Raw genomic sequence first — 72,089 nt, 5'->3', positions numbered from 1 at the left:
CTAAGTCACTTTAGTCATTTCTGACTCTGTGCTACCCCCATGGACTCTAGCTCTCCAAACTCCTCTGTCCATGGGATTCTCCAGGCAAGAATACTGGAGTTGCCATTTCCTTTTCTAGATACCACTTATATGTGGCATCTAAAAAATAAAACATACTAATAAAACTAAAAAGAAGCAGGCTCATAGATATAGAGAACAAACTAGTGGTTACCAGTGGGAAGAGGAAAAAGTGTAGAGTCAATAGTTCCATTCCGTTCTGTCGCTCAGTCGTGTCCGACTCTTTGCAACCCCGTGGACTATAGCCTACCAAGCTTCTCCGTCCATGGGATTCTCCAGGCAAGAATACTGGAGTGGGTTACCGTTTCCTTCTCCAGGGGATCTTCCCGACCCAGGGATCGAACCCGGGTCTCCCGCATTGGAGGCAGACGCTTTAACCTCTGAGCCACCAGGGAAGCCCAATAGTAGGACAATGAATAAAAAAGAAGTTATTATGGGATTATGTGAAATTATGTGGGTGAAACTTTTGAAAATGTTAACCCACTCCAGTATTCTTGCCTGGAGAATCCCATGGACGGAGAAGCCTGGTAGGCTACAGTCCATGGGGTCGTAAAGAGTCGGACATGACTGAGCGACGGAACGGACAGAATTTTTAAATTTGCCTGAAATTCAGGACAGGCAAGTTTGATCCCTGGGTCAGGAACATCCCCTGGCAAAGGAAATGGCAACCCACTCCAGGGTTCTTGCCTGGGAAATCCCATGGACAGTGGAACGTGATGGGCTATAGAACATGGGATCGTAAGAGTTGGACATCACTTAGCTACTAAACCAGCACCACCATAGAATTTAAAGAATTGATCATTCAATAAAAAGTAAATTGAATTTTTAAAAATAAAAAGCAAATGACAATAAAAATCAAACTTTTCAAAAGTAAGACATTGATACTACCTTGAACATGTACAGACAGACCCATGGTTGACTCAGAAATGAGCAATGAGCCAAAGGGAAAAGGTGGGATAGAGTGTAGGGATTATCCAATACAGTGGAAAAGAACAGAAGCCTTGGGAGTATGGAACTGAATCCCTGTTACCTCCTTTTTAAAGGGAAACGGTGATAGTGGCAACTTCACACAACTGTTCTGAGTCATTGAGAGCATGCATTTAACAGTACTTTGTAAACAGAAATATGTTATATTATTCTCACAAACTGGCTCTTGACCTTGAAATACTGATAAAATTTTCCAAAAGATTAACTTCTCATTTATGTGTAATTCCTTACAAATAAGTTCTGCAAATGTCTCTTTATCACTTAACAGCTTTGTAAACTTCATATCAAATTTTTTAGATAGTAGAAGAAAAATCAGTAATGACAAAGCTAATATATCTTTGCCTATAGTAAAGCCTTCATAAATATTCAGATTAGATACACAGACCCTCAAGTATATTCCAAGTGAGTTCTTTATACTTTTCAGAGAAGCTGTAATAACTTCAAAGCAGTAAGGGTAGGTAACAAAATATGCAAAACCCTGCTATATAGACAGTTACAAAATACATACTTAGGAAAAGATCATCTCTCTCACTAAGGCACATGTACCCTATTTTTAAAAAGTCCTTTATAAGCAGTTTCTTTAAATCTCATTTTTATAAAGAAAAGGAGACTGTCACCCTAACCATCAAAAAACAGGATGCTTCTTGTTTTATAGAGCATGCCAATTTTGTGTGATTCTATTCTTCTGTTCAGTGTGAGAAATTCTCCAATAGGCAAAGTCTATCAGAAACAGTAACAAGTTTAGGTCATTTCCCCTTTCTCTAACTTTAGCAGCAAAAATAAAACTTAAAGGAAATATTTTAAAATGCTCATGTTTTAATAAAAGTTAACTCATGCTGTTCACACACAATTTCAAATTGGGACTAATTTTTCTCATCCCTATGGAAATTTAGGTTACATTTGCCTGAGCTCTCTTCTAAAATAAACTTTGGCTTTAACTCTTCTTAAAAAAACTGCCAAACAAGACAAGTTCTAATGTCTACCAGGGTCAGGTCAAAACCCAATGAGTTATTGCCATGTGCCATTTTATAGCTTCAAACAAGGGCAAGTGGGTGCTTTTTTAAAAAGATTTTCATGCTTAGTCTTTATGTTTTGATGAAATCAATACTGTTCTGCTCTGTAAATTTTTTAAAAACTTATCACTGGCAAGTACATGTTTCATCCCCTCTCCTCTAAAATAGTCTCAAAATAAGGAAACAATAACTAAAGAAGAAATAAAACAAAAGAACAAATTGTTCTAAAGAAAGCTAGGTGGCAATAAAAGTTGCATATATCACAGTACTATGATTATGTTGAGAGGCATAATGTTTATGAACAAGAAACATATTTTTCAAATTCAAATCAAATTCAAATATTCTAGAGACTTGGAATTACAAACATTTGCTTCTCTGCCTGCCAGGGGGCAAATACAGGCAACAGCTAGAGAATAATTAGTAGAAATATGACACCAGGGAGTACCATCAAATATTATTAGTTAAAATGACAGAAATGCAAAATATGAAAACTCCATATACGGTCAGCAATGCATAAATGGAAAAGATTTTGAAGTAGGTTAGATTGTGATTCAAGGAATTTTCTTCTGGAAAGAGTAACTCTTAAAAAATTATTCCAACATATATCATCCACTGCCTCTTCGCAGATCAGAATAAATTTTTCTTTTTCCTGTGATGGTGAACCATGATAGTTTTACAACATGGTTTAAAAATTCACTCAGGTATTGAATGATTTGAAACGATGGATTCTAGATTTCAGCCTTTTGCTATCAGTCACCTTGAAGTGAAAATATTGGTAGTTTTATATTATCTCTCAATATCCCACACAATGGGTGCTGAGGAAAGCAAACTGTCATCCTCTTCCCATGCGTTCTAGCACTACTGAATTTTGAACTACATAATTAAGAGAGTGAATCATTAAAACAATGACAGTGATCATTCATTTACATGATACTGTTACAGAAAGGAGGTGTGAAATTCCTACCTAATTTAGAATGCCCTTCCTTCTTAACATAAACTGTCATGGGTATGAATACTCTGGTTCAAACCTAATTGTCTGAAAGGCTATGAAGATATTCCTTATTACCTGGAAGGCAATAAAATTCTTGGAAGTCTCCTCTAACTTTATTCCATTAGCTTAAAAGATGTAGACAAATGTAGTATATTAACTAATTTTTACTTTAGTTTGATGAAGTTGTGTCTGACTCTTGGTGACCCCATTTACTGTAGCCTGCCAGGCTCCTCTGTCCATGGGCTTTCCCAGGCAAGAATACTGGAATGGATTGCCATTTCCTACACCAAGGGATCTTCCCAATGCAAGGATCGAAACCATGTCTCCATTGAGCCACCTGGGAAGCCTGGATATTAACCCTAAAAGTGAAGATTACAAAGTAACGTTGAGTGGAGACGAGAGTGATGAAGATCCACACAGACAGCAACGATTAGCCTGGCAGAATAAGAGACAAATTGAGACTGTCAAATGTAGGTGGGAAGAGCTGTGAATGGAACAGAGTGTAGGTGCCAGCAAGAGAGAGGAAACATCCTTTAACCATTGAACAGTGTTTTATGGAATAGTGCCATAATATCATGCCATCCCCAAATAGTTTATAAGTCTTTTTGAAGTACCTCTCTGTAATGAGAAAATTGCTAGTTTGTCTTTCCATTAACAGGACCACAATTTTATGGGGAATAAAAAAAGATATATGGTAGACTATTGCCATTTCTGATAAACACATTTTGAAACATCCATGATTTTCATAAATACTACTTTTCTCCCTAATCTCCTCATAAGATGCAATCAAGTTCAACTGAAAAATTTACGCTAGCCCTTCAAACTCTAAAAGTATTTAAAAGTAATAAAATGCATAGTCTTTTCCTAAATAAAAATGATCACAAAGATTTTTTTTTCACTTTCTCTTTTCATAAATAATGCTTCTGTAGCATTATTTTGCTATCCTGACTCCTTTGCCCGATCTGAGTCAACTTAACAAAGAACTTTAGTGTCTAACACTTCAGGCCAGTTATGGCAGTATTTGAACCATCAAGAGGGAAAGAGGTTGCCTGGTAAGAACTAAGACTGTTTGGTCAGAGAAGCTGTATGGAGCCCACTTATGCCTCAGCAAAATGCAAATCGTCACAAGTAATGTCTAACATGGACATCTTGTTGCGCGTGAAAAACGAAATGCATGTTGAATCTGTAAATGCCAGCCAACACTCTACTTTACACAGATTATGAAACACTTTATGTAAACTTTGTTATTCTCACTTCCTATCTCTCTCCTCACTGGGGAATTGGAGAAATTGGCAGCTGATGAAGGTGTCTTTTTTGGATCTTCCTTTTTCACGGATGTCCCATGCAATCTTCACTCATCAGTTTCCCATGAAATAAATATTGCTTTTGCCATACTGTCACATCTTCCCTGGGGATAATTTTCAGTTCCTCATTCTTTCAGTCTCTAATTGATCAAGCTGGTACTTCAAATAGAGAGTCATCCCCTTTTACATTTCTAAGCCAGTTTTCTTTCACCATAAATGGCAGCTGCCAAATCTTCCTTCGTATGACATTCTATTTGCAAGGCGCTTCAGGTTCCTCATAAGATAATGATTTCTCATCAGCATTTCCTTCATCTCTCCTCGGTACCACCGTCTCTCAAATATACTCTAAACTATAAGAGGTTTTTATAGAAGCCCTGGCCACAGGGGAAAAGAGAACAAGTTCAGTTCAAACTGGAGAAAGACCACCCTCAGTGAGCCCAAATTACTTCTTCTCTGATTGTTACCATCTGATACTTGAAAACCCTGACTCTGGTTGCAGTTGCCCAGTGTTTACTCTTTAATTATGTTATGCTTATTATCATGTAGTCTAGAATAGCACTAATGAGACCAGAAAATACAAACGAATTTACAAGTAATGTCTACATTTTAGTCTAATTAATGACTAATTTCCTACATCTAAAGGTGAAAGTAAGAGCAGAGTCTTCTCCTCTACCCTAGTGGGTCCTCACTTAGGAAATGCACACTAATGAGAAAGCCAGGATTGACACTTCCTGCTGCTCATAGTCTGAGAGACGAGATCAGAGAGAGTCAGCATTGCAGGTCCATGACTCCAGGCCAGCTACAGTCATGCTGAAGCTAGCTGGGTGGCCTGGGGTCCCATAGAGGGAAAACTTTCCCAATTTAATTTGCTATAAAAAACAAAGAGGATTCCAAAATGTCTATAAGGCAAACTGCTTTTATGTTGAAACTTCTCTCAAAGGCTTCCTAGAGCTTTAAATTTTTATTTAAATCTCTTCTAGCAGCTTTATCATCTATTGTATCACTGCAAATTTGTTTTGTTGGTAAGGAGTCCTGGATCAGAAATGGGTGCATGGAGGAATAGCCAAGAAATATCAAACAATTGATGTCTTAATGCCGTACATGCTACTTATTGATTTTAATTTACCTTCAAGCAAAAATCTATAGGCCATGCATCCTTATGATGAGGAAGAACAACTGCTATCTATATTCTATCAGTAAGGAATTTATTAGATTGTTCCTGAAGTTTACAATTTCAACTTAAGTCATCCATGAGCATTGAGTAGCATTATGGGATTAGCCTAAAAAGCCAGTAGACTTTTTGACTATTCAAAGCAGCTTTTCTGGTTTTGGAGTCCAAATAACGATTTTGGCCTCAAAGCATCCTGATTTAACAACCGAGTTAAGCTGTCCAGATCTCTATGTTCTGTTGTCTCAATCTCTAAATGTATAAATATTTACATTATAGTAAGTTTAGGGTCCACATTAAAATTGGGTTTACATGAGTTTCTAATTCAAGTAGAAATACGGAACCTTACGTATACTCTATTATTTTACTTACTACCTTTCTCTGCATGTCAGTCACCTACATCTGGACTTTTGACTTCACTGAGGACAAGAATAGCACTTACTCATTTCTCTCTCTGTGCCTTGGTGTGACCCAATAATGCTTGTTAAGTGAATTATTGTTGTTAATAAATATTTGATGAAGAAATGAGAATGAATGAACAGCCAAGGAAGAGACATCAAAGGTATATCTTCCCCATAGAATCCTCTAGTGAACAGAGTACACAATTGCAAAACCAAATTAGTAGCTAAACAGCTTGAACTACGTAAAACCAAGGAGTCTCTTTGAATAGAACAGCTTTTTATTTGGAACAGCAGCATAATCCATTTTATCATAAGCATTTAATTATCTATTACTATTTACTCTTTTAGGGAGGTGCTAATCTTGCTGATTGTTTTCCAATTAGAAGAGTTCAGGCTTATGGAGGATAAAGGAGAGAAATTTGGTCTTTTAAAAAGTAACTAACATTTTGTGCAACCACACAAACCTCTGAGCCCTATTAAAATCACTGATAAGCAATCTTGGAAAAACATTCTCCAGTAATGGCTAGCTGGGCTCTTGCAGCAAAGCAAATTGTTTTTTCTTGGCAAACTTCCCACAAGCAATAGGCAGCAAGAAATTGTTTGTTCTACACATACAAGTTCTCATGTGTATCTGCAATTCTAATGCCAAATTTGGTTCTATCTCAAAAGCCACTTTAACTGCAAAGAAAATTGCCAGAGACTTTAACCAGGATAACTAGTTGACCCTTAGCAGAGGCTCCAAAGCCAACAGAATAAATTCCCGTGTGTTATTGTGGTCAGTATGGAAAATCACTCTCTCCATTTGGCTAAAGATTTCTATACAGTTTCTTCCCTTTCCTCCTGGCAAGAATCTGTGTTTAGTCAGGGACATCAGGATAGCATGCAGACCACAGAAAACATACGTCTCACCATTCAGAAATTTCAAAAACTATTAGATAAAAGAAAAAAAGAAGAAATGTGCCTTGGTGCATTTTGGCTGATCATTGGAGGGCTTGCAGTGGCCACATCAGCTAGGCTAAGCTAGTGAAGATCAGCGAAGATCAAGAATTTGAAACTACATTTTGAATAAGAGAAATCAAAATGAGCCACTGGATTTTAAGTAAACATTTCACAGGAAAACATGTTTTATACAATAACTTGGCAGAAAAGACAAGTATGAACACATATAAGAAAGGTTCTTAAATATTCTTAAATAACTGTGTTACACACACACACACACACACACACACACACACACTAGATTTGGTAAGAAATGGCCTTAAGTTCTTTTGATTCACATAGATAAGTTCTAGATTCTTGAACAAACAACTCTGCATTTTTGAAGTTAAGCAAAACATGAATAACAATTTTCAGGATGTGTTACCTTTCTAAATAATGCCCATATCTTCAAACTGATTCCTTTGTCTACTTTGCATAGCAAAGAATAAGGCAACAGGGAGAGAATAAAGGCTGGAGAAGGGATTATAAAACAAGGGAGAACTGCCATCAGGAATGGTATACTTGTTCAATTATGCGTTTTCTGGGAGATCACCCAGACGTGAAGTGTGTGCAGAATTTGACAGTTTGTGTCAAGCTGCCATTTTCCTCTGACATCCATCAAACTATACTATTCCACTTATATATACCTCTGCTTCTTCTGCGTCAGAAATCATACTCAAGAAAGAGCTTTGTTATATTTATTTATTTATGTAGTCTATTAAATAGAGGTTTATGTGGTGATAAGGCAAGAAAAATGAGAACCAGATTGTCACCCTGTTTTCAATAATTCCTGCCAAGAAAAGGAGCAAATGAAGGAAGAGTTCCCTTAGATTTAAAAAAAAAAAAAAAAAGTGTAAAGTTTCTTTTTTATGAGTCTCCACATTATTTTAATTATTTTGTGACATTTCCTTTGAGCATTTTTAGCTATAGGGTGTGTAAATGAAAAAACAAAGAAAGATAGAAAACAGAAACATATTTAAATGGAAAAAGTGAGAATATCATTACTTTGAGGTTAATGAGTCTATGTAACAATGAATTGTCTACGTGGCATATTTTGCCATTTCCAGTTGTCTGAGAGTTGGTAAATTCTATGAATATTCAGCGTCTTGGAGATACAATTTTTTCTCTGTGAAAGGAAATACTCAGAAAATTATAGTAACTTGGGTTTGATGTTGAGACTCAAATTCTGGGTTTCTACTTATTCCTGAATTAATTTTATTATGAATTTATGCGATTCTTATGTTATAAACTTGTGATAGGAATTGCCCATATTTAATGTCCCTAATGTAGAGAATTTCCAAGTGTTCAGTGCTATACAAAGCAGTAGCTAGTGGAGCAGGTCAGCGTTTTACCCCAGCTATATTAACAGTTTGTAAATGTTATAGAATCAAACTTGCTATTGGAAGAAACTGCAATTCTTTAGAATATGTCAGTACTTAAGGGAGTGGAAGAAAAAAGAATTCCATGAGCTGTATGCAGCAATAAGGAATGCTAAAATATGGAACAATTCCAAGGAATGAAATCAGAAATGAGAGGAAGAAAGAAAAATAGTGTTATTTTCAAAAGAAAATTAAAGTTCTAATGACTAGGATCCATAGTTTGCAACAATCAATGTCCTTCATAGGCAAGTGACCCTCACAGATGTAGCTCTTTCCCCCAAAAGCATAGCTGATTGCTAAATTTATTACACTTTCTCTCCATGTAAATACTGGTCCATTTTACAATGGAATAAATATAAAAATTGGTCCTTGGATATTTGCTTTGTAGTAACTGATCATCAAAAAAGCAAGAGAGTTCCAGAAAAACATCTATTTCTGCTTCATTGACTATGCCAAAGTCTTTGATTGTGTGGATCACACTAAACTGTGGAAAATTCTGAAAGAGATGGGAATACCAGACCACTTGACCTGCCTCCTGAGAAACCTATATGCAGGTCAGAAAGCAGCACTTAGAACTTGACATGGAACAACAGACTGGCTCCAAATAGGAAAAGGAGTACACCAAGGCTGTATATTGTCACCCTGCTTATTTAACTTATATGCAGAGTACATCATGAGGAACGCTGGGCTGGAAGAAACACAAGCTGGAATCAAGATTGCCAGGAGAAATATCAATAACCTCAGATATGCAGATGACACCACCCTTATGGCAGAAAGTGAAGAGGAACTAAAAAGCCTCTTGATGAAAGTGAAAGAGGAGAGTAAAAATGTTGGCTTAAAGCTCAACCATTCAGGAAACTAAGATCATGACATCTGGTCCCATCACTTCAGGGGAAATAGGTGGGCAAACAGTGGAAACAGTGTCAGACTTTATTTCGGGTGGCTCCAAAATCATTGCAGATGGTGATTGTAGCCATGAAATTAAAAGACGCTTACTCCTTGGAAGGAAAGTTATGACCAACCTAGATAGCATATTAAAAAGCAGAGACATTACTTTGCCAACCAAGGTCCTTCTAGTCAAGGCTATGGTTTTTCCCGTGGTCATGTGTGGATGTGAGAGTTGCACTGTGAAGAAAGCTGATCGCTAAAGAATTGATGCTTTTGAACTGTGGTGTTGGAGAAGACTCTTGAGAGTCCCCTGGACTGCAAGGAGGTCCAACCAGTCCATCCTAAAGGAGATCAGTCTTGGGTGTTCATTGGAAGGACTGATGCTGAAGCTGAAACTCCAATACTTTGACCACCTCATGTGAAGAGTTGACTCATTGGAAAAGACCCTGATGCTGGGAGGGATTGTGGGCAGGAGGAGAAGGGGGTGACAGAGGATGAGATGGCTGGATGGCATCACTGACTCGATGGACATTAGTTTGAGTGGACTCTGGGAGTTGGTAATGGACAGGGAGGCCTGGCGTACTGCAGTTCATGGGGTTGCAATGAGTTGGACACGACTGAGTGACTGAACTGAACTGAACGTTACAGTAAAGATATCCCTGGCTTCCTGAATCGGATACGTGCAAAAGTAGTCCTAGAGATCTTCAGTGACTCTGATTGCAACAGTGCTGCCAGGCTGCCTTTTTGTGTGCAGACCACTTGTATACTGCATAGTCTGGGATGGAGTAAAACCAAGCAGAGAATTAAAGTACTATTGTTGGAATTGCCTCATGAGACCTCCATCTGAACCCAAGAGTGAGAAATAATAATGATTTGTGTCTGAACTCCATGCCTAAGTCTTTCAATCAAAACTGCCGAGGCTCCAGATAATGCAAGCTTCCTCAAAGACAACCCTGCCCCTGGTACAAGCAGAAAGTATGTTCTCTCAGACCTAGGGTGGTCCCTATATAACCAGTGCTCCAAATAGGCAGGGGGAAGCCCAAATTACTGCCGTTATCTATAAAAGGAGCAAAAGCTTTGGGTATTATCAAATGCATTGCTCTTTTTAAAAAAATAAAAAGTTTGATACTTTACAAAAACCTATTCTTTTTTATCCCATTTTATTGATATGTGATTGACATTTAGTACTGTGTTAAGTGTGCAGCAAAATGTGCTGTTAAATTATGATGACCACAATAAATTTAATTAACATCCATCATGTCATACAGATAGAAAAAGAAAAAAAAAATTTTTGGTAATGAGAACTCCCAGGAGCTACTCTGGAGAAGGAAATGGCAACCGACTCCAGTATTCTTGCCTGGAGAATCCCAGGGACAGAGGAGCCTGTTGGGCTGCCGTCTATGGGGTCGCACAGAGTCGGACACGACTGACGCGACTTTGCAGCAGCAGCAGCAGGAGCTATATTCACTTAACAATTTGCAAATATACCATACAGCAATATTATTAATAACTGTTGTCACCATGTTATACATTATATCACTAATACTTATCTAACTGGAGATGTGTACCTTTTGGCCACTTTCATCTATTCTCTCCTCCCTCTATAACCTCTGATAACCACAAATCTGATCTCTTTTTTATCAGTTTGAGAAAAACCTGTTCTCTTATAGAATTCCTAGAATCCTGGCTTGATCCTGTGTACTTAATAGCATCACCTTGGATGTTTTAGAGGTAAATTGGCATACTATATTGGCTAAGTGTAGAATGTGCTCGTTTCTGAAAACCTGGGTTGAAATCCACTTGAAGTTGTGAGTCTTTTGATAAATTACCTTTGTATATTTAAGATTCTTCATGTGTATAATGAGGTAGAAACCAAATTTCTCTAATTGCATTTTTATGAAGTTTATTAACCTAATATTCATAAAACTCTTAGCACACAGTCAGAAATACAAAATATAAACTTAACAAATGTTAGTAATTACTCTTACTAACCCACCTGGTAGCTCAGATGGTAAAGAATCCACCTGCATTTTGGGAGAACTGGGTTCAATCCCTGGGTTGGGACAATTTCCCAGAGGAGGACATGGCAACCCACTCCAATATTCTTGCCTGGAGACTCCCCATGGACAGAGGAGCCTAGCAGGCTACAGTTCATGGGGCCACAAAGAGGTGGACATAACTGAGCGACAAAGTGCCACATGAAACCCAAGGTGAGTAGAGAATCTACCTGCCAATGCAGGAGATGCCAGAGACACTGGTTCAATCCCTGGGTCAGGAAAGATTCCCTGGAGTAAAAATGGCAGTACACTACAGTATTCTTGCATGGAACTTTCCATGGGCAGAGGAAGCTGGTGTGTACAATCCATGGGGCTGCAAGGAGGCAGACACAACTGGGCACAGCACAACATATATCTAATCCCTCATTGTGAACTGTTGAAAGTTTGGATCATAAACTGCCTTTGCCTTTCTCTTCTGTTCCATTGTGACCTTAAATGGGTGGAACTGCTAGATTTGGACCTTAGTCACCTGTGTCTATAATTTGGGGACTCAAATGCTAGACATGGCCCAGTCACATCTCATTAGACTTCTATACTAGACTTACCATGTGATTTGCTTCATTGCCTTCTCTATTATTTAGTTGCTTCAACTGTGAAGTAATTTAAGATTTTCCAAAAATCCCCCAGAGCATAAACAGATGTATTAGTGTTTATACTTCCAGAACATCTGGGAGTTCACGGTTTACATACTGCTGAAGCCTGGCTTGGAGAATTTTGAGCATGACTTTACTAGCGTGTGAGATGAGTGCAATTGTGCGGTAGTTTGAGCATTCTTTGGCATTGCCTTTCTTTGGGATTGGAATGAAGACTGACCTCTTCCAGTCCTGTGGCCACTGCTGAGTTTTCCAAATCTGCTGGCATATTAAGTGCAGCACTTTCACAGCATCATCTTTCAAGACTTGAAATAGCTCAACTGGAATTCCATCACCTCCACTAGCTTTGTTAGTAGTGATGCTTTCTAAGGCCCACTTGACTTCACATACCAAGATGTCTGGCTCTAGGTCAGTGATCACGTTATCGTGACTGTCTTGGTCGTGAAGATCTTTTTTGTACAGTTCTTCTGTGTATTCCTGCCACCTCTTCTTAATATCTTCTGCTTCCATCACTTCATGGGAAATAGATGGAAAAACAGTGGAAACAGTGTCAGGCTTTATTTTTTTGGGCTCCAAAATCACTGCAGATGCTGATTGCAGCCATGAAATTAAAAGACGCTTGCTCCTTGGAAGGAAAGTTATGACCAACCTTGATAGTATATTAAAAAGCAGAGACGTTACTTTGCCAACCAAGGTCCGTCTGGTCAAGGCAATGGTTTTTCCTGTGGTCATGTATGGATGTGAGAGTTGGACTGTGAAGAAGGCTGATCGCTGAAGAATCGATGCTTTTGAACTGTGGTGTTGGAGAAGACTCTTGAGAGTCCCTTATACTGCAAGGAGATCCAACCAGTCCATTCTAAAGGAGATCAATCCTGGATGTTCATTGGAGGGACTGATGCTAAAGCTGAAACTGCAATACTTTGGCCACCTTATGTGACGAGTTGACTCACTGGAAAAGACTCTGATGCTGGGAAAGGTTGGGGGCGGGAGGAGAAGGGGACGATGGAGAATGAGATGGCTGGATGGCATCACCGACTCGATGGACATGAGTTTGAGTGTACTCCAGGAGTTGGTGATGGACAGGGAGGCCTGGCGTGCTGTGATTCATGGGGTCGCGGAGAGTCGGACACGACTGAGCGACTGAACTGAACTGAACTGATACTTCCAGAATATTATTAATTATGGTTTTGAAAACAATTTCCAAACAGTATACTTCAAAATATTAGGATGTTTCAGTCATTGCTATATATCATTATATTATTCTGTAATTTCTAAGTAGCCTGCCCTTCAATGCCAAAGTCACCATGCATATAACATTTTCAATTACTATGACCAAACTAATATAAAAGTCTGTATGTGGAGATCTACAATCAGCTTTATATTTAAAACATCTAAATTCACCATGCTTTAGGAAAAATGGAACTGATTAAGAATGGAGAGAATTTTTGCTGATAGGTTCTGAGGTCCTGTTTTAGTTGTATGGTTTGCTCACAGTTCATACAAACAGGCAAAGTTAAAAAGGTCGTAAGCAAGTTAGCTAATAATCTAACAGGTATGATTTTAATCTTGAAATGAGAAAGAAAGCCTTCGAAAGCTGTCAAGGAATGTGATCTAGATAACTTAATGATTAGTACCACCAGTGTGTAAATCAAGCTCCTGGTTTTCTTAGATTGCTCTGCAAGAAGAGAGTGGTTGACTGTGGCCTCAGTAGTGTGCTTAAATTGTAGATGGTGAAGAGCTGCAATCCAGAGGAAGTGTTTGAAACTTGGAATACTTGGAATATTTATTAATGCTGATTATGAATGATTGTTGGTGAGAAAAGACCATCAGTAATATACATCAGAGAGCCTATAGCTTAGAGCTTTTAAATAGCAAAATAATAAATAAACTAAAAAGCAGGATATTTAAAGTGGATAATCAAGCACACGGAATGCTGCTGAATGTGATGTGATAGCCTGGATGGAAGGACAGTTTGGGGAAGAATGGACACATATATATGTATGGCTGAGTCCCTTTGTTGTCCACCTGAAACTGTCACAACATTGATAATCAGCTATACTCCAATTCAAAATAAAAAGTTTAATAAAAAGTATTAAAAGGCAAGTACATATATAAATAATTTTTCACCTATTATGAGCACATATCTTAATTTTGTAATCCAATTAATAAAAGAAAAGTTTTATTGAAAAGCAGAAACCTTGGGTCTTTTACCTACTACACCCAAATAGAAGAGATTGAGGAAATGGTAGGGGACAGGGTAAGCAGGAAAGCCTTTTTCCTGAATCTGCTAATCAGCTAGTCTGTGGTAGAATTACAGGCATTTGTATTTAAATTTTGACAGGTTTACTAATAAACCTGAAAGTGAAAGTGTTAGTTGCTCAGTTGTGTCTGACTCTTGTGACCCCATGGATTGTGACTGTAGCCCGCCAGGATCCTCTGTCCATGGGATTTTCCAGGCAAGAATACTGGAATAGATTGTCATTTCCTTTTCCAGGGGATCTTCCCAATCCAGGGATCAAACCCAGGTTTCCTGCATTTCAGGCAGAATCTTTACCATCTAAGCCACCAGGGAAGCCCAAAACCAGTAGTAAGCCTAAAGGGGTCCAATTTTAACTGATAGGAAAAGCCAGTGGCTGTAAATAGTCCTTAATGCAAAGACCAAGTATCCTGAAATCTCTTTTTATCTCTTTTCCAACCTGGTATGTTTAGAAATTGCATTGCCCGCTTCAGCTCAGGAACAATGGGGTCAAGAGAATCCATATCACTTTCCATGAACTAAGTACGCAAGTGTCCCAGAAAAGTACATAACGTTAGGTATAATGTAAAATAAACTATACGGTGAAAAACAAACTTCTACTCCCTTCCTGCTTGTAGTTCATCACCCATAACACCAGAGCCTTAACTTCTTTTCCCTGAACTACTTGACATGAAGTAGGCATATTTTGCCTTCATCCTCCCTTGGTCACTTCTTTCCATGTCTGTTTATTACAACTAAGAAAATCCATTTCTTTTCTTTATGGAAAGTGAACTCAGCAACTAACTCTGTGCTATAGTTTATCTCAGCAGTTAGAAGCTGTAAAGTTTAAGGTTGCATGTGTGCTAAGTCTCTTCAGTTGTAACCGACTTTGCAACCCTATGTACCATAGGCCACCAGGCGCTTCTGTCCACAGATTCTCCAGGCAAGAATATTGGAGTGGGTTGTCATGCCCTTCTGTTAATAAATAGAAAGGAGCAAGAGAGATGTGAGTTAGTAGGTCTATGCTTTTATCATAATTTTTTCCCACAATTGCTGAGCTTTGTATATATATTCAAATGAATATTACATTTTCCTGGGTATTTTTTAATAGTTGGGAAGGTGGTGGTTTAGACACTAAGTCATATCTGACTCTTGTGACCCCGTGAAGTATAGCATACCATGCTCCTCTGTCCGTGGGATTTCTCAGGTAAGAATACTGGAGTGGGTTGCTATTTCCTCCTCCAGGGGATCTTCCTAGCCCAGGGATCGAACCCCCGTGTCTCCAGCATTGCAAGTGGATTCTTTACCGCTGAGTCACCAGGGAAGCCATAGTTGAAAAGAGCTCTCCACCATTCAGAAGATACTAAAGTTGCTAAAGGAAACAAATACATTGGAATCTTCTGAGAATGAGGCTCCTTCATTTACAATAGAATGGAACATCTCTACGGGAAGAAAGAGGCATTAGAATGCACATACACAATTGATAAGGGATACATGTATTGATAGATAATTGCCTATGTCCACTATGATCTTAATTCCCCTGAAGTGTTCCTTGAAAGTTCTTTCCTTTCTCCCTTCTTACCGCCATCGCTCTTTCATCTTTTCTTTCTTGTCTTCAGACATGTTTGGAATTGTTTTTCACAATGTTTAGACTATTTTCCTCACATTGTCACCAGCTCATTACCACAGAATTACACTTCACAAACAGGAGTGGGCTGCAGAGCCAACTTGGCTTAGCTGTGCCATCTAAGAGAATTATTAAAAGGATGAGTTTCTTTTTGAAAAGACAAGTACAATCTGATCAGCAGGCAGGCAGGGCCACTGCCTGTTTCTCTCTTCCGTGCTGCCTCGTGGCCTTTTGCTCTCTTAGAGTCACTCACTGATGAAGCTGTTTTTCCACCAGGAACCAAGATCCCATGTGTTTTGTTGCAGGGAAACATTCCTCACAGCTTTATTGCAATCGACTTTACAATTTCTGCTGTTGTTATATGCACTAACAACAAGAAGTCTGTATTTCACTTTGTTGATAAACACTGAACTTTGCACATACACACACACACACACAAATACACCTGGGAATAAAAATTAACCAACATACTCTCACTTACATAGAAATATTAAATGCAATTTTTATCATGTGAGTAATATTAAGATAAATTAAAAAACTATAAAGCTCTAACAAGAGCTTGCTCTTCCCTCTCAAGGAATCAAAGAACTTTGTTAGATTAGGATATCTTTTATTTTAGAGAAAATATTTTGACTTTTTTCTCAATTAAAAACAAATTCTGATCAGATGACTTTTTTATTTTATATTCTGTTAATTTTATCAGACATGAGAAAAAAGTCATTTTACCTACTAAGGTCTCCTATGGAACTCTTATTATAAAGAGACATAAATCATAATAGCAAAATTAGGGCAGATTATGCTGTGCGTGCTGCGTGCTAAGCTGCTTCAGTTGTGTCCGACTCTTTGCACCACTATGGACCATAGCCCACGAGGTTCTTCTTTCCATGGGATTCTCCAGGCAAGAATACTGGAGTGGATTGCCATTTCCTTCTCCAGGGGATCTTTCTGACCCAGGGATCGAACTCAGATCTCTTACGTCTTTCCTGCACTGACAGGCAGGTTCTTTACCACCAGAACCAATCTATTCCACAAAGAATTGTGGAAATATTGGGGTAAGTGTCAGAGGAGGCAGGCCCAGGAATGAGAATACAAAGGAGGATAACCTAAAGCAGCATTTTTATATGCCTGCAGTCATTAAAATCATGGTCGGCAAAGGCAGCCTTCAATCTACCTGTATCTCCAGTTCATGGCCACATACAGTCATCATAGAAACCCAGAGCTTAAACTTACATTGCTAATCACCCTTTTCTACCTGAACTGTCTATCCTAATAGCTGACAGAGAATCTCCCCTCCTCACTCATTCCCAGTCATCATTAGCGATTCCTTCTCCTGGCTCCATTTATTATGAATTGCATCAGTTTGACCAGACATGTGCTCTCTTAGAAGAATTAAAGCTTCCATATGTAATGTTCCTTCCAGAAAAGGCAAGGACCTTACATGCTCTTGACTTCTGTGATCAAAGGGCATGGGTAACTTACAATGCACATTATCAAGAGTGTGCAATAATGTAAGTGAACTAAATGTGCCTTGAAGCCCTGAACCAAGGCAGGAGGTTACAGAGCTCAGCTTCCCCCAACCCCTCATATCTGGGAGCTGGAAGAACGATCATCTGGTTTGGTCTATTGATCACAGAGAGGTACAATGTGCTATGCTACCTAGAGATCAGAATTCCCAAGGCTGAATTCAGGACCATGATGGGTCTATTGCTGATTGCTAAATAACTTCTATTTATCACAGTACGTGGCTCTCCCTAGACTGGAGGAAGTAAGGACTAAATACAGTCAGAGAGACTTTGTTTTTGCGGAGGTCTATGAAACATCTAATTAATGGTCAAGTCCAAATAAAAATTCTATTTTATTCTTACCTTGGTTCTTTCACACAGTATTTACTCACATTTTGTTTGTCATATGTTAATAAAGATACCAGTTCCTTTTGAAATAGAGTTTTGTCAGATTGCCAATATCTTGAAATTTCAGAAACCCACTGCAAATGTGAGCACAGATTTTGAACAATCTGACAGCTGGCCAAGCACTGAAGATTTTTAATGCAGGAGTAGTCAGCCATCCTATTTAATGTTCAGATCCTGCACTTGAATAGAAAAAAACTGACCTGCATAACTTTCCAACGCTAAGATTCCATGACTCTATTTTTCAAATATCCTCATCTTCCAAGTATTCTATAGACCAGTGTTCTACAAGAGAAATTCTACATTTGGCGTTTGATGTGTTTGTTTCCCTATCTCTTTCTTTTTCCCTCTCTCTCTCCTCTTACTTTCTCTTTTCCACCCATCTCATCCCCAAATATGGTTCAATAACAAATTCCTTCACAGAAGAGACAGTGTTGTTAGTGATTACATGTTTTTAAATTCTCCACTCACTGATACAATCATGTGACATGAAATACTGAAGAAACCTCAGAGGCATTCCAAGCATTCATGGACAAAGAAGTCAAGACGTGGTATTTTCCTTCAAAAGTCATGTGAACTGAGTCAAAGAGACATAAGAATTTGTATTTAAGACTTCTTATCTAAAAGGAGCGCATTCTGTCATTGGCAATCCCTGAATACTCTAACCCTGAAATAATGTACATCTACCCATTCCTTTGGAATTCCTCTCCTGTAAGATTCCTTCTAATCTCTTATATAGACTATCAAACTAGCCTCCAAACAGGACTTTTCCAGTCTTGCTCTAAGCTGCCTTCATACAAGCTTAGGGTTAGGCCTTCCAAAGTCCCACTCTAATCCTATCACAACTCTGCACAGAGTCAGCATTAACTGCCCTCTTCAGTTCAGTTCAATCTCTCAGTCATGTCCAACTCTTTGTGACCCCATGAACTGCAGCATGCCAGGCCTCCCTGTCCATCACCAACTCCTGGAGTTCACCCAAACTCATGCCCATCAAGTCGCTGATGACATCCAACCATCTCATCCTCTGTCATCCCCTTCTCCTCCTGCCCTCAATCTTTCCCAGCATCAGAGTCTTTTCAAATGAGTCAGCTCTCTGCATCAGGTGGCCAAAGTATTGGAGTTTCAGCTTCAACATCAGTCCTTACAAAGCACACCCAGGACTGATGTCTTTTAGGATGGACTGTTTGGATCTCCTTACTGCCCTCTACCTACTAACTAAATGCTTGACCTTGATATTTAAATATTTCTGTAATTTCCCCTTACCTTATTGTTTCAACCTTGTCTTCTGTAACATTCCTATGCTGCTGCTGCTGCTAAGTCGCTTCAGTCGTGTCCAACTCTGTACGACCCCATAGATGGCAGCCCACCAGGCTCCCCCATCCCTGGGATTCTCCATGCAAGAACACTGGAGTGGGTTGCCATTTCCTTCTCCAATGCGTGAAAGTGAAAAGTGAAAGTGAAGTCGCTCAGTCGCTACCCCATGGACTGCAGCCCACCAGGCTCCTCCGTACATGGGATTTTCCAGGCTACAGTACTGGAGTGGGGTGCCCTTGCCTTCTCCGAACATTCCTATACATTCCTATAATTCAGTATTTCTAGTAGTAGTCACTATGGACATTTGGGGCCAGATTATTCTCTGTTGAGATCAACTGTACTGTGCATGGAAGAATGTTGAGCAGTATCCCTCGCTTCTACCCAATAGATGTTAGTAACACCTCTAAATTGTAGCACCCAAAATTGTCTCCACAAATTACCAAATGCCCCCTGGGGGCAGAGGGCAAAATAATCTCTGGTTGAGAACCACTGCTAAAGTCAAATCAAATTGTTTTACTTCTTTTTCCTAAATTATCCTCTTCTCCTATCTAACAATGCATTGATAATATTTCCTCCTAAAATATTTCCTAACTGCTCTCCCTGCTTATGCACGCACACACAAACACACATACACACACACCTCTTAGTTTCATACACTGATATTTCAAGAGACATCTAGAGTTTCCTCTATGAAATCTTTGCCAATTCTTGAATCCTCACATGATTACTCTTTTAAGTTCATCCTTTGTACCAATCCTATTCATGAAACAGCCATCATCCTTGAGTTTACAATATTCCCATTTATCTATTTGTCAAATTGTCTTTCAAATGTCTTAGTTTATTCAACTTAGAAATATTGCACTCCTACAATCACTGCAGATGGTGACTGCAGCCATGAAATTAAAAGATGCTTGCTCCTTGGAAGAAAAACTTTGACCAACCTAGACAGCATATTAAAATACAGAGACATTACTTTGCCAACAAAGGTCTGTCTAGTCAAAACTATGTTTTTTTTCAGTAGTCACGTATGGATGTGAGAGTTGGACTATAAAGAAAGCTGAGCACCAAAGAATGGATGCTTTTGAACTGTGGTGTTGGAGAAGACTCCTGAGAATCCCTTGGACTGCAGGAAGATCCAACCAGTCTATGTTAAAGGAAACCAGTCCTGAATATTCATTGGAAGGACTGATGCTGAAGCTGAAACTCCAATACTTTGGCCATCTGATGCGAAGAACTGCCTCATTTGAAAAGACCCTGATGCTAGGAAAGTTTGAAGGTGGGAGGAGAAGGGGACAATAGAGAATGAGATGGTTGGATGGCATCAACAACTCAAGGGATATGAGTTTGAGTAAGCTCCAGGAGTTGGTGATGGACAGGGAAGCCTGGCATGCTTCAGCCCATGGGGTCACAAATAGTCAGACATGACTGAGCGACTGAACTGAACCAAACTGACAATGTTCCAGGCATTGGTGTGTGCCTTGATGAGTAGAACAATCTCTCTGCCTTGTCAAATTCAAATGTCTAGGGAAGGATTCATGGTAGGTGTGGTGTATGGGAATGTGGTGAAGCTAATAAATGAGAAAATTTAAAATACTGTTGTTCGGTCACTCAGTAGTGTCTGACTCTTTGAGACCCGCTTATATGTAAAATGTGATGATTTCTATGACAGAAACATATAGGTAGTGCAATAGACTATAATACTTAGAAACTCTAGATGGAGTGGTCATGAAAAGCTTACTAAGGTAAGATATTTAACCTGAGGGTTGAAGGATGAGAGTCACCCATGTATTTTTGCCTCGGTGGTAACCATATATAGAAAGGCCCTGAGGCAAGACTGAGCTTGGTTGATTTGAAAATTTGAAATAAATTCCTGTGGTTAAATGATAGTGATATAAGGGAAAAGTCATAGGCAATAACCAGGGACAGGTAAGCAGGCACTGAACTGTGCAGGGCCCATTAATTTGAGGTAATAATTCCGGATGTTCTTTGAAATGTTTTAAGAAATAAGTCAAGGGTTTTATGAAGCAAATGACATGATCTGATTTGACCAAAATTAATGCATTAATTTTTAATTCATTAATATATCACTCTGGATTCTTGATGAAGAAGCTGGAAAATGAGTGTTTCTGTTTGAAGAACATCAGTTCAGTTCAGTTCAGTCGCTCAGTTGTGTCCGACTCTTTACAACCCCATGAACTGCAGCACGCCAGGCCTCCCTGTCCATCACCAACTCCCAGAGTCCACCCAAACCCATGTCCATCGTGTTGGTGATGCCATCCAACCATCTCATCCTCTGTTGCCTGTTTCTGCTCCTGCCCTCAATCTTTCCCAGAATTAGAGTCTTTTCAAATGAGTCAGCTCTTTGCATCAGGTGGCCAGAGTATTGGAGTTTCAGCTTCAACATCAGTCCTTCCAATGAACACCCAGGACTGATCTCCTTTAGGATGGAGGAAAGACGCTCAAGAATATATTAATTACTCCTATAGCTAAAACTACAGAAGGATTGTTCTCCATCCCAGAACATCTCATGTATTGTGTCATGAATAGTTAAGAGGAGATGAGGTATCAATGCTCTCAGCCCTAGAAAAAGTACACAAAAGAGTGCTTTCGGTTGTTACTGAAATGTGCAGTAGACAGATCAATGTTTCCTATGTGCTATGGTTTGAGAAAGGATAGGAAGTACTACTGTAACATAAAAGCCAATGACTCATGCATATAATATTTAAACACCACCAAAGTACTGGGAACTCAATACCTTCAAAGAGACGTCCAGATTTTGAAAGCTCTAACCAATTAGAAAACTGTGCTTTCTACTGAACTGAGTCAGAAATGTGTAGGATGTACTGATGAGATCATAAGGAGAACAATTTGGCTCAAGCAAAAGTTCTTCTGGAGTAGGCTCATCTAACTCAATAACCATCCTCCCTAATCTACCACGTAATGAAAATGCCATCTTCCCACCCCTTGTGGTGCCCTTTATACCTGTTTCTCTGCCAGACGGCCATGAGCACTTTCTTAGCCCACCCTTAACCCTCTTGCCTTGAATCATTCCAACTGGTGCCTAGAAGATATGACATTATCACAACATCCTTTCATAAGCTTTTGCCCATCACCAGCTTAAGAATGTTAGTCATCCACTCCTCGTTTATTAACATTTTTTTTTTCTTTTTTTGGCCATACCACGTATCTTGTGGGATCTTAATTCCCTGACTAGGGATCAAATCTGTGTCTCCTGCAGTGGAAGTGTGGAGTCTTAACCACTGGGCTGCCAGGGAATTCCCATCCCCTCTTCTTGAGAGTCCCCTTTCCTGACTGAACTCCCTGAGTACATGGATTTGATCTCATTCATCTTGCTGTAGAATGCCTTCTACACTACAGATGCCTGGTAAATATATGTTAATCATTACGGGTGGAGAAACTCTGGATTTTAGAGTTTGAATCTTAATTCCATTACTTATTGGCTATGGGATTTATTTATTCAAGTATTCGCTCCACGAATATTACTGAGTGCTTACATGCCCAGTGATGGAAATATATGGCCTCTACACTGGAAAAGACTCTGATGCTGGGAAAGGTTGGGGGCAGGAGGAGAAGGGGACGACAGAGAATGAGATGGCTGGATGGCATCACCAACTCTGTGGACATGAGTTTGAGTGAACTCCAGAAGTTGGTGATGGATAGGGAGGCCTGGCGTGCTGTGATTCATGGGGTCGCAGAGAGTCGGACACGACTGAGCGACTGAACTGAACTGAACTGAGCCTCATGGCACTTATGGTCTAGATGAAGAAGCAAAAACCAATTAGATGAATGAGCAGTAAATAGTACAAAATGGTCTGAATTCTTTGAAAGAAAAATCCAGGGTTCTATAGAATATATATGAAAGAAACCTCATTTTGTCTGGATCTTCAAGGGAGATTCTTGGATATAATAAGATTTTTAAGACCTGAGGAACAAGTAAATCTTGATAAATGTATTGATACTTACCCTCTGTAAGTTTCAGATTCCTCATCAACAAAATGAAGATCATAATACATTCTCCTTAGGGCCCACCCAAGGATTAATTAGTTAACATGTGTAAAGTGCCTCCCCTAGAGAAGGAAATCAATAATTGGCAAGTTCTTTCTACCTTAATGAATGAAGAATGAAGACATGCTGACCAGGCAAGATTATGGAAGGACTTCAGGGTTTCATAGAGCATGTTGAACTGTCTCCACAAATAAGATATGTTGAAGTTCTAGCCCACAGTACTTCAGAATATGACTTTATTTGGAAACAATGTAATTATAAATATAATTAACTATGTTAAGAGAAGGTCATACAGGACTAGGCTGGGCCCTTTATTCAATATGACTGGTGCCCTTATATGAAGAGATAGATTTAGACACAGAAATGGGAGAGAATGACATGTGGTAAGGGAATCGGAGATTGAACTGTTTTAACTGTAAGCCAAGGAACATCAAAGATTGTTGACAAACCAACAGAAGCCTGAGGGAGGTGAAGAAAGATTCTCTCCTAGAGATTTTGAGGAAACATAGCTTTCACACAACTCACAAATTCATTCAGTCGTGTCCAACTCTTTGCAACCCCATAGACTGTAGCCTACAAGGCTCCTCTGTCCATGGGATTTTCCAGGCAACAGTACTGGAGTGGATTGCCATTTCCTTCTCCAGGGGATCTTCCCAACCCAGGGCTCGAACCCGGGTCTCCCGCATTGAGGACAGATGCTTTACCATCTGAGCCACCAGGGAAGTAGTTTTTACCAACATAGCTTTCAGTTCAGTTCAGTTCAGTCGCTCAGTCGTGTCCGACTCTCCGCGACCCCATGAATCACAGCACGCCAGGCCTCCCTGTTCATCACCAACTCCCGGAGTACACTCAAACTCATGTCCACAGAGTCGGTGATGCCATCCAGCCATCTCATTCTCCGTCGTCCCCTTCTCCTCCCGCCCCCAACCTTTCCCAGCATCAGAGTCTTTTCCAGTGAGTCAACTCATCGCATGAGGTGGCCAAAGTATTGGAGTTTCAGCTTTAGCATCAGTCCCTCCAATGAACATCCAGGATTGATCTCCTTTAGAATGGACTGGTTGGATCTCCTTGCAGTATAAGGGACTCTCAAGAGTCTTCTCCAACACCACATTTCAAAAGCATCGATTCTTCGGCGATCAGCTTTCTTCACAGTCCAACTCTCACATCCATACATGACCACGGGAAAAACCATACCAACACCTTAATTTTGGACATCTAGCCTCCAGAAGTGGGAGAAAATAAATTTTGGGTTTTTTTATGCACCTACTTTGTGGTACTTTTTTTGGGCAGTCCTATGAAACTAACATAAGCTTCCCTGGTGGCTCAGATGGTACTCAATCCAATGTAGGAAACCTGGGTTCAATCCCTGGGTCAGGAAGATCCCCTGGAGAAGGGAATGGCAACCCACTCCAGTATTCTTGCCTGGAGAATCCCATGGACAGAGGAGCTTGGCAGGCTACAATCCATGAGGTCACAAAGAGTTGGATACAACTGAGTGACCAAGCACATGCAAGAAACTAACACACATCATAAAAGTGCCTGGATTGCACATTTCAGGCAACGGTATGCAGGAAGACTAAAGATTTGGAAGGCAAGATTTGAACATGGAAATAAACATAAAAAGGTGTTTCGAAAAGACAAATCTCGAATTGGTGCTTATCATGATAATGTATTTTCTGTTCCCACTGAGTACATTAGCTTCCTGAGTGGGGAACCTATACCTTCCATGAAGAGCTGAACTCCATATATATTGGTTAAATGAATTATTTAAAATAAACATTTGGGTAAATAAGCTCTTTATGGAAAACTTTGAGGTAAAACATTTTAACTCATTGAATTTTTACTCTTCTACAGTAAAAATTATCTTCTCATTTTATTTAATTGAAGAGGCAAAGCATGCAGTAAATTAAGTCCAATTTGTATGCAATTGTGCATGCAATGTAGATCTTGACTTAAACTAGGGAGCAAGCTTTGCACAAACTCAAATACTCTTCTATTTGAAGCTAACCATTGTTTGCTTAAATTTTTCAGTATTTTCCTTCCTTTCATTTCAAAGAAAAATATCATAGCATTTCTCTTTCTAATTTAAACCCCACAAAATTTATAACCGATAATCAGAATGTATCCCCTAAGGGCTAATACATTTTGGTGATATTATACTAGTAATGCCTTCAAGCTTTCAAGTTCTGTAGCAAGCCTGTAATTCTATTTTTTTAAAAAATGCATGGCTTTAATCCATATGGTTTTGCTCTATTTAATTATATGTATCATCCCCAAATATTCTGCACTTATAAAAATAGTGCATGGTGTATAGAGGAAGCAATGCACTGTATCGTATTTTGTGAAATCTCATATGCCACGTGTATGGGTCTGGTGTAAGCTAGAGAACATATTTTGTTTAAATTAAGGGTTTGAATTCAATTTTATACCAATTTCTTTAGCTCATTATCCACAATATATTTGTTTACATCCATAGAAATGTTGGGGCTTCCCTGGTGGCTCAGCTGGTAAAGAATCTGCCTGCAATGCAGGAGACCTGGGTTCGATCCCTGGGTTAGGAAGATCCTCTGGAGAAGGGAAAGGCTACCCACTCCAGTATTCTTGCCTGGAGAATGCTATGGGCTGAATAGTCCATGAGGTCACAAAGAGTCAAACATGACTGAGTGACTCTCACTTTCATAGAAATGTTACCTGGTTAAACTACATAATTGAGGCTAATTCAGATACATCTATATCTTCTATCCTCTTGACTTATGCAATTTCATGTTGCAATCATTAAATAATGAAAGAGGGACCCTCTATTTGATAAAATTAATGCTGTTGCCCATGAATGTTAAAAGTGCAAGAAAAAAATGAGCAGAAACCAAGAAGATACCGCAGCACCAATCCCATCTCATTTTCAGTAGAAACAGTTCTTAGGGGGTTTTGTGTTCCCACCACTTCTAAGGCACAGGTGTACTAACTCTTGGTGTACTAACTCTTATTAGCATCGGTTTTTTAAAAATCCCCTTGAATTATTCTTTTTGGTAACCATCTTTCTTAGATACTCCCAGATTTGCCTAACTAGTCCCCATCAGTGGTTTTTAAAGTTGAATGGTAATTACAAAAGAATTCTGGACCCTGATAAGTCCTATTAAACTCATATTATTAATATTAAGGGACAAGGCCCAGGAATTTGTGTTGAAAAAAGTTCCAGGTGGTACAGCTTCAGAAGATCAAAAGTCCTCGGATGGAGAAACAGTATCCTGGACTTTTCAGCTCATTGGTACTCTCAAAATACTTTGCTTACAAAGTTGCTAAATCCCCTTCATTCCTGGTATATAGATATTATGTCCAAATACACCTTGCTATGCTCCTTCCTCCTTCTAAATGTCATGTGATCTGGCTGATTATATCAGGCTAATGGAAGAGAGCTAGAAGGACTCCCCCATTCTGGGATGTATCCTCATCAAGACCTTCTGATAGCTGTGCCAGCCCCACAGAAAGAAGTTGTAAGCTGAACCAGAGACTCCAATGGAGGTCATATCATTCAAAGGGAGCTGGGATCTCATCGTGTTCCTTAAATGCTATATTGTTCATGTCTTCTGTTTGCACAGTAATGAAGAACAACAATGAGTGTCTCTGACATAGCCATTCTTACTGGATAGATCTCAGCTTGAGACCCAGACTTGCCATGTCCCCCTTATGTGCCTGTCTGAGGCAAGGCATGTGAGCCTTCTGAATCTTGCATTTATCAGAAAGAGATACTATTTTATTGGTTCTGGAATTGCTTACACTAAGGAAAGTTATGACCAACCTAGATAGCATATTAAAAAGCAGAGACATTACTTTGCCAACCAAGGTCCGTCTAGTCAAGGCTATGGTTTTTCCCGTGGTCGTGTATGGATGTGAGAGTTGGACTGTGAAGAAAGCTGATTGCCGAAGAATTGATGCTTTTGAACTGTGGTGCTGGAGAAGACTCTTGAGAGTCCCTTGCACTGCAAGGAGATCCAACCAGTCCATTCTAAAGGAGATCGATCCTGGGTGTTCATTGGAAGGACTGATGCTAAAGCTGAAACTCCAATACTTTGGCCATCTCATGCGACAAGTTGACTCACTGGAAAAGACTCTGATGCTGGGAAGGATTGGGGGCGGGAAGAGAAGGGGACGACCGAGAATGAGATGGCTGGATGGCATCACCGACTTGATGGACATGAGGTTGAGTGAACTCCAGGAGTTGGTGATGAACAGGGAGGCCTGGCGTGCTGTGATTCATGGGGTCGCAAAGAGTCGGACACGACTGAGTGACTGAACTGAACTGAACTGAACTGAACAATAGTATATGTAAAGTGTCCAGAAGGACATAGTACTTTCTGTTGTTTAGTCACTAAGTCATGTCCAACTCTTTTGCTACCCCATGGACTGTAGCCCACCAGTCCTCTCTGTCCATGGGATTTCTCAGGGAAGAATATTGGAGTGGGTTGCCATTTCCTTCTCCAGGGATTCTTCCAGACTCAGGGATCAAACCTGTGTCTCCTGCACTGAAGACAGATTCTTTACTGCTGAGCCACTGGGGAAATCCCCATAATACTTAGTATATTGTATATATTGTAGTAAAAAAGTTATTCTAAAAGGCATAATTTCTATAAAAATATTGGCCCCATTTTTTTTATTGTCCCAGGAGTTCATGCAAGCCTTTCACTTCCAACAAAGGCCACGATAGGGGGCTTTGCTCCAAGCTCTCGCTGCAAACCCAAGGCTAAAGGTGAAAGTCTAGATAAGAAAAAAGACAAGGACATTTAAATTAGATGAAGTTCCTGGATTTTTTTCTTCTCTTTGGAACATAAAGTTGGAAAGGAGTCAGAAGCAGATATGTCTCCATTAAAATGATCTTTAAATTGCTAACCAAATGCCTTTGGGTTAATGAACAAAGAATGGAATTAGATGCTAGGGAAAAAAAAGTTTGTTTCTTTTGTCAGATCACCATATTTTAGTTGGTAGTTTTTCATCATCTCAGTTTCTGGGAGTGGGGCAGAGGGTTTGGATTTCCACCTTGTTTGTATTTTCATTCATTTACTTAATTTTCCATTATGAACTGGGCATGAAATGTATACCAAATTCATGCATTAAATATCCCTGGAATAAAGGACATACATTAAATATTCCTGATATAAAGGACATTGCCATTGTACTCAATCATTAATGAGCTCAGGACTGAGTTTCTATCACAAAAGAGCAGTGGGCAAGTTTCAGTATGTTCTATAGCAAATGCCTGAAGGGTTGTACCCTCCTGTAATACGAAGAGAGCAACAGTCAAGTTATCACCTAGCCCTGGAATTAACATGTGAGTACTGTCTATGGGGTCGCACAGAGTCGGACACGACTGAAGCAACTTAGCAGCAGCAGCAGTTTCTATGTCTTAGATGTTACTTCTCTGAGGTAAAGGATAAAATTACAGAATAGGTTTACAGCCTAGAATCCTATTCAAACTTACTTTGGGCTTTTGTAAATGAATGAGACCTTTAGAGTAATTAGATGGACGTTTTATTTCCTCTCTTGTCAAACCTTAGTTAGTCCTCAACCTTGAGACACTTCCATGCATGTAATACTTATTTATAACCACATATTTTCCAAGCATTCTAATACCTATTTGTCTTAATAAAAAATAATGATAATTATATTTTTGAGGAAGGGGCCAAGACATACAATTGTGTCTTCTACATGTCAAAGCAATTTAGGTGGGTTTTTTTTTTTCCTCATAACTCTGCAAATTACAGTACAAGAATATGGACTTTAATTTCATGGGCCAACTAGAGGAAGATGAGCTATAAGGAGAATCTAGAGCAGACAGAGGTCAGCAAGCTGCAGCCTGTAGGCCAAATCGAGCTCACCACTTATTTTTGTAAATAAAGTGTTTGATTGAAACACAATCACATCCATCTGTTTAGGTTCTGTCTACAGTTTGCTTCTGTGCTAAAACTACAGGGCTGAGGCATCGCGACAGACATTTATGGTCCAGAAAATCAACAGTATTTACTTTCTGGTCTTTTACAAACAAGCTTGCCAATTCTTGGTCTAGAATACAACTCTAACAATATCATGAAGGTCGATGTCTGTGGTCTTCCACAAAATTTCACTTGTTGACAATCTCTGGACAGTGGGTGGAGTTTAAACTCAGCCAATTTGGCTACTTTTGTGTTTATAAATATTAGATGTTATCTTAAATTTTTGTTGTCTTCAATGTTGGATACCTACTGGAAGCATATTTAATCCTCTATCACATGATATGATTTCCAAATAAGTTTCTGAAAACAACTATCCTAGTCATCATTTCTCTTCAGAGCTCTCTTTAAATACATTTCCAAATATAGACGAGATGGAAAATAGGTTATGAAAGCAGTACTTTGACAGGAAATCCATTATTGTGCTAGTAAGTGTAAGAGAAAAGAAAAGATGAGAAGGCAATCTACGGAAATTGCCTCTAGATTTGTAGGAGGTCATATATTATGTATATAGAGAGATATATTTGGTCTTCTAAACAATTATTCAATATAAATAATTGCAAACTACATGTTAATCTTTAATGTGTGTTAATCTTTTTAGGTAAATACTTACTTTTAAAGCATAACTTCATACCACAGAAGTTGATAAGATCAAGTTAGCCATGGAACTGCTTATTTGGAATTTGTTTTTCTTACAAAGGGTCAAAGAATACTTAAATTAAAAAAAAAGGCCGATGGGAATTTGCTGTATGACTCAGGGTACTCAAATGTACCAAACTAGAGGTATGGGAAAGGATGAGGGATGGGAGTGAGGTTCACAGGGAAAGGGCATATGTCTACCTATGACTGATTTGTGTTGATGTGTGGCAGAAACCAACACAGTATTGTAAAACAATTTTCCTTTGATTAAAAGTTAAAAAACCTCCCCTCACGCTCTCAATCAGTCTCAAGAACCAGGAGCAACATTTAAAAAAAAATAAACAAAAGAAAAAGAAAGACCAGTAAAACTATCACTTTCTTTGAAAGACATGCATCTGAAGAGTCCTGGTTTAGAAGAATATTGAACAACATTGTCTATTCTTAATACGAAGACACTGAAAGCAAAATAAAAGTAATAAAGAGGCATTAAGACTAAAGCTGCCACATAGAGGTCATCGAGTCATAAAAAAAAGACTTTCACAACATTTCCGACTCCACATCTATATTTTCTTAAAATAGAAGCTGTTCTTTGGGCAATAGAGTCCTTGCACCTGGAACATTGATGCAGAGACCACGTAAGTGACTCAGAACTGAACTGTATAATCATTTACTCATAGAACACACTCCTCTTGAGTTGAGTCCTGTGTCAGGCACTGCCTGAGGCACCAGGGGTTCAGCAAACCTCCTTCAGGAGCCCATCTTCATGGAGCTTCTACTTTACTGGCAAAGGGAGATGAGTTGATCTGCAAGAGCCTGGAGAGTACAGTATTCCAATGGAGTTCAAAACTGTGACTCCCACCCACACATAAAAGGAATGTTTTAGTCAACTTATCAGTTAAGGAGTCAGATGTTATAACCAGATTAAAGAGCCCTTTAAAACTAGCTAGACAGAGACAATCTTAGGATAAAATTGTAGCGTGGATAAAAAACTGGTTCATATTCAACAGGTCTGTAAGCCTGTAGAGTTATCTGCTCCACTTGGCAGAAATTATTTTTATCTTTACAGTGCAAAAAGCTACACCTTAATGTGTAGCTTCATAAAATCTGGAATTTTTAATTAAGAGTGAACAATAAGGTGACCAATGTACATTCCTCTTGTTAAGCTTTGAGTGGCCTTTGCTCCCATAGGGTGTTTTGGCCCAATTTCTAATCTTCAGATATCTTTTCTGAAGCACAGAGGACCGTACCTTAATCAGTTGGGTCAAGACAGGGCAGAAGCAAGTCTGGCCAAATCTGAGCTGAGATGTTGAAGGTAAGTAGGGGAAACACTACATGAGGATGAGCAAACAGGCATTCTTAGAAAGGGGAACTATATGACAACTTTATGTCCTTTTCTGTGCTAGTCTACGTAATCCACCCACAGACTGGTAAATCACAAAACCACTCTGGAAAAAGGTAGAAAATATAGAAGTTTCTTCCTTAGAATACAGTATAAACTTACCAACTTTTGAGAGGTGTAGATTAAGGAATAAACTCCTGGGGTAGAATTACCCAGAACTTGGGGAAAGACCAGAATGCCTCCACCACGCCTAGGGCATGCCCCACTTTGGATCATGAGCCTAGAAGAAGCCCAAGAAAGAGAAAGATGGGGAAAGAGACAAAAAAAATAAATAAATCCTATAGATCATCTATTTATTAACCACATGTGCTGCCTGTCTGAATTAGTTTGTGGTCTCTCACTTACTCTATTTAGAATTCTGTACATCTGGGTGTATTTTTTCTAGTGTTTCCTATCATATCAGTGACAGAATTGCCAACACAGAGGTATCCATAAATTATACTGCAGTCTAGTAGTTTCTAGTGTCTGGAAAGCTTGGAACAAAAGACTCAAATGCAAATGTGAGCTGCTTAATTCAGTGAGTATTTGTGATGTTACCCAGGTGCCAATGACATCTTTCTGACCAGCTCAGAGGCACCAGGGACCAACCCAACATACATTTTTAATGTGCTCAGCTGTGACAGCCTATACACACAGAAGACCTTAAGGCCTTAAAGTCATCCTCTTGGAAACCACTGCACTTTTAGGGACCCAGAAGAAACGCTTTAATTAATCTTCTTTTTCAGGGTAGCTTTTTTTGGTATAAATTATGTACACTGAAAACCTGCCAATTATAGCAAATTAAGGGACTTGGCAAGTGCCTCCCTTGGAGGCAGATGGTAAATAATATCCAGATTCTGACTTGAAATAAAACCAGAGATTAGCTGGTGCAGAATGTAAAAGCAATCCAGATATGAGAAATAAACAAATTTAATGTGAGCTCAAGAAGAGGGTTTTGGTTTAGGATATCTATAGTGATGTGATTAGAACAGATAACTCATTACCATTACACATATTTTCATGAGATGAGCCTGTTCTTAGAGATTCTTTCTGTGATTCTTTCATGAACACTTACTTATTGTGTTAGCATCTACGATGTGATCTAAACACCTAGTTTCTTTACCTGTGCAATGAGCATAAGGCAAGTTGGTGAGAGTCCTGGATGATATCATGATACTCTATGCTTAGCCCAATAACTGGCAGACAGTAAGGGCACAAAAGTTTTAGCTGATTTTGTTAGTGCTGTTACAATATGGCTACCAAAATAAACGACAACTCCCATATACCTTTTGGCCCCAAATAATAGCACTCTAAAGCTTATGTGTGCTGATTCTGCGTCAGAGACTATTCCATCATTTTTATTTTATAGATAAGAAATGGCAGTATCAGAGAGCTGAAGTACCATGCCTTTGTCACACAGGTAGTAAGTGATGGGTCCCGGACTTAATTACCTTTTCATTCAATGATTAAAAGGCACTTGAAACCCAGAGAAATCCTGAAACATTAGGTCTTCCCCTAACATACTAAAAGGACTCTGTTTGTGGTGACTTTCTCAGGATAGTTCAGTTCAGTTCAGTCGTGTACGACTCTTTGCGACTCCACGAATCACAGCACACCAGGCCTCCCTGTCCATCACCAACTCCCGGAGTTCACTCAAACTCATATCCATCAAGTCAGTGATACCATCCAGTGATCTCATTCTCTGTCGTCCCCTTCTCCTGCCGACCCAAATCCTTCCCAACATCAGAGTCTTTTCCAGTGAGTCAACTTGTCACATGAGGTGGCCAAAGTATTGGAGTTTCAGCTTTAGCATCAGTCCTTCCAATGAACACCCAGGATCGATCTCCTTTAGAATGGACTGGTTGGATCTCCTTGCAGTATAAGGGACTCTCAAGAGTCTTCTCCAACACCACATTTCAAAAGCATCGATTCTTCGGTGATCAGCCTTCTTCACAGTCCAACTCTCACATCCATACATGACCATGGGAAAAACCATTGCCTTGACTAGACGGACCTTGGTTGGCAAAGTAATGTCTCTGCTTTTTAATATACTATCAAGGTTGGTCATAACTTTCCTTCCAAGGAGCAAGCGTCTTTTAATTTCATGGCTGCAATCAGCATCTGCATGTTGAGCTTTAAGCCAACCTTTTCACTCTCCTCTTTCACTTTCATCAAGAGGCTTTTTAGTTCCTCTTCACTTTCTGCCATAAGGGTGGTGTCATCTGCATATCTGAGGTTATTGATATTTCTCCCAGCAATCTTGATTCCAGTTTGTGCTTCTTCCAGCCCAGCGTGCCTCATGCTGTACTCTGCATATAGGTTAAATAAGCAGGGTGACAATATATAGCCTTGACGTACTCCTTTTCCTATTTGGAACCAGTCTGTTGTTCCATGTCCAGTTCTGACTGTTGCTTCCTGACCTGCATACAGGTTTCTCAAGAGGCAGGTCAGGTGGTCTGATATTCCCATCTCTTTCAGAATTTTCCAGTTTATTGTGGTCCACACAGTCAAAGGCTTTGGCATAGTCAATGAAGCAGAAATAGATGGTTTTCTGGAACTCTCTTGCTTTCTCCATGATCCAGCGAATGTTGGCAATTTGATCTCTGGTTCCTCTGCCTTTTCTAAAACCTGCTTGAACATCTGGGAGTTCATGGTTCACATATTGCTGAAGCCTGGCTTGGAGAATTTTGACCATGACTTTACTAGTGTGTGAGATGAGTGCAATTGTGTGGTAGTTTGAGCATTCTTTGGCATTGCCTTTCTTTGTGATTGGGATGAAGACTGACCTTTTTCAGGATAAGGTAAGAGTAAAAAAGTTGGTTCTGTGGTCACCTTTTCATTCCTCCAAACTAAGTCAGTTTCTTGTTTGTGTTGCTACAGCAAGGAGGATTCTCAGCTTATGTTATAGTCTAAATACCTGTATTCCCCCCTCCCCAGATTAGTCTGTTGAAATCCTAACTCCCACAGGTGACATTATTAGGGGTTGGGGCCTTTGGAGGTGATTAGATCATGAGGACTCTGCCCTCGTGAATGGGATTAATATCTTTATGAAAGGGACCCCAGGAGCTCCCTTCCCCTTCCACAGGTGAGGTTACAGCAAAACGATAGCTGTATATGGGAAGCAGGCTCTCATCAGACACAGACTCCGCCAGTGCCTTGTTCTTGGACTTCCCAGTCTCCAGAATTGTGAGAAACGCATTTCTATTATTGAGAAGCCACTCAGTTGGAGTCGCAAAGAGTTGGACATGACTGAGCGACTAACACTTTCACTTCACTTTCAGTCTATGGTATTTTGTTCAAGTAGCCTAAATGGGGTAAAACAGTTTATTGGCTTAATAACTAGATTTTTTCATTAATTTACCACAGAAATAATTTAGAACAATTCCAAGGCTCAGTTAACAACCCACACTGTGAAGAAAAGGTATAGGAAGGAGAGGGGATAACAAGGCAGGTACAGCACCAGTTAGCTGAGGTCAATCTGCAGAGCCATCAGGGCAAAGCTCTCAGCATCTGCCTGCCACAGGGCTGCCAGTCCCCGCAACTCTCAGAAAACACCCCCAGTATCAGCCAATCTGAGGATTGAACTGTTTCTGGAGTCTGAAGTCACAGCTAGGACAAATTCGTCATGTAATTCATGTTCGCCTAGGACGCTAAAATTAAGGAATGACTCAATCATCAGGCACCATCACAGCTATTTTCAAGTCTGTAAGTGATGCGCTGGACCAGCACTGATGCAAAAGCTTACCCCAATTAGCTTCTGCAAACGCTTTTCCTGCAACAGGGCTCCGTTTCCTAGGAGGCTTCAATCTAATTACAAGGCTTGATTCTCCCGCAGGGTCTGCCTGGCCGGATGATTTCATTTTACTTTTAGGCTAACCTTTGCCATCAGTGATGTCACCACAGCATTCTTCCTCTTGAAAGGCTCCTAGGAACAAACTAAAAGGTTAATTTGTTTGATATTTGGTTAAAAGGCTTCTCTACTGGAGGGGCCTTGTTTTTCTGTGGGCAGGTAATAGTACAAAGCAGGCATCTTCAGAAAAAGGCAATTTGTACCCAGCCAGCACGAACATAGCTTTCTGCACTAACTACCCAGGAGCCACTCAGATGGAAAATCACTGCTGGGAAAGAAGTCAGTGGATCCTTTCTACAATTCAGATTATTCACTCAAGAAGACTTTGCATATTTCCTACTGTTTTTCCTCTCTAAATTAAAAAAAAAAAAAGACAGGAGTTACAAAGCTCTGGATAAGGTAACCAGTTATGCCATAGGAAAAAAATTGTGTTCAACCATCTTAAACGTTAGAAAAATGAAAGGAAAAAGCTCACATAACTCAAATGTAGCAATCCCATCATTTTATTCCCAAACTTCAAGTATTTTTACTACCTATGGAGATGCTATCTACACCTCCCAGCCCTGTCTTTCATGAGCCTGACCTTAATTTAACCTGTAGACATCTTCAGCTTTTGTCCTTAAGATAAGGACCCAATGCTGAAGCTGAGGGTGAGAACCAAGCCAAGGCCACCAGTTGAGAAATTAAAAATCATGACAATCTAGCATTTTTTTATGAGATACATGATGAAAAATAATTGATTCTATTTTCTTCATTTACTAATATCATTCAAAATAAAGATTCAAATCTTAACAACACTTTGCATTCCTCTTATATCCTAGGGTTTCCCACAACACCTTCCCCACTTTTGAATAACATGGTCTAAATCATTATTTTTGCTTAATTAAATAAAGCTTCATCTCCTCTCTATCTACAACATTTCAATTTCTATTATTTCACAGAAGAATGAAAAAACCTTTACAACATAATGAGAGAGTTTGAAGCATGTTATGAAATCAGCATACAAAAGCAGCAAATGAAAAAGTATAGGTCTTTTACAACAAAGAATAGCATGGTCCATGATCAAATTTGGTAAAACAATAAACCATATGGACAGACTGCACACAGATTTACACAATACACTCTGAATACAAGAATATAGCTCACATTAAATTAGAAAGCTGTAACTCAGGATAAGTGAAAATGAAATCACTCTATTCAACAGGTAATTAATATGTAAGACTTGTCTAAATGGTAGTTTTGGTTGAAATTTTTAAAATGAATCTATCATTAGATAAGTTTGGGAATAATAAACTAAAAGTTGATTGCTTATAGTTTGAATAAAGATGAAAGATAACACAGTAATGTGTGGGTGCTAAGTCACAAAGTAAAGTTAGGTCATGTTTCCATTTTCCATTCTTCCTTTTCAAATGAACAAACTTTTTAAAAAGAAATAAAAATAAAGACGCATAGCTGAAAGTAATAAGTGTTAATAAGTAAAGAAACTAAAATGAAGCAACAAATTCTAGAATAGAGCAATGCAGTGTGGGTGACATAATTGGATTTTAAACCTTCACCAATATTCTGGAAACAATACTCAGTCAGTAACATACTGATGATTTTCAATAACCCTGCCAAACTTTGGAGAAGCAAATTAAATTTTTTCTTCTTCTAACTGACAAGTAGTGGAAATTGTTCCTATGAGATATGGTCAAAAGGAGGAAATGTAAAACATGAGAATAGTTAAGTTTTCAGAGTTTACACAAAAGGGGGATAATCTGAATTGAGATGAAATAAAAGCCCTATTGCTTAGAGAAAATTCATGATTTAATTATTAAGCACAACCTCAGCTTAAACTAATTTTCATCATGCTCTCAAATTGTAGCTCCAAGGAAAAGCCACACACACCCACAAAGCTATCAGCCATGATAGCAAAGGAGTAAAGTTTGCATTTGACCACTAAAATCAGCAAACCAGATAATCTGCACCAAATAGTTTACATTAAGTATAAGGGAGACTAAAAGAACGCTTATACCAACAATTCAAAGACACTACTCGGGGAGAGAGGAGACTGATCAATAAGTAATGAATAAAAAACAGAGGAAAAAATGCCAAAGTTTAAAAAAAAATACAATGGGTATGAAGGAAAGCACAGCAAAACAAAAGAATTTTTTTCCATAAATACATTGCACTATGGGAATGTAATAAGATCATTTTAATTAAAAAAAAAAAAAAAAGGAAAAGCCCTAAAAAGAAACCATCCAGGAATAAATAAAATCAATGTTCAGAGTGACATTATAAAACACAATAGTCAATTCTAAACAAGAAGAAATGAAACAGGCAAGGCTAAAAATAAAAATTGCTACTCAATAGTTTTTATAGTAATTTTTAATAGTTGTTATAATCACAATAAATACAGATAATGCATATATATACACATATATATATAAAGATGGAGAGGGGAAGAAAGAAAGGGATAAAGAAGGATGAAACAAAGGAAGAAAGGAAAGAGGAAGAAGAGAGGAAGGTAGAAAGGGAGGAAGCGGAAAGGAAGGAAGGAAGACATTAAGGACATTTAAAGATGTGCTTACATAAGACAGTTGGCTTCTTTGAAGAATAAAAGCTCAACCGTAAAACCAGAAATATATTAAGGGATACAAAACAAAATTTCCCTAAGATAATGGGGTAAAAACATGTAAGTATAAAGAGGATGTTCTCTAATCCAGGCAAAAGTAATTCAGAACAATCAAAGCTAAAACATAACCTGGTTCACTATTGAATTTCAAAGATGAAAGATTTCTCCAGGCTACCTCCAGATAACCCAAGTCACACACCAGAAGATAAAATTAGGACTCCCCGATTTTCCACAGCATCATTTAAGCCTGAAAGATTAGCAGGAAATGTCTACTAGGTTCTGTAGAGAATGTACTACATGAATTGCATATCCAGTCAAGTTTCAGGTACAATGATAATAAAAAGGCTTTTCAGAACCATGCAGGAACTCAGAAAATACAGTATCTGAATGACTAATGTTTAGGGCCTACAATAAGCCATGGTGTGCTGTGCACTTTTGTCATGTTTAAATAGGAGAGTATTTTAAGAGATTGAGGTTGAGTTTGAGTATCAGAGATAAGTTGATTGTCCTAATGAAGATGGATAAAATGAAGGCTCACTCCGGGAGTTGGTGATGGACAGGGAGGCCTGGCGTGCTGTGATTCATGGGGTCGCAAAGAGTCGGACATGACTGAGCAATTGAACTGAACTGAACTGAAGCTGGTGGCAATACAAAAGGAAGAGAAGAGACACATTTATGTGTATAACTGCAAAGTTTGCAAACAATACTAGCTAAATTGGTATTTTCTTGAATGCACACATCTCTCAGCTTCACAGAAGATTTAGCTATCCCAGTCTGTTCAGTAACACTTTATATTTGTATACATCCTATTCTCATTTTTGTCGCTTTCTAAAGCTTGTTTTGTTTGCTAAAAATATTTGCAAGTCAAATTATAACACTTTTTCCTTCCAGAGATTTAAAAATTTATGCAACTTTTAGAATTGGTAATGTAATTTATACAAAATAATTGGAATATCCATTATAACTTGTGAAAATTGATAAAAAGTTTGAGTATTATTCCATTTCTATTCATGCTTCAGCGTTTAAACTGCCATATTTTAGAATAAAAATGCTGGTACCTTTATTGCCTTATTATTGTATTTCTGATGTAATGCTATACTAACCAGGACCCTGAGGAATTAACCTACTTTTGTGTAGGGCAAATAGGTACATTAACAGTCTCTGTAGAAAAATTCACTTTTATAAGAGTCTACAGATTAAGTGTTTATATACCAACAGAGGTCTTGACTGATGCATTCAGGATCCTATACAACCTAATTTCATCCACGGCTGCCTATTTGCAGTAAGGCTACTTTAGTGCCCTGACCCTAGAATGCAGAATTTAGCCCTCTCACTGATTTCTATGAAGGATTTATTCATACCAACTGTTAGAGGACATTGCAGTCTTGAGGGAAGATCTGGGTGTTCATGGAATGGTCGGTCACAAGCATGCCCATCTCTTATCACCTTTTTGCCACTCTCCTCTTTCTTTCTCCTTTTCCAGAAATTCCCAGTCTTCACCTTCTGCTTTAGCAAAGAGTAACTCCCTTGGAACATTGAAGCACAATTGCTAGTCCAGCCTAGGTGTGATGATTGTTAATTAAGGCATATGCTTACAAAGGCAGAGTCTCCCAAAGAAGAATTCTCAGGGCATAGGCAATGAGAAATGGTGAGAAACTCACCTATGGTCAATACTCAATACATTCTTTAGGAATGCATTTAGCAAATATCAACTGAATCTCACTTGCACACACAGCCAATTACTGTAAATTCAGGAAAGTCCTCTCTTTAGGGAGTTTTATTTTCCCATTTTCCTGCTTTTTTGCTCTAACCACATACTTGGAGTCCAGGCATCGTATGTGTGTGTCTATGTGTTTATGAAAGAGACAGAGTCCATAAGTGTGTGCTATATATTTAGTTTCCCAAGTGAGCCTGCTGGGCGACCAAGGTTGAAAACCACCCCACTTGAATCATCTATCTGGACTCTCTCTTCACCCTTACTCAGCCCTCACTATAGTGTGGTTCATGGGTGATAGTGTGATTTATTTGGGTTGGGTAAGAGCAGAAGTTTAAGAACACACTGGTACAGTTGCTTCCTTTCTCTGTTTCTTTGATTTCTTTTCTATGAAACTACACCTTCTTTTTCCACATGGTGGGCACACTTGGTTCAGAGCCCATCTAGTTCGCTAACAATGGATCTTGGAAACTAGTGTGCCTCTCTGTCCCAAATTTGGTGGAAATACGAGGCAGCAAACCTCCCTCTGTCAGGTCATATCAAGATCTGACTTGGAGAAAATGATAGGAAGCCTTGTGTGGCTATATATTGATGCCATTTTTCAATTCAGCATTGACAGTAATGAACCTAGTAATTTATCTCTATCTGTCCAGCATCTTTGTCACCTTTCAAAAATTGCTTCCTAAGACACAGGAGAAATATGTCTTATTTTTACTCCATAAAAACATCAACAATCTCTAACTCTTATAACAATTAAGTTCGAGAAAAGAAAAAAAGACACAAAAATTTACTTAAATGATTTTCATATTAGCATAATAAGTCCTTGATGTTGATTAAGATCTCTTTTCCCTTTTTCCTCTCTCCTTCCTTCCCTGTCTCTCTCCTTCCTTTCTTTTCCCTGTCTTTCTTTTAATTTCCAGGTTATGCAGGGGTGCATAGGTTAAATAGAACCCAGTGCAATTAGCTGACTAGACCCTGGTTCTGCCACCCTAATCCCACAGAGACTGTCTGGGGACACTTCTGTGACATCTGTCCTGGGCCAGCCATTCATGAGGCTGGTAGAAGAGAGAAAGGCTTCCCTTGAAAACCATCCTTCGGCTTCTCATTTACAACTGTTCCAACAAGTATCAGGCCATGCATATATTAAGAGCTATATTTTCCCACACTCATCTCCCCAATTAGGACTCTGTTAACATTCATTAGCTTGTGTGTTCTGTGGTAAGAGACTTCTCAAGTGTATGATTTGTTTTATCTAACTGACCGGTGACCTCATTGAGGACAGAGAAAAGCAATCTCTTCTCATACTCTTTGATGTCTTGCTCTGCTTCCGTACTCTTTACATACTGTTCTGACTACAGATCTTCAATAAAACTTGCCATCTGATTGATAAACCATGCTAAAATGAGCTTATATTCTAAAACAGAAGATACTAATGCAGACATTGACATTTACAGAGAAGGCAAAATGATGCATGTTGAAAATAATTTTCAGGAAGCTCGAAGCTAAATTTGCTGCTCTGTTTCAGGAGCTATCTTTAGCCTATAAATTCTGGTGTAACTCTCTTGACCTAGCATAGCCCATAATCACATTAATCTGTCCTTGCTTGAATAGTTTTGGCATATCTGTGTCTTTTATTCCAAGCTGCACCTCAAATGTTTTTGGAGGAAAGAGGGGTTATAAATAGCAAGTGTAGCTTATCTCTAGCAAAATAGATTGAGTTAAAAAAATAATAACTGCATTATTCTCATGTAATGAATAGGGGACAACACTATTGTATCCTATTTTTTTATTGCAGGAAAAAAAAATGAATGAAGATAAAAGGTAGCTCTGTGGTTCAAATCTATTTTAAGGAAACAGAGATGAGCAGCTTGATCACATGAACTTAGAAAGGGCAAAACATCAAGGTCACCATCTTAGCTTCATGTGAAAATGATTGCATAATTTTTAGCAAGTGGCCCACAGCAGGATCTGTGTTCACTGACTCATCCAAGAGGTGGCCTTCCCATTAGCTACTCAACTATTAAACTGAGACATTCATCTAATTCTGACTCACATTGTTAAATGCCACACTCTGAATCACCAATCCTACTACATAAAGCACCTGGATCAAATGTCTCCATGAAACACTTATCCATGCTGAAAATCTCCTCTTAAGCCTTGGAGACAGTGGAACTATGGTTATAGCTAGTTGCCTTGGAAGTCACAGATGAGTTTAAGTTCACTGGTTCTCTGAAAGCAAGATAAAACCCAAGCTGTCAATGGTTTTTATTTCTGTACAGTGCTTTATGATCCCACTTATACCTTTATTGTATGCAATAAAAATTCTCATTGATAATCCTATTTCTAATAATTCTGGCTTTTAAAAGTCTTTCTCTTTTAGTGGATATTGTTTTCCTACTTATTTTATTTTCCAAAGGGACATTTCAAATGGAAAAAATGCTACAGGGCTTCCAAATGAAATTCATTCTCTAACTGTCCAGATGTTCATTTCAATGCATGCATCATATAAATCTCAGCTGATGAGAATGGTAATGGTCCAGCTCAGTCTGTCTTAGTTGGTGAACTCTAAAACAAGAAAAATAAGAAATGTGCTCTTTTGGAAGCTATGTGAGTTTTAACGACTCAAGAAAAGAAAACACTTTTTTTGTATTTTAATATTTGGATTTTGCGGACAATAAAATTAAGTTCCAACAGTGGTCTTCTCATTATATAATAGACAAATATCATCTGTTTCAAGAGGAAGTCCAAAAGTTTCCTTTGTAATGAGGCTATGTCTGTAAAAAGAGAAATAAAAACCCAAAGCCACCCCAAAATAAATTCTGAAATATAACCATCTTTTGCTTTTCTTTCCCGAGGGCTTTGGTGGCAAAAGATGAGATAGTTAGGTAGCTTCACTGACTCAATGGACGTAAATTTGAGTAAACTCCTGGAGATAGTGAAGGACAGGGAAGCCTAGGGTACTGCAGTACGTAGCAACTGAACAAAAGCTGTATCCTTTCATTGTTCCTCGTACACCTCAAGGATGGGCATATGCGATAATCTTCCATTTTTACACCTCTGAGGATTTAAATGCAATTATGTAAATGCCTCGTTTGATTTTTGATGTCCTGGAGAAGGTAATGGCGACCCATCCCAGCATTCTTGCCTGGAGAATCCATGGACAGAGGAGTCTGGCAGATTCAAGTCTATACCGTCACAAAGAGTGGAATACAACTGAGGCAACTTAGCACGCATGCATGCACGTCCTTTGAGAGACTGGAAGAAACCTTCAAACAAGGCCGATATGAGGAACACACAGCATCCCTGCTGCTGTGTTATCGATAAAACCATTGCCTTGGATTAACAAAAAATCTTTAGAACTGATTCTAGAAGGGGCAAGTGCCCTTGATGCTACATGATTCAGTGCAGTTTTCACTCCACTCTGGGGAGAAAGACACAGTGGCATTTACCTGCTAACACCTCCAGCGAGACAACCTGGAAACACTAGAGTTTCCTTAGAGCATCTGAGGTCCTGGGCCATCAGAACTGTGTGTTGTCCACAGAGGTGTGGTTCTGCATTGCTGATCTTTCACCTGGGCCTTTCCTCCAAAATACAGCATTTCCCATAGATGTGCTTAAGTGATGAGGTTCTTAACCTTGTTTATGTGTCTGCCTAAATCATTTACACAGAAACAGTTTAACACCTTCTCTAACTCACAAAGCCCAGAACTGCAATGTTAACATTATATCCTAAAGAGAATATTTTCAGGGAGCCCATCTACTTTAGTTCATGCAGGCTATCATAACAAGATATCACAGACCGGGTCATTTATAAACAGTAGAAATGTATTTCTTACAGTTCAGGAGTCTGGAAGTCTGAGATCAGGGTGTCAGCTTGGTTGTCTGAAGGCCCTTTCCCAGGACAAGACTCCTCTTGGTACCCTCACATGGCAGAAAGGGCTGGGGAGCTCCATGTGGCCTCTTTTAAAAGGGCACAATATAAGGTACATGAGGGTTCCACCATCATGGCCTACACACCTCCCAAAGGCCCCACCTTCTAATACCAGTACCTTGCAGATTAGAGTGCTTCCCAGGTGATGCTAGTGGTAAAGAATTCGCCTGCAATGCAGGAGCCACAGGAGATGTGGGTTTGATCCCTGGGTCGGGAAGATCCCCCAAAGGAGGGCGTGGCAACCCACTCCAGTATTCCTGCCTGGAAAATCCCATGGACAGAGGAGACTGGCAGGCTACTGTCCACAGGCTCCAAAGCTTTGGACACGACTAAAGCGATTTAGCATGCACACATGCAGAATAGAATGTCAGCATACAAATTTGGGAAGGATCTAAACAATCACACCACTGCTTTAACATATCATCAATAACAAGCACTAGTTCCTACATTGTACTAGACACTAAACTTAGCCATCATTTGCAGTACTATAGAAACATCAACACACCTCTAAGAAAAAATGTGATTATCTACGGATAGCCTTCATTCACTGTATATGTGTCTTTGGCTATGCAAACTTAGTTTTCTATGGACATATTCTTAAGGCATTTTATTTATACTGCATATCTCCTCCCCAAAGACTAGATTATAAACCACCCAAGTGCTAATATTGGGTCAAGAATCTATTTACAGCCTTTCTACAGTTCTTTATATAGTGCCATGGACAACTTAAAATGTTAGTGACAAACGGCTAAGGCAATAGAACTGGAAACAGAAGATTTTTTTTTAAAGAAGTGCTAGTAACTTTCTTGGCTAAAGGAGAAGCAACAAATCCAGTATTTATAATAATAAAGATTATTTACCATAAAGTGCATTTATTATCATACTATAACTTGGTTTCATTCAAGGAATTAGCCAAGTGAAAAAGACTTTATGGTTTCATATACTGCCAAATTAGCACTGTCATTTAAAATTTTATATAAGAAGAGCTTGAAAAATTTCCTGAAACCACTGAAATACCTTTAAAGGACAGAGTTAGTAATTTATCTTGTGGCATTAAAATTAAGTGTGTGGTTACAATCTGGCACAATGATATTTCCTGGATTAGTCTCTAAGCCTTTGGAACCATTTCAAAGCGGACTGTCCAAAGTAAAGGAGATGGACTGGAAGTCTTCTTTGGCCTAGTGATTATGGAACTCATAAATACAGCATAAAGATCGTGGTCTTGGCATTTTTTTTCTTGAAGCATTACAGCACATCTTGGAATTCCAGAATCTTCTCTCACAGATTTACAGTCCAGTGATCACTACCTTTGCTCTTAACTCAAACACCATTTGGTCTGCAGATACTGGCCACCTCTGAGAACACTCTCTGCTGGAATAAGCATCTTCTAGACCCCTTCCCTTCCCATGCTCCTCCCCAACCCCCTCTCCTCCACTCTCCACCTGATTCAATTAAAGGTTTTGAGTGACTTTGGCATTTTCATTTTAACACCTTCCTCTACATGTCCAATGCTTGATATATTTTCAGTGTTTTTAAATCTCCACGTTTACTTGTTTCTCACATACTCATCTCATTAACACTTTCTCCTGGCAACTCTCCATTTATATATGTACTATTTAAGCGTGAGGCGCTATTATTCATTTCAAACTTCTTTTTTTTTTATGGAGTGATAAAACCTGTCCCCAAATATTTGGGCTTATTCATGAACTTGGTGGACATCTTTATCTTCCCACATGAATAATAGCTTTGTATTTTCAAGGTAATGTCCTGTTTATTACAGAAAATACTGCTGGAGTACAAGCAATCTCACCACAAGTAAGTTAACCACTCAGTGTGCTTCTGGAAACATTTCTGGACAGAAGATTTTTGTCTCTCCTCCCTGAGCTAACCAAGTTGATATCCTCCCTGGTCCAGAGGTCAGTGCACATAACTCCAGGGGCGAAGCTGGGTCTATTTGCAATCTGGCTCTGTAAATATTTAATAAAGAGTTTGAGAGGAGGCTGACTAGAGATCCATCTGTTAAGCTGCTGGAGACATACCAGACACCGTGAATTAACTACAGAATAGGTCCATTATATTTTCAGGGTTCGATAGAGGGCCAAAGATATGCAGCTGATCCCACATTCTGAGTAGACCAACACTGCAGTAGGAATGGAGCAGTCAAAATGGATGAATATAAACTCTCCCACCAAATGAAGTGAATTCCTTGTGAAAAGCAGTTAACAATTCTCTGGCCAGTTTAAAACAACACAAGGAGCTCTGATGTTTCAAAATCTCTACTTCCAAGCTAAGCTAAATTTCTCACTGTCCGATTTCGTTTGCCAGTAGCTCCTGAAGATTGTCATCCCTCAACACATGAAAATCATGACAAAAGAGGGGCAGCAAACAGAAGTTATTCATGTTGCTGAATAATTTTAAAAATCAAACACCCACAAATCAGACCACTGGGGTGATTTCTGTCATGCTATGAAAGATGCTTGTTTGTCTTTCGAAAAATTAAGAATCTTAGGATTTCTAATGCATCGTTACTAACTCGTAAAAGGTTAACCTCCTTTATGTCAACATCCTTTACAGAAAACAGGGCTATATTAAGAAGGTAGGTGAAGAGTAGAATATACTGATGCCGTGTTATATCTCTTTTAATTTTATATCCTGTTTTCCTTTAAAGGGATAATTTAAAATAGAAAGAAATGGGCTCAGATCTTACACTCACACTTTTTTCCCCTTGCATTCTAACTTCTCTCCCTTCCCCCACACTCAAATGTTGAGAAAGAAAAGCACATTGGTGAGAAGCAGCAATAGGTTCCTAGCTCTGCCCAAGCACCTTACTTTATTGCTTTCTTTTTTTTAGGAGCCTTGCCCTCCAGATGCAAAAAGGAGTTACATCTATTAGAAGAATCTCTCAAGGCAATTGAGTTGGAGGTGGAAGGGAAGAGACAAAAAAAGTGCTTGACATTGAGAAAATAAGGAAATGATGTCAGTCTCTCAATTGCATTCAGACTCACATGCAATGAAAGAGGAAATGAACTTGTTTCTTTCCACTCCCACTCCCAACTTAATACATGTGCATGCACTTCCACATACACATGTATAGCAAATGTGCACACACATACAGCGTCACAGTGGCCTGAACACACAACACCTCCCACAGTGTTTATCAGGTCAGATAAGAAACCTGTTTATCTCAGACAGACCATATCTATATAGTCTATATGTATAGATATAACTCAAACAGATTATACATGTGTATATATGTATATCTGTGAATATATATATATATATTTATATATGTAAAACCTTATTTCAGATAAGGAGATCTATGATCCCGGAGTGCCATCCCTGTCCTGTGCTGCACTGGCATAAGCTTAACCAAAGCACCAGCAGTAAGCAAACTATTCGCGTTGTGTCCTTGCATAAAACACAGTTTTCATGCTACTTTATGGTCAAAAGCTAAGACAATGAGCAAGTAAAGGAATTTCGATCCTTCATGAAAATTTGTCTATGGAGCCCCTGAATTATATTGCATATTTAAATACACCTATTTTAAGAGCAAATGTTCTACATTATAGGTGGGAACAGGTTTCCATCATTAAAGAACGATCACAGTTTCACTTTTTTTGTGCTTCCAAAAGATAACCACAAAACCCTTTTCAATATAGGATTTTAGAAAGCAAAGCTCACGGATAGGTACAGATCATACAATCCAAGGAACATCTGATTCAAAAATACAACCCGATTGACAAGGCATTAGAGCATTCAAAAAAATGTACAATTTAGCAGGATATCATTTTCAAGCTCTTTGCTATTTGTAAAGAAACATCTAAGAAATGATGCTTTTATTAAAATTTTCCAAATCCAAATTCTATTAATGCTCAAGTTAGGAAGTAGGTTAGTTCATTAACATATTCCCCTCATATGTAAGATTATTCTACAAAAGTTATTGTAATGTGTAAGGGAATAACACAAAACAGTCATTTATGCAACTGGACCTGCCTCTGTTCTTTGCATTAGGAAGTGTGAAAATGTGATTAAGCTTTTGAATTTCTCTTTTTAATCAGGTGAAAGTGAAGTGAAAGTCACTCAGTTGAGTCCGACACTTTGCAACCCCTTGGACTATACACTCCATGGAATTCTCTAGGCCAGAATACTAGTGTGGATAGCCATTCCCTTCTCCAGGGGATCTTCTCAACCCAGGGATTGAACCCAGGTCTCCCACATTGCAGGCGAATTCTTTACCAGCTGAGCCACCAGGGAAGCCCTTTCTCATCAAAGGGAGAAAAATTAACTGCCTTTCCTTATCAGGTTTCTGGATATAAGAAGTTACCAACTGAACAGCCATCCATTCCACTAATAAATGTCCACACTAGATGAGCAACACAGCAAACCAATACTACCTCTCCAAGAAGCCAGGCAGGAGACCGCATGCTTTTATGAACATCTGCGGTTGGCCTTGCCACCAGCTCTAGACCAGGTTGCTTTCTCATCAGGGCCTCTGACCAAGAGAGTTAAGATCACAAAAGTTTAATGTATTAGAGCTGAAAGTGGCCACAGAGGTCATTTAGTCCAACATTCTCACCTCAGGGATGAGGAAATGAGATCTACCCATCAAATGACATGCCCCAGGCAGTAAATTTCTATCCAAGTTTAGCCTGAAACTCGTGTTTCCAGACAACCAGTTCTCCGAATCTCACCACGCAAAGCATACCACTCATACTAGAAGCACTGGGGACGCATTAGAAATGAAGCCTCTGGGACTTCCCTGGCAGTCCAATGGTTAAGACTCCAAGCTTCCAATGCTGACTGTGAGGGTTCGATCTCTGGTCAGGGAACCAAGATCCCACATGCCACAAGGCACAGCCAAAAGAAAAAAAGAGAGAGAGAGAAAGAGAGGAAAAAAGAGGGGGGGGTTGGGAAACAGACTCTTATGACTTGCCCCAATCCTACTGTATTAATTGCAATTCTCCAAGTAAACAGAAACAATAAGGGATATGTATGTGTGTGTGTGTTTGTGTGTGTGTGTTCATACAGACAGAGAGGTTCACAAAATTGGCTCGTGAGATTGTGGGAACCAACAAACCTAAAATCCATATGGCCACTGGGTTAGAAACTTAGACAAAATTTCTTTCTGTTGCAATCTTGAGACAGAATTCCTTTCTTCTTTGGAAGTCTCACTTCCTGTTCTTAAGTGGTCCCGTTATTGGATGAGGTCCACCCACATTATTGATAGTAAGCCACTTAAAGTCACCCAAGTGTAGATGCTAATCAAATCTACAAAATACCTTCACAGCAACATTTAGACTAAACAGCTGGGCACCATAGCCTAGACAGGCTGGCAGATAAAGTGTACCCATCATACTTAAGCTGAATCAGAATCTGCATTTTAACATGATCCCTGGGTGATACATATGCACATTAAAGTTTGAGAAGCTCTGATTTAACTCTATGTAAATTTTGGAGATATCACAGCCCAAATTCTGTAACACAGAGAGACCCAATAGAACAGTCTATGAAGTAAGTTAGAAGTTTATTTCTCTCCCAATGAAAAGTTTGAGTGTTTAAGGACAAGGAAAGAGATTTGACAGCCAGCAACCCAAGTCTCTTCTAACTTGTGGCTCTTCCATATTCAACACATAGTTTTCAAAGCATAGTCCAAGATACTTCTTTCCACCCTGGCCATCGTACCTTTGTTCTTATTAGCAGGAAGAGAGAAAAGGACAATGTACAGAACACTCTTTTCCTCTAAGGATAAGACCCCGAAGTTACAGTCAACATTGATGTTCAAATCTTGTGGTCCAGAACTTGATCATAATAGCAATAATATTGTAGTTGTGGCCACAACTAGCTACAGTGGAGGCAGAAGAATATAGAATTTTTACAGATTTGTCATTAATTCAAGACAAAATCAGTATGATTCATCAGAGTTCTGGAACTAAGCAAAGGAGGGAAGAATAGTTATTAAACAACAGCTAACCATTTCTGCCACTTACTGTTCTGCACCTGCAAACACGTTTGGGACTGCAAATGAAAAGGAGAGGGAAGGAGGAGAGAGGGAGCATCTTTTCTGCTTTTTTTTGTTATAGGGAGAATTGAACCCGATGTAACACTGGATGATGAGGAAATAAAGAGTGATGCCAGTTTCTACGGTCCTTGCATTGATTGACTACTTCCTCGACTTGGAGTTGCTCTTGACCATCGCAGCCAGAAGGTAAGTGTCCCTTGTCCCAAGGAAGTAGCAGTGGTAGAATAAGGAGAATTCTACACTCTGGCTCTTTTTCTGCTTCATCACTTCCATCCCTTCCCTGCCACATAGGGGTGACTCACTTCTCCCTGTTTTCAAGGCCAAGAAGGGGCATAAAAAAGGAAACAGCTCTAGTCAAAGTTTCTTCTTTTCTTTTTCAATCCTAGTAACTCTCATGTTCCTTGGCTGGGGAGAAAAGAATGTAGAGCCACTTTCAACGTTCATGTTGACCACAGAACTCTTTATTATTTCCTTTCAAGAGGCATGAGGTTGTGTCTTTGGGGGTAACTGAAAAGTATTCAGAGGTATGGTTAGGGATAGTTTTATATAGGAGGGTTATGCTTGCGTAAGTATATTTTCATTTACTTGATGAGAACAGCGTTACACAAAAAAATTATTTAATAGCAGAACAAAAAATTGTAAAAATATATCATCTCTGTGCTACTACCTCCCTCAATATCCTACGTACATAAAGTCCCTTGAGAGACCAAGAAGGCATATTGTGCAGAATTGGCTGTAACCAAGGTAACAAAATATTGTTTCTTTGTATCAGCTTTTAAGACCAAAAAAATCACTGTTATACTGAATGTTTTTTTGTAATAATGTTTATGATGTTTACCTTCCTTTTCAAGATCTAGGTTACGTCAGGTTGTTTGTTCTCTTCCAGGTACTAACTATAGCATTAAACAGATAGGTAATTAGAAGCACTTGGATTATAGGTCAAATCAAATTATGCGGTGGCTGTAAATAAAACTATACCTCTGACAAGATTATACTTACTTTCATGTTTCTATGAAAAAGTATTTATTAATTAATGTAACTGAATATCAGTTAACTAATACCGATGAATTGATTATATGGTCCACAAGCATATATGCATACAAAAAGAGTGATATACATAGTTATAAGACACTGCAAATAACTTGAAAGCTTATCATTGTTTATAAAACTATTTGACACCTTTCTTGCCATTGAGTCATTAATAATATGAAAATAGAGTAAGACAAACCTTCCTGAATCTTTTGTACACTGTGTCAGTCTTTATTTTTTGGGGTTCCAAAATCACAGCAGATGGTGATTGCAGCCATGAAATTAAAAGACACTTATTCCTTGGAAGGAAATTTATGACCAACCTAGATAGCATATTAAAAAGCAGAGATACTACTTTGCCAACAAAGGTCCATCTAGTCAAGGCTATGGTTTTTCCAGTGGTCATATGTGGATGTGAGAGTTGGACTGTGAAGAAAGCTGATAGCCGAAGAATTGATGCTTTTGAACTGTGGTGTTGGAGAAGACTCTTGAGAGTCCCTTGGACTGCAAGGAGGTCCAACCAGTCCATCCTAAAGGAGCTCAGTCCTGGGTGTTCATTGGAAGGACTGATGCTAAAGCTGAAGCTCCAATACTTTGGCCACCTCATGCGAAGAGTTGACTCACTGGAAAAGACACTGATGCTGGGAGGGGTTGGGGGCAGGAGGAGAAGGGGATGACAGAAAGTGAGATGGCTGGATGGCATCACCGACTCGATGGACATGAGTTTGAGTGAACTCCGGGAGTTGGTGATGGACAGGGAGGCCTGGCGTGCTGTGATTCATGGGATCGCAAAGAGTCGGACACGACTGAGCAACTGAAATGAACTGAACTGAACTAAAGAGTACTATGCCTCCCAATGAAGGTACACACACTTCTTAATATATTAAGTGTTCTTTTCCCTTATATGAAAGTTTCACTTAGATGTTCAAAACTGCTTTATAAACAACATTTTTGATGTTCATGACAGCAGAGCTCAGAGCATCTGGAATTCTGTGACATCATGTCCTCCCAAGAAATTTTATCTTCAATGTTTCAGTTTGATAGGAATCTCTGACCAACAGGACAGCTGGTACAGTTCTCATAACTGCATGTATCCCATGTTACCTTTTAAAAATATTGTTACTTTGTGGAAACTTGACTCTGTAAGGCATAGTGAGTATTCTGCAAAATATATGTGTGTGTGTGTGTGTGTGTGTGTGTCTGTGTCTGTGTTTGTGTGTTTAATCAGTAGGGCTTACAGTTTATCACAACAGGAAATCACAAATGTCTATTGTCAATATCACTAATGTAATAATTGTTTTACTTTCATTAGTCTAAACAAAGACCATTTTTTACCTGGAAATTAATAGTTATAAAATTTTTTGTCTACTAGCTAAAATTTGGGGAAAATATGCAAAAATACCAAAGAGGTGCTAGCTATGGAATCTCAGGCCAATAAAAGTAACTTTTCTTCTATACTTCAAAAGAAACCAACATTTTCTTACAGTTTGAGAGGAAGGAAAATCTAAGCTGTTATCATGGTGCTCCCAGTTTACTCTGGGAGCATGTCTTACTCAATCTGCTTCTCTTATGTATTTTCTTATATTAGGGAGAAATTGCTGCTCTAAGGATCTGAATTTCTATTCCCTGGGACTGTGTTTCCCATATGCCTCTGTTTAACGAGAATAATTTCCAGTCCCAGTCAGGAAATGAAAGCACAGGGCAGTGTAATGAGCATGTGATTGAATTTTTCCAATAGTATAGACTTATTAGCTCTAAAAATTTGCAGATTTACATTAACTTTTTTCTACCTCATGATATTTGCCCTGTAGCTCATGAATTAGATTTTTTATCCAACTTCACAGATGTCATTTGGTTTCAGACTTAGGCATTTTCTAGAGATTCACCTTAGAAGCTACAATTACATTCTTAAAGCAGGAATTTTCACTCTGCTTTTTTCTTCAAGATAATTTTAAGAAGATATTCAGTCATAATACAACTTAATCCATATTCTCAACTATTTAGAAGAAAACATTGATTAACAATGTTGAATAAACCTGTCTGAAAACAGCACTGCATAGAACACAGCTCAATGGTCTCTTAAAAACATTAAGTTTTATCAAATACGTTCTAGTTTTGGCCATTACTATAATCGATGGTTATTGATTTTCATATTGATGTTAAGGAAGAAGAAAAATTGCATGATTTTTACTTATAAAACCAAACTACATCTAGCTCTGAGTCCTACCAGCATGTATAGTAAAAAACCAATCATATTTGGGAGGTGGGTGCTCCTATATAAGTCTCTCCACTTGAACCATCATGATCTAGTGCTGTGCTGGCAACTCCACCACTCCCAGCCTCTGCCCTTCACATAACCATCTTGACTCTGGGACAGTTGCCCAGGTCTCAAAGCAGTGCCTTTGCTGACGATACCATGCCTCCATCCACCTCTGGGTCCCACAGCAAGCTGGCATCTCCTACGTACTTACCATCCTCTTCACACTTATAACAGAAGGCCACAATCCACACAGGTTGGCCTTGCTCAGCATATTACACTTCTCCCAGCAGAGACCTGCCATCTTTCAGGGCTGGAAAATTCTAGCTGCGAACTCAGTGAGCTTGGGTTTTCCAAAAACAGTAACAATAAGAACTAAACTCAATAATAATACTATATGTGGGCAGTTCAAATGCATTAATTTGTTTAGCAATCACAGCCTGAGAAAAGATGTCCCCTGGAGGAAAAATGGCAAACCACTCCAGTATTCTTGCCTGAAAAATCCCATGGACAGAGGAGTCTGAAGGGCTACAGCTCATGGTGTCACAAGAGTCAGACACAACTGAGGGACTAAACACAAATATATTTTACAAATGAGGTTATTAAGGCACAGAGAATTTAGGTGACTTGTCATTAAGTCAGCAGGAGAAGAACCAGAATTTAAATCCACACATTCTGGCTCCAGAGTCTGTGTTCTTAGCCACCATATGATACTGCCTGTCCATATGGCAATCTGTTCACCTTTTCCTAAGTAGGATAAGTAATCACTGGCTTCAGTCTATAAAGGTTTGATTGTACAGAGTTTTGACTGAGGTTGAGTAATAAGAGATGTGTAAAGAAAAATACTTGCTATATTTATTCCTTCATGAAATTGCTCCAGGCAAAAGTAAACTACTGTCAAATTCTCAGTCAGGTTATTTTGCCATAAATATGATACTCACATTATAACAGGGACATTCAGTAAAATGTATTTTCTATATTTTCATCTCTAAGTGTTCTGCTCTTCCACATTCATCCTATCCACTAGATAATTCAGTGGGGAAATGACCAATATCCAATATAGTTGTCAACTGAGTTTGTTTTAATAGTTTAAATACTCTAAGTATGTCCAATCTATTGAGTTAATTATCCAAATTCTATTTCTGATCACTCCCTCTTTGATATATTTGTAAAATGGAGTCCAAGTATTTGTGAAAGGGACTCATGTGACCTCTCAGTAGAGGACGTGGCATCCCCTACCTTTGCTTTACATTTACTTACTGTTCAGTAGCTAATGCGGAGAAAACGATGGCACCCCACTCCAGTACTCTTGCCTGGAAAATCCCATGGACGGAGGAGCCTGGTAGGCTGCAGTTCATGGGGTCGCTAAGAGTCGGACATGACTGAGCGACTTCCCTTTCACTCTTCAGTTTCATGCATTGGAGGAGGAAGTGACAACCCACTCCAGCGTTCTTGCCTGGAGAATCCCAGGGATGGGGGAGCCTGGTGGGCTGCCGTCTATGGGGTTGCACAGAGTCGGACACGGCTGAAGCAACTTAGCAGCAGCAGCAGCAGCAGCTAATAAGCTTTGAAATGTTACTGGTCTTATATTTGAATTTTTGCAGCATGTACTGGTGCCATTTGCAGCCAGATCCACTCATGGCATCTCTCCCTCTCTCTCTGCTTGGTTATAGCCCAGGGGCTGAATCCTGGATACCAATGTCTCACAGGAGCTCTCTAAAACCCTCTGGAATTTTACATTTTTCATCATGGCCTTGGCCTATGTGAGCCACCCTTATGATTTACATTCATAAAAAAATATATAAGTTTTACTATAGTATTGTCTTGCTGCAGCCATTGTGGACTCAGGAGAAGGCTTGTTGACTCTCCATTCCAGTGGTAAGGCTACATAGAACAAAGGAAGGTAAAATGGAGATGTAAATTAGATTCTCCCTTTCTCTTTTTCTGTACTCTCTTAATCCTACTTAAGGTTAAATTTCAGTGCTGGTATGGAACCTCCTGCCCAAGACCCTTCCCACAGGGCATCAAACTGATGAAAGGATGAGAACTTCCACACATATACTCTATATTTTGTGATAATACTCATATATATTGTATATAATTTATATGTGGATGCATTACAATTAATATTTTAGTCTTATCTCAGCCTCCACGAAGTCTAATAACTATGATTTAATGATATATTAGGAAAATTCTCATACTGCTTAATGATTCTTCAAATAGATATATTTACTGATTGTCCCCGACTCCCTAAGTTGACAGCATTCTGAATGGAATGTTTTACTGCCTAACAGAATGCAGTTCAACAAACTGTCATTATCATTCTCTTTTTTTTTAGTACTCCACTGTTCAGACTACCATACAGAATAATTTATTGAGATAAAATAATGTAATGATAACTGCAGAAGCTTTGAAAACAGGTAAAAACTTGAGTCCTAATCTTGTCTCTTGAGCTTGTTCTGTCTCTTTAAAGTATAAACTGTTAGTATAAATGAGAAGGGTTTTTCTTGAAAATTAAATGTGATAAATATATAGGGAAGTTCAATTTGAAAATAAAACCCACATAGAACATAAAATATTAAACATTAAAAAATGTTAATGTAAATGGGTAACTCTGGAAAAAGCATTGAGTCTATCAATGGGAAAAATGAAGGTCAAATCTCAAGGCTGAAAGGGTATAGATAGAGGGATGGATGAATAGATAGACAGACAGACAGACATCTCCTACAGGTACTGCTCTCTGGAGAACCCTGCCAAACACAGTGATACAGATGATGAAGACAGGTGTTGACAATTATGCTGCAGGTGTGTATGGAGGCCAAGTGACCTTGCAGAGGTTATGGATAGACCTGGATTCTGCTTTTGTCCTTTCTCAATTGCTGGGAACTCTCATTGTTCACATGTGATCCCAGAAGTAATGTTTGGTAATAGAGGAAAGACGCTGAGGCCCATGGACACACCAAGTCATTCATGGTAGCTTCAATTTCCTCACAGGAAAAATGGAAGCAGGGCTAGAAGGATTGGAAATAATGTTTGTGAAGGGCCTTACACAGACTAGGTGCTACATGAATCATGCTTCTAATTATTTCAATGTTCACAAAAGAAAACATTCTCCACCACATCAGCCAAAATAAATGGAATAGATACTTTTGGGAAAAAGATGGTGGTTTTAACGGACAGTATTCAGCTTTCATATGTCATCTGTAGGCAAAATCATCTTTGTACTTTTATTGCTGTTCCTAAACTTTAATTTTTATTTTCCAGAAGGGTTTGTAAAGGATGAGAATGAAGCAAGATGGGCTGTCCAATATAATGGATATTTCTGGTGAGTGTGACAGAATCCTGCCAAGCTATGTGAGAAACTCCTAAAATAATAACTATCACTCCCTCTACTGCAAAAATGGAAATATTTATTGTTGTCATTACCACCACGATTATTGTTATTGCTATTTTTGGAATCCCCCGCCAGACCCATTCATTCCTAAGGGGATTTAGTGGTTTGTGTTTCATGTCTGTACAGTCTACCTGGGAAAGTCAAGAGCACTTTCACCTTTGCTTCTGCCCAAACTGAATTTGCAGCTTTCCATCACAACGAAGCCACCTGCCCAGTGGTCCAATCCTGCTCAGCTGTGAAGTCAGTCACTTGGTTTCCTGAGTGATGAGCCTCAGACTCGTCGTTTACTCATCCATCTCTCTCTACCCCCTTTTCTCAGCTACCGTCAATACCCTGGACTATCACACCTGCTCAAATTCTTCTAAATCCCTTTTCTCTCCTCCCTGCCAGCTGCAACTGTCTTATTTTAAGACCTGAATAAAGAAAAAGTCTTAAGAGTCTTTTCACTATCAACATAAAGGAGGATGTATGAGATAAATGATTCTTGGCCCAAATAGCACGGTTTTTTTAATTTTTATTTTTTAGATTGAAAGTCAACCCACAGTATGAGAGACTTTGTAATACTCAAATAACATAAAACTCTCTTAATATTAGATAAACTTTGAATATCCTTTAATTATGTTTTTTTCCTTATAATTGGTCACCCCCTCCCCCATACCTCCCTTTTCTTTGATTTTTATTTCTTTCATTCTTCTTTATTTATCCTGGGCACTACTTGGCACACTCTAAAAGACAACCATTATGTCTTACTCAACAAGTCTGCTCAAACAACTAAAATGCTGTATAAACCATAATAGTATTTGCATTAAATGGTAACTAAAGATTCTGAAAATGTTATTTACTCAGTCGCATCCGACTCTTTGTGACCTATGGGCTTCAGCCCACCAGGCTCCTTTGTCCATGGAATTCTCCAGGCCAGAATACTGGAGTGGGTAGCCATTTCCTTCTTCAGGGTATCTTCCCAACCCATGGATCGAACCTGGGTTTCCTGCATTACAGGCAGCCTCTTTACTATCTGAGCCACCAGGGAAGCCCAACCAAGTATTTTGCCTTATATGAAAGAAAAAGATGTGAGACAAACAGTAATGCCACAGCTCTCAGGTTAAGAGAATACATAAATCAACCACTAATCTAAGTTCTGGAATTGAAGGCTGTTTTCAAAGACAATCCCAAAGGATAAGCAAAGAAGATAGTTTAGTGTATACTATAGGTCACCTAGCCTGAAAAACAATAAAGATACTATTTTCCTTATATACATCACAAAATGGGGATTATTGTAATAATTATGAAAGATTCTACCTCTAGAGATACCGATAAAAGCCTCATTTTGCAAAGTGGAAAAGAGGAGAAATTATCTTCTCACCTTACAATCAGTTTCAGATATTTGGAGGGAAAATGGAGCAGAAGCTATGGGCACCATGCCCGTATATGCCAGCCCTCACACTTTAGTGTGTGCTGGCTGGACTTGCAGCTACCAGCACCTGTATTTCTTTGCCTGAGGGCTTTCTTAAGCCATCAAAGGTTGCTTTGCCTGTGCAGCATTGTGGATCTATTTGGGTATTAACTTCCCCTGGGAGTCACCTCCAACCATATAATGAAAGGAATTGGTGTATAAATACCCTATCAACTTTATCCCTTGTGTAGAATAACTTGGAGGTATATGCTCTGCATCAACTTTCAGGGTTTCCCCAGCAGGATTAAGCTCTAGTGAACCACAGCAGTGGGAGCCTTGATAATGTACATTTCATTGTCTGTTTTGGCTTATCTCTTCATTCTTCTACCATTGCTTTCTTCCCTTTCCAGATCAATTTTTTTGTACACTAAGATCGCAAGATATACTTGAGATATGTTTCTGAAACACACCAAGACTCTAACCATCCCTTCTGCTCGGAAAAAAAAAAAAAGGAACTGATGGATAAATCAAAAGTACTGAAAGTTCTAGAATAAATTAATCTTTGAATTCAATTCAGCAAATAATTACTGTGCACCTCCTGTGTCAGGAACCACGCAAAGAACAGCACTTAAATCTTGATTGGAAGGAGATCACTAATTTCAATAGTAGACAATTACTGAATTGTTTTTTGAAACATAGTAATCAGTGCATCCAGAAATAGCTATTAAGCCCAGAACAGGAAGCCTCTAAACCCTGTCAGTGTGGAACTGTGAAATAATGGAAGACTTGCCAAAGAAGAAAGACTTGATCTAGTTTTCCCAGGTGGAAGTAGAAAGGGGAGTATCAGATAAAGGGAACAAATGCATAGTACAGCATGGTACAGTCTCCTCTAAGATAAGAAAGTAGGGAAGACCTTGGAAAGCCTGGGTAATACAGTGGTTAAGAGCACAACCATTGAAACTGGACTGTCTTAGTTCAAATCCTAGAATTTTTATTTATTGTCTCTGTGACCTTGGGCAAACCATTCATCTCTCTGAGCCCCAGTTTCAGTTCAGTTCAGTTCATTTCAGTTCAGTCACTCAGTCGTGTCCGACTCTCCGCGACCCCATGGATCACAGCACGCCAGGCCTCCCTGTCCATCACCAACTCCCGGAGTTCACTCAAACTCATGTCCACAGAGTCGGTGATGCCATCCAGCCATCTCATTCTCTGTCGTCCCCTTCTCCCCTCAGTTTACTCATCTATAAATTAAAATGCCTATTTACTACCCTTCTTTTTAATTTAGAAAATTTAATATAGGTAAAAGGTTTAGGAAAGCAACTGGCATATTGAAAGTGCTGAATAAATGATAATTGTGATTTATTATCATGGCTGGTTAATTCAGAGGGAAAGAAATAGGAGATAAAGTTGGCAAAGTAGACAGGAGACAAATCATGCAAGGTTTTATATTCCACGCTAGGGAATTCTTCATCTCTGAGGTTAAGAGTTAGCAAACTACATACAAGCCACTGGCCTAATCGAATCTACCCCTTGTTTCTGTAAACAAAGTTTTACTGGAATATAGCTACATTCACTAATTTGTATATTGTCTGTGACTATTTCATGTTACAATGAGTTGTTGTGACATTCCATATGGCCCACAAATTCAACAATACTTACCTTTTGATCTTTAACAGAAAAAAATTGCCAACCCCAGCCATAGGTGGAAAGAAGCAACTTACAGGGTAAAAGATGCATTGTATGGAGTAAATGTCTGCAGGCAGAATAAGATGGTCATTCTAATGTCAAGGCTAAAGTCGATAAGGTTAATAAATCAGATTTCAAAAGGGGGAGGGTTTGGTATAAAGATGAAGGAGGAATATATTGCGAGTTGACAGTGAGTCTAGTTAAACTTGCAGACTACAGGGTGTGCCTAGCCTACAGATAAATTTTAACTACTCCATGCTGCTGCTGCTGCTGCTAAGTCACTTCAGTCATGTCCAACTCTGTGTGACCCCATAGATGGAAGCCCACCAGGCTCCCTCATCCCTGGGATTCTCCAGGCAAGAACACTGGAGTGGGTTGCCATTTCCTTCTCCAACGTGTGAAAATGAAAAGTGAAAGTGAAGTCGCTCAGTTGTGTCCGACCCTTAGCGACCCCATGGACTGCAGCCTACCAGGCTCCTCCATCCATGGGATTTTCTAGGCAAGAGTACTGGAGTGGCTTGCCATTGCCTTCTCCAAACTACTCCATAGTGTTCATATATTTTATATTTGTTGTCAGTGTTTAAAGTAGAAAGATATCACCAATGAAACATGAATATCTATGTTCTTTGGAAAAACTGGAAGATCTAACAAAAGTTTAGTGGAAGGCAGCTGCCATGTTTATAAGAGACATTTATTTTTCAATATGCTGCATCCTCCACTATTTCCTATCATATTACAATTGGGTCAGCTTCTTTAATGTCAAGTCTTCCCTGGTGGTTCAGACGGTAAAGCGTCTGTCTGCAATGCAGGAGACCCGGGTTCGATCCCTGGAGAAGGAAATGGCAGCCCACTCCAGTATTCTTGCCTGGAAAATCCCATGGATGGTGGAGCCTGGTAGGCTACTGTACACAGGGTCGCAAAGAGTAGGACATGACTGAGTGACACATTGAGTCTGAGTCCTCTAGAATTCAAGAGTGCTACATCCTGCCACTTATGGCCACAAGGCCATGGAGTACAGGAAAAGGAGCAGTTTCCTCTCTAAACAGATATAATAGAAACAGTGGCCTTGAAGGACAGCCAGATTTTGGTAAGAACAAGTGAGAAGAGAGTACCACCTGAAGAAATTGAGGTGTGAGTCAATTTTTTTATGAAGGAAGAAAGGTTTACAATGACACAGGAGAAAAATGTTTAAGAGAAATTAAATGGAGAGTTGAAGGGGTGCAGGCTCACAACAGGATAAAAATAACCGAATAAACAAGGATTGGTAATCAGAAATGTTGCATTTTGGTTGATGCATGAGGTTGACTAAAGGTGAGAAATGTAGAAGGAGCTGATTGACTGCAGAGTCCCAGCTCTTTTGGAAAATTGCTATGGTGTTACAGCCAGTTGTGGGTAGGTTAGGGTCAGTGTTGTCACAGATCCTGCCTACAAATCTGTCCAAGTTAATTAGAACCACCTTTAGGCTCAATCAGAGTCACAATGAGGTCTCTTTCAAGTAAGCCCTAGGGAAAAGTGCTGAATTGGTTCAGTTAAATGATATCTGGGGTTGCTCTGAGCTCTAAGATTATATATTTCTAACTTTACAAATGGAGGAGAAGTCACCTAAACCTGTAAGTGCCTTAAAAGGAAGCTAGGATCTCAAGATTCTTCCCTTCTCTCCTGCTTCTTAAGGAATAGATAACTCCTTTTGTTCACCAAGCATCTTGATGAACTTTGTATTAATACATGGAAAAGCATTGTCCCAATGTACCTGCAGATGTTGGTCTTCTCATCTTGCATCCTGGTCCTTAATATGCCTTCTTCTATTTTTCCCTTAATTTTTCTTTGCTTTTCTGTCCTTTTAACCTCAGGAGTCAGTTATCTACTAAAAACTAAAATAGGGAATATAGTGAATGGGAAAATGTCATTAAAACTCTCAATATATACCCTTTTCAACATCTATTATTACCTTTTTTACCATAACAGAGAAGAATGCTTTGTAGGTCCCACATAATAGAACATTCATCCTTATCCTTCAGCATTTATCCTAGAAAAATTCTATAAAGTTATATTTTTATTCTATTAGCTGTTGGGAATAGTCATGAGGGAATGGCAGGCATCTCTCATCCACATCTACCCAGACACTGCAAGAGAGGAACCAACCTTGATCAGGAAGAAAAATCCAAGACTTCAAAATATTTAATAGTCTTACCCTATATGATTGAGAAGAAAGGACATTTTTAACATCTGCATTCTTGGTTGAAGGTGATTCTTTATCCATAGTGAAACATTTTACATTTCAGAAAGAAACATGAAACTGCAGAGAATGACAATGCAGATAGCAAGAGTGATGAGGTTTGGTAAATAAATTCACATAAATTCCTTCTCTCAGAAATTTTCAAGGGGGCAAGAAGTGGAGTACAGGTGGCATTCAAAGAAATCCTTAAAAATAGATAAGAAAATGAAAATAATAGTAACCCTTATTCAATTAAGAGAAAGCTTATAAAGTGATATTTCTCTTTTATACAAAGAGATTCTGGTCTGTGCTCTGGGAGAAGAGTCTCCTTGGAAATTTTAATAGATAAGTAAGAATTATAGAGGACTTTCCATAAGTTAGTGAACATGGCACTCTTTAGTGTTTTATAAAGTTGATTTCCCACAAGTGTTAAGAAAAGAGGAAGGAAAGGATGAGACAGGAAATGCAAGTCCCTAATGACCCTTCTTCTGACCCTCAAATATAAGGAGAGGATGAGAAAGCACAGTTAAGCCATCATCGCTCACACAGCTGCTAGAATTAGAAGTTCTCCACTTAGTGGAAAAAAGGAAAGCTGTGAGTTTATATTTTGATTTCTTAAATCCAAAAAAGAATAGAGTACAGAGATTATTTTTTTCTTCTTTTTTTCCTACCTTTCTTTCTTCTGTTTATTTTTTTCAGTTATGATTTTGACTCCCAATCTTTTAAAATAATAATATATATGTATATCCTCATCCTTTGCTAGACATAAAAAAATAATGCCCCACTGGGAAAGAACTTGATGCAATTCTTCTTTAAGAGTGTAAGAAGTCTTCCTTTATAATACAAAATTGGCTGTCTACTTAGCATGAGTCGTTAAAAATTGTGCTTGCTCTATGTGTGTTACCACCCTTTCAACTAGGAAAAAATTCAAGAGATCAAAACAACCATTTATTTTCTCCACTAGACACAGAGGTCAAGATCCAATGGTGTGTCACAATCTGTTGCAAACTCTGTTGCAAGTAATTTGTTACTATTAATAGTTCAAAGTTTGCAAATGATTTACTTTTGTTTGTAAGTTAGAGGGAAGTCAAGGTTATCCTGAAATGTCACTCTCACTCAGCTGCAATTCTGATATCCTTCTCTGAAGAGAGAAGGGAGGCTTTCTAACCACGATGCCAGAGAGTGAATGTCACCCAGTGTTTGTTTCTAGAGGTAAAAAGGTTGAGACCACTTCATCAGACTCAGGGAAGACAGCAAAATATCCTATAGACACTGAAAGCAAGGTGCCATCTGAAAGTGAAACTGAAAAAAAATCAGTGGCAAGATGTATGTAGTCAGAGACATATAAAGTCATTCTCAAGAATCAGGTGTGTGGGGCCTTGCAGTAAGAGAAAGTCCAGGCACCTCTTCTGGGTAGGAGTGCATCATGCCCTAAGTAAGTAAATATTTGAGTGACTCAATGTCCCTTGCTCTGAATGATGTGCTCAGAGAGGGCCTTTCTGAGTTTTATTTGGTTTTATATGGTTTTATCTTTTTCTTCAAAAAGTGTAAGATTTAAAGCCTTAGGCAGTTATAATTTGGTCATAAATTAAGAACTTAGAATTCCGGTCTTATGATCAAATGAAATGTATTCACATTCTGGTTTGTTCCAGATCCTGTGCTAGGTACTAAGTTCACACAGATACTTAAGAAAGAGTATTCTTCTCAAGAAACTTCCCATGAGAAATTAATTAACGTGAGTTTGTTCCAGAAAGGTCAATATACTCCCTCCATGTGCTCAGAAAATCGTGTTTATGAGCCTACAAAATCAAGGATCAGACTGAATTGTGGTGAATCCATCAGATGAAATAGTATCTAATGAAGCCTCATGAGGACCAAACAACTGATTTCAACTGAAAAAAATCCCACATCACAATTCTCTTTGTGTATATATAAAGTTTCAGTCATTATGGAAAGTCATTGTCACTGAGCTAAAACTCAGATGATCGGAGTCCGTTAGCTTATGAGCTCTAATAACTGTAAATAAGCTAACATCTTTGAGACTCGTTTTCTTACCTACAAAATGAGACGAATCATTCTTCCCATTACTCCACTCTGATGTTGTGAGGATGGAATGCATGGACAGAAGCAGGGGACCAAATTCTACCCCAACATAGAGTTGTAATCAGTAACCATTGCATGCCAAGTAGAGTGTTAGACGATTTCCCCATGTTCTCACTTTTAACCCTTACAGCAACGCTCCCTTTAGGCAGCCTTAAAAGTTGACTTTCTTTAGGTCACATCAAGTTGTGGCAGAGCTAGAATTTTGAAAACCCAACTGTCTGTCTGCAGGGTGCATGTCTCCATCACCTCAGCCTGCTTATATCATACCTGAGTCAATTATGTGATACGTTTTTGAAAACCTGAAGCTGTTCTACTGTTACCATCCCAAGCCAATGATCTGAGAGTGAAAATGTCCCCTAACTCACATGCTCTGTTCCTTTGCTCATGGCAAGTTTTCTACTTGAAGTTTTTTGTCTTTTTTTCCCCGTGATTAATTCTTACCCATTCTTCAAGCTGACTATATTCTCTATGCAACAGTGATCTTTCCTTCTTATAAAATCTGATATATCTATACTATTTCACTTTCACATACAGTTAATCTTATATTTTTAGTTATTATTTTACATGTGTCTTGCTTCCTTCAGTTCAGTTCAGTTCAATCTCTCAGTCGTGTACATCTCTTTGCGACCTCATGAATCACAACATGCCAGGCCTCCCTGTCCATCACCAACTCCCGTAGTTCACTCAGACTCATGTCCATCGAGTCGGTGATGCCATCCAGCCATTTCATTCTCTGTTGTACCCTTCTCCTCCTGCCCCCACTCCCTCCCTAGCATCAGAGTCTTCCTGTGAGTCAACTCTTCGCATGAGGTGGCCAAAGTATTGGAGTTTCAGCTTTAGCATCAGTCCTTCCAGTGAACACACAGGATTGATCTCCTTTAGAATGGACTGGTTGGATCTCCTTGCAGTCCAAGGGACTCTCAAGAGTCTTCTCCAACACCACAGTTCAAAAGCATCAATTCTTCGGCGATCAGCTTTCTTCACAGTCCAACTCTCACATCCTTAGCTAGATTAAAATTTCCGGTGGTAAATGGATGCCTTGGTACTCCTTGAGGAAGAATTTCCTATAGATATATTTTTAAATATTTTAAGACAAAGACTAAAACGATGATCATTAAAATAAACAGTCTAATCTATTTTTAGAAGAATTTAACATGTTAAGCTTACCTATGTTATAAGTAAAGACACTCATTTTTTACAATCATTTTTTCTCATATTCAAAATACTGCAGTGTGAAAATATAAATCATGTTACTGCCTGCCACCATTATTATTTTTGTGTATATGTCTCCCTATTTTTCCTATACGTGGCTATATTTACAAAATTTGAATTCAAAAAATTTTAAAGTCAGGGACTTTTATTATATGATGTTTACTTATAATCTATGGAAAACATCATATTATTGTATAGTTTCTCACTGCATCATTTTAACAGATAAACATTGCTTTTCCATATTTGTTCATTTGCTTTGTCTTTCAACATTTCATCAGTTCATTGAGCACTTTTCTCAGTTCTCCATTTTTCTCACCATAGCAACCATTACAAGATTACTATATACCCCTCCAGAGTTAGTCTGCGTATGTAGAAGCTAACTATATTAAACCTGTATATCTATCTTTTTAAGAGCAAATAGTGGGATCATAATATCCTTACCTTGCCTTTTCATGCTATAACACACTTAGGAGATTTTTTTCCAAATCAATATAGGGCTTCCGTTGTCAAGGCTGTATATTGTCACCCTGCCTATTTAACTTATATGCAGAGTACATCATGAGAAACACTGGGCTGGAAGAAGCACAAGCTGGAATCAAGATTTCCAGGAGAAATATCAATAACCTCAGATATGCAGATGACACCACTCTTTTGGCAGAAAGTGAAGAACTAAAGAGCCTCTTGATGAAAGTGAAAAAGGAAAGTGAAAAAGTTGGCTTAAAGCTCAGCATTCAGAAAACTAAGATCATGGCATCTGGTCCCATCACTTCATGGGAAATAGATGGGGAAACAGTGGAAACAGTAGCTTACTTTATTTTTCTGGGCTCCAAAATCACTGCAGATGGTGATTGCAGCCATGATATTAAAAGACACTTACTCCTTGGAAGGAAAGTTATGATGAACCTAGGTGGCAAATTAAAAAGCAGAGACATTACTTTGCCAACCAAGGTCTGTCTAGTCAAGGCTATGGTTTTTCCAGTGGTCATGTATGGATGTGAGAGTTGGACTATAAAGAAAGCTGAGCACAGAAGAGTTGATGCTTTTGAACTGTGGTGTTGGAGAAGACTCTTGAGAATCCCTTGGACTGCAAGGAGATCCAACCAGTCCATTCTAAACGAGATCAGTCCTGGGTGTTCATTGGTAGGACTGATGTTGAAGCTGAAACTCCAATACTTTGGCCACCTGATGCGAAGAACTGATTCATTTGAAAAGACCCTGATGTTGGGAAGGATTGAGGGCAGGAGGAGAAGGGGATGATAGAGGATGAGATGATTGGATAGTATCACTGACTCAATGGACACAGTTTTGGAAGGACTCCGGGAGCTGGTGATGGACAGGGAGGCCTGGCATGCTGCGGTTCATGGGGTTGCAAAGAGTTGGACACGGCTGAGAGACTGAACTGAACTGAACTGTGGCTCAGCTGGTAAAACATATGCCTGCAATGCAGGAGACCTAGGTACTATCCCTGGGTTGGGAAGATCCCCTGGAGAAGGGAAAGGTTACCCACTCCAGTATTCTGGCCTGGATAATTCCTTGAACTGTATAGTCCATGGGGTTACAAAGAGTCAGACACTACTGAGAGACTTTCACTCACTCCAAATCAATACATATAGATTTGTTCTCATTTTTCTTAATCATTGTATAGTATTTCACTTTAGGAATTTATCATAATTTGTATAATCAACCCCCTATCTAATTAATTTCTTACTTAAAGGATTTGCTAGAGATATATACTTTCTTTTCTCCAAATGATTCATCATACCATCTTTCCTAACAAGTTCATTCCTTTTTCTTCCTAGAGGTTTTGCTTCTATTGGTCCCTCCATGCTTGGGTTTCTGTTTATTGATTACTCTCTGTGCCACAGACAAAGCTGACACCCTGGCACTACTGCTCATTTCTCTCCTGGAGTCCACTTTTCCCTAGTTGCTGTAATTTGCTTTTCCTTACTTAACACCTTCATTTTGCTCTAGCACATTCTCTAATAACTACCTTTAAAAATGCATTGGGACAATTAGATGTTTAAGTTATTTATTTAGTTTTATTCATTTTGGTTGAATGTAGAATTCTAAATAGAAAACATATTTGATCCAACTTTTGAATATATTTCTTTCTTGACTTCTAGAATCCAGAGTAGTTATTAGGAAAGTCAGGTTCCTTTAGAATCTAGTACACTGACCCTTTTTTCCGTCTTGGTTAAGTTTGTGAGTATATTTTGCCTTTTTCTATTTTCGAAAATTGTTTCTCAATCATTTTCTAATTACATTTCATACTAGATTTTCTTTCTTTTCTTTTTTTTTTTTGCAACCCCATAGACTATACAGTCCATGGAATTCTCCAGGCCAGAATACTGGAGAGGGTAGCCTTTCCCCTATCCAGGGGATCTTCCCCATACTCAGTTTTCTTAGATAGAATTCACTTACTATATTCATGAAACCTGGGGGGAAAGGCAATAAATACATTCACAGCTTCTATTTCTAAAGTCCAGTGTTTAACTATTCAATACTTCAATTGAATATTTATGTTTCAAGGTTTTCATTTTCACAAATATTTAAATGTCATCATGGCTAAGCAGAAATCATAATTGTTTCTTAGGTTATATTAAAGGTCATATTTTGCATAAAATGTTTACAAAATTTCTAATGTGTTTGACAGATACTTCTAAGCATATTCATTTCCTGTTGTTGCAGAACAACTGACCACAAATGTAGCAGCTTTATCTCGTAGTTGCCAGGGGATCTGGAGTCTGAACCTGGCTTAACTGGGTCCTCTGCTTAGAATTTTCCACAACAGTGATTCAGGTGTTGGTTAGGGCTGCATTCCAATCTGAGGCTCAGTATCCTCTTCCAAGTTGATGTGATTGGCAGAATTCATTTTCTTGCTGCTGTAGTACTCATGGTGGCTCATTTCCCCAAAGCCACCAAGGTCCGTCTAGTCAAGGCTATGGTTTTTCCCGTGGTCATGTATGGATGTGAGAGTTGGACTGTGAAGAAAGCTGATCGCCGAAGAATCGATGCTTTTGAACTGTGGTGTTGGAGAAGACTCTTGAGAGTCCCTTATACTGCAAGGAGATCCAACCAGTCTATTCTAAAGGAGATCAATCCTGGATGTTCATTGGAGGGACTGATGCTAAAGCTGAAACTCCAATACTTTGGCCACCTCATGCGACGAGTTGACTCACTGGAAAAGACTCTGATGCTGGGAAAGGTTGGGGGCAGGAGGAGAAGGGGACGACCGAGAATGAGATGGCTGGATGGCATCACCGACTCTGTGGACGTGGGTTTAAGTGAACTCCGGGAGTTGGTGATGGACAGGGAGGCCTGGCGTGCTGTGATTCATGGGGTCGCGGAGAGTCGGACACGACTGAGCGACTGAACTGAACTGAACTGAACTGAACTGAAGAGGAAATGAAGTATCTGATCTCAGAGAAAGCCTAAATCTTCTTTTAAATTGATTAGGGACCTTGATTTCCTCTGTTAAATCCTCTTACCCTGGCCATATAATGTAACATAGTCATGAAAATGACAGCTATCATATCCTAGATATCTCTCATACAGGACACAGACACCTGGCAGGAGGAAGGAGAAAGGGGACGGGCCACAGGGGTCATCTCAGAATTCTGCCTACCACAGCAAGTTACCCTAAGAAACATCACATTGTAGATACATTCCTTTTTAAAAAATCACTATAATTACATTAAAATCCAGAGAAGGGTAAAAACTATTTATTCAAAGTACATTATCTCTGATTTTTCTACTATTTAATTTATGTTTTTCGTGACTTACACCGCAAAATTTGACAAACCTCTACCCTATGACCTTCCCTCTGTTTACCATGGCTTACCAAGGAATCTATTTAATTCTTAAATGAAGTCCAACCCATTTTTCAAAAACTAAAGGATAATACAATAGCATTGCTTCTGGATTTTTACCAAAAATGTCATTAGACATTACTATGTTTCCAGGCATTCTGCTGATCAGTGAGTATTGAGAATGCACAAGTAAGTCAAACTGTGCCCTTGGTCTTGGGTGCATCCAGGCTGGGAAGACAGTGACAAGTATAACAAGTATTCCAGTGAAGTAAAGAATTTCTGAGAAAGAGCTTATTAAACAAGAAACCAGTGGAAGCACTCACAAAGGAAAATGATGATGAACCGTGAAAAAAGTTAGGTCAATTTTTTTAATGTCAGTAAAAACATTTGGAAAGATTGAATATATAAATACATATGCATAGTATCAATATACATACACATGCAGTCAACAAATAAATAAGTAAAAACATGAAAGCATAAATCAGAAAATATTTGAAGGATATGAATCCAAAATTCAAAGGAAGTACAAATGAAAAATAATCAAAAAGTTATTCTCTCTCACCAGTAATTAAAGAAATATACCAAAGGAAATAGAAAATTTTGAAAAATATAATCATTAAGTGCTGGTAAGGGTGTGACAAGCTAGCCTCTGCTATACGTTATGAGGAAGAATAAACTGGGCAACCTTTTTTGAAAGGAATTTGTTGATAATAAGGAGAATGAAAGAACTTCATGCCTTTGGTCCTATAATTCCACAAGTGAAAGATTCTGAAGGAAATGAAGATTTCAACAATAAAGGAATCTTTAAGTAAATGAAATATTATATACTCATTAAAAATCATGTTTTCTAAATTATTTTAGTTATGTGGGAAAATGAATACATTGATATGTTAAAGAAGTCCACAATATAATTGATCATGTCTATGCAAAAAATAAATGTATATAGAAGAAAACTTGAAGATAAATATACTATGAATTTCAGCCATAATTATCTTAATACATAATTATATAATTTTTACTCTGTATGGCATATAGAAGTTAACAAAAATTCCTAAAACAATAACAATGTGTGTGCATGCTTAGTTGTGTCTGACTCTTTGTGATCCCCATGGACTGTAACTCACCAGGCTCCCCTGTTCATAGAATTTTCCAGGCAAGAATACTGGAGTGGGTTGCCATTTCTTCTCCAGGGGATCTTCTCAACCCAGAGTTCAAATCCACATCTCTTGTGTCTCCTGAATTGGCAGGTGGATTCTTTACCGCAGAGCCACCAGGGAAACCCTTTAAAACAAGAATAATAAGTCTATAAAATTACAAAGTTGACAAACAGAATAGGAAAGCTTAACGTCTTCAACATCTACAAGAAAATGTTGTAGTCAGAATTAAAGGTTTGGAATTTCAGGAACATTATTAAAACAAGATATGACCATGAATCCACTTCATGGAGAGGGAGTGGGTCACAGTGACATGTAGATCAGAGAGCTACCAACAAGGTAGACCAGATGGATAAGAATCAAAAGCTGGAAAAATTAGCCCAGCTAGAGAGGCAGTTCCTGGTATAATCTGATTAATTCTAGCAAAAAGCAGATCATATTTTATGAATAGTAACATACAGTTTAAATATAAGTCAAATCTTTATCTTAACAATTGTTCTAGTTTGGAGGCTGTAGATTAAAAGCAAGTATCCAATTATTTATTATTGGGTTCTTAAAGAAATAAAACATGTAAAGGTGAAATAAACTGGAATAGGTTATCTACAGGAGAAAGCCTAAGATGAATTGTATAAAATTACACTCCTCAAAAATTTTTATACAAATTGTATCAACAAACTTTCAAAAAGTTTGTTTGACTTTTAATGATTAATTGACATTTATATTCTAGGATATGATAAATTATGAAGAATTTGTTACTAATGAATTCTTCATCTTCATAAAAGGTTGAAATGGGGGAGAGAAGATAAATCATAAGAGATTTTTCTCTTTTTTTTGGTCTGTTTTCTTTTGGGAGAGGAGCATGAATTTTAAAAATCTGTGGTTAAATGATTGCAAACAGTTTCTCAGATAAGCTTATAGTGTGGCTACCCTTAAAGATCTTCCAAATAATATACTCAACAGTCTGACTTGCTTTAGGTTTTCACCTAAAACCTAAAACTTCTACCTAGAAATGGGAATGGGCAGAATGACCCATTCCTCGCTCTTAAAATTCCTGTTAATAGAATATAGCACATTCTGTAAGAGAGAGATTAAATAAATAGCAAAATATTTTAGTTATGAAAAAAGTTAATAAATATTGCATTAGAAAGATTTCAGGTACATATTGGACTGTTTGTGTTTAGTTTCATATCACATCTCTAAACATCAACCACAGTGGATGAGCCATACCTGAAGGAAGAGATTTGAGAGAAAAGATGTGAATATTGTGGGTGGGCCTTTCAGTTGTTAAAGCATTAGTGAATGGGATCTTTTTCCTAGAAAAGAAGTGCAATTTTGTCAGGAGAAAGAAGGAACTGTTTTCTTTTTTTATGAAGCAGAATTCCATTCTAATTCTCTGAGCCTTTTACTATAACTGCCTTAGCATGTGTTTTAAATTATATTGTATGCATGTGTTCCCCATAAAATTAGCCATCATGACCCATTGTTCCACAGTCCTTCCTTTCATCACATTTTAGAGGCCTGTGTTCCACATTAGCAAATAACCCTTAGGGGAAATTATACATATTCCATACACTAGCTTTGTTACATATTTGATAACACTTATTGCATATTTAAGGATATGGGTCAATATATAATTTTTTAAAAATAATAAAACAAGTGGCCAATTGTTTCCTCATGGCAAACAAACTAGGAAGGCAAACTGAATATATCCAGCATCAATATCAAAACAGAATTAACAGCTCCACTTTTAACCCATATGTTCGTGAATATATAACTCCATCAATATGTTAACTAGGGTGAAGGCACATTGCCAAGTGTAGAACTCACTCAAATTCCTTGGGTTCTGAGTTTAAAATGAAATTTGAGGCTATTCAGGTTCAAGGTCCTTTTTGGTGCTATAAAAATGTGACTTCCTGGTTGGACAAAACTAAATGTTTTTGGACACCAAATTGCTCACACAAAACACTATGATAAGTGTGAATGAATCAGTGACATATGGATTAGATTTTCCCTTTAAAATCTATTTTTTTAAAACATTTTAAATAGAAAATTCATGGTAAAAACATGCATTGGATTTAGCCAACTTTAAATAATTTGAAAAATATTTGTAAGGCATTTTTCTCTCAATGGATATGTGGCAGCGTTTCTAGCCCATAATGTTAGTGTAACTTCACTCTTTCCCCCAACTCTCCCCTCAAACCCTCAAATTAATATTCTAGAGAAAACAAATTTCTGCTTGGTTCTCCTTCTCTCTGATGCTCTTTTTTCCTCCTACTTCATTAACTGTGTCTTAAAAAACTTTATGTATCATTTCCATTGAACTGGCATGATGTTTTTTCAATTAAATGGTATTTCAAACTATTCTTAATGTAAAACTCTAGAGAATAGCAGCAAAGGATATACATTAATGATAAAAAAGAAATACATTTGTTTGTAGTTCTGAATGGACATCCTAAAGATGAGAAGCATTTTTTTTTCTTCTCAAGCTACAATCCATTAATCTATTAATCAAAATTAACTATTACAACTGGATTTTCTCAGAATGACCCCTGAGTACCCAAGAGTGGCAAGTAAACATAGAAAGAAATAATAGAATATTGTAATGTCTCAAAACACAATATATTATGGTGCATATATATATATATAATGCTGTTTTCAGTACTTATTCCTCATTCTTTAAAATGTTTTCTGTCCTCAAGTACCTAGAATTAAACTTTGACACTAGAAAATTTCCTAGGTTATAGTCAATTCCACAAGTAAATTCACTTAATTGTCCGCCCAAATT

Source organism: Moschus berezovskii, chromosome 10, assembly GCF_049115385.1.
Source record: "Moschus berezovskii isolate FMDL1 chromosome 10, NW_MosBer_1.0, whole genome shotgun sequence".
NCBI lineage: Eukaryota > Metazoa > Chordata > Mammalia > Artiodactyla > Moschidae > Moschus > Moschus berezovskii.
Note: the sequence above shows the minus strand (reverse complement) of the source record.